Genomic DNA, 72,089 nt, shown 5'->3' on the forward strand with positions numbered 1-72,089 from the left:
AATAAACGAAAATCACGGAAACCAGCTCCCCCTTTATTTTTTGGCTGCTGCAGTTTGATCCAAGATTTCCAATGAACTTTCCTTTTCCCTTTCGCCGCTCCCCAATAAAAATTACGAACCAAATCTGTGAGATCATCACAAACTGAGAAAGGTAATTTGAAAACACCCATTATATATGTTGGCAGTGCTTGTGCAACTGATTTTATTAGAACTTCCGGGCCTGGTTGAGCTAGCAAGCCATCTCCCCACTGAATTAATCTCTTGAGTAGTTGAGCTTGCAAGTTCTGAAACCTTCCCTTAGACATACGTCCATCCATCCGGAGTAGGCAGTCCAAGGTACTTTTCTTCAAACACCGAATTTATGACATTTAGGGTACCTCTCACCTCATTTTGTGAACAATCTGTTTGACGGACATGGAGATTTTTGTTATCCATTTTTGCATCCTACATTGGTTGTACCAATGGTATAAATGGTATATCCATACATAACGTCGAAGTAACCAAGCTTCAAATGGACTAATCTATCTTATAATGGAAACAACCAAGCTCATATCTATAAAATGAGAAAAATTATGAACCAAGCAAACGAGGCCCACTTCCGCCGGGGCAATCAATGCAGCGAACATTGCTAGCGCCTCTCGTCTTGCCCTTCGCTGGTGTTGCACCCATCTTCCCCGTGACCAGTTCCATCGCAACCCCACTATTCCCCTACCATGGTGTGTCGTCATAGGTCAACCATGGTCTGGATAAACAAAGCCAGGAAGCTAGTGAGTCGCAGTTGTCACTGCCGTGCAAGCGGGTACATCTGCCTTCCCAACGAGTTCTAGCCTTCTAGGGTTTTAGGCAGGGAGAGACGTGACAGAACCAAGGACAAACCTGCTTTTTTTTTAAAAAAAATGTAACTTATTTTGGAGAACTTATGGCAGTTTACCTCCGGTGCAAAAGGAACATATACATTATATTTTTTATTGGACAAATAGCAACTAGTCATACTTTTTCTTATATACATGTACATTAACCCGTAACTAACATACATGGTTCCTCCCAAAATTTGTTAATGCATGTACTTAAAAAATCTAACAATATCTTGCAAAACATTGAACTTAGCTTGAAATCATTTCTCATGGAAATTTTTTGTCAGGAAATCAAAAACACAATTGGTACTATGGAATGACTAAAATTTTAAAGTTTGGTCAACTCCGGTGAATAGGAAGACCATATTATTTCTTATCAAGAGTTGACGGACTATATAGTTTTATTTGTAATCAACAAATCTAGTTTCATAGGTAAATTCATGAATGTATATGCTGGATTTACTAAATCACATCTAGATGAGAAATAACCAAGTTTCATCTAACTCCTACAAATCATTTGAGTAATCAACAAAAAATAATAAATAATAAACCTGCATGAATCTTCACAAAAATCAAGCTGTGTAGGAGTTACTCCCTCCGTTTCAAAGTAGATGACCCAACTTTGTATTAGCTTTGTACTAAAATTGTATAAAATGGAGTCATCTATTTTGGAACGAAGGAAGTAGATCTGAGACTTGGTTAAATCTCGTCTAAATGAGCGCTAGACACACCATATATATATAGCTCTCTCTCTCGGGTATAAGTTGTACGACTCCTCCTGCGCCAAAACTGCAGCTCAATATTCGGAAATACAGTATTAGCTAGAGCCTGAGGATGCATGGGTAGCTGATGATCTGATGAGAACAAGAGGCTGTGGCTACAGTCACATCCCTGAACCTGAAACACTGCTGGAAGAACACTGAATGTATCCTAGAGTAGCATATACAATTTATTTGGCAACAATATAAAATTTGTATTTCGCGAACCAGATTTAATTTGAAACCACACCTACCTAGCTGGAGAACTAGATCCAGAATGCTTGAGCGTCAAAGTACTTGTTGTATCTGGACATTGTGTAGCAGCAAGCCGGGTGGCGAGCGGTGACCAGGGCTCACCATGGTGGCCACGCGCCACACGGAAAACGGTAAGCCGCAACAGCCACTTGTCGCCGTCCCCCAAGCATCCTTGGTCGTCTCCCTCCTGTCGCAGGCGCTCCATGAGGCAATACTCGTTGCCCCCTACACCCGGCTCCGTGGGCACGAGCTTGGCGTCGACGTGCCTCCAGCCTGCTGCGCTGTCCTCTTCGCCGCAGAAGAGCTTATCCTCGCCGACCTCCAACTCCGTTGGGTCTGACGCGATGTGGCCGGCGCAGAGGTGTCCGTCTAGGAAGCGAGGACCATCGTAGCTTGCACGGGCATGGAGGCCACGCATCCAGCTGGCTGTCATAGTGGGCGTGGCCGATGACTGGCAGCGGCCACTCGCCGCTCGCTGTGCTGAAAGAGAACGTAGCGCCCGTGTCCCCGAACGGGTCGTGCTGAGCGGACACGTAGATGTCATGATGCATCGCAGTCGCGGCCGACCCTACCGGCACGTGCACCGCGCACGCCGTGATGTCACTGCCACAGAACGGGATCCCGAGAAGACGGTCGTCCTCGCTCCAGGACCACGAGGTACAAGGGTCAATGGCCGCCATTGCCACAACTCGTTCCATCTGCTACGTTGGGATCAGCGGCGAGGGAATGCAAGCCCCCGCAGTGTGTGTGTCCACTCGCGCTGTCCCGGGTCACGATTGTGGGAAGACAACCACGAGCGGGACTCGAAGATGTACAGCCTTTGCCCGACGCCCATGGCTATCTGGTAGCCATACATGAGGCCCCTTGAGAGCTGGTGCGAGACGACCATCTCTGCCGTCTTGGTGTCGTAGATGAGGACGCGGACTTCGTCTGGCCACAAATCTTCTGGGTTTGGCTTACAACCTATGGCGACGATGCTGCTGCCCGCCGCGGCGAACTGAGTGAATCCGCAGAACGTTGTGAGTGCCACGCTGACGACCAGAAGAACTGGAAGGCGTCGCGGAGAGATTGCATGGCCGCCGTCCAGATCGTCCTTGTCGTCGTCCATGTCCAGTTTGTGGATGTCGTAGCTGTCCTTGTGGTCATCCAGCACGACGTATAGGTGCCGTTGGCTCGTCTCCAGCGCCGCCGGATGCTGCCGGTTAACCTATGCGTGGGAATCGCCATTGGCGCTGGAGGCGTACCCTCGTGAGCCGATCAGGTTGCTACGGCCAAGAATGGGACTAAATTGCCTGGTACGGCGGTGGACAGGCCGGAGACGGGAGAGGAGGTGGTGGTGTGATCGACCAAGGAGCGGTCGCCACGCCGACATCATTATATACGCCGGCGGCCGGACGGGGTCTAGGGTTTGGGAAGATGGCTCGATCAATCATAAACCTTTTGACCCCCGGATATATATTCTCCAAGGATCTTCATGGATGTTGGCCGCAATCAACTCTGCAACCCATATCAATTCGTGTGGATTCATTCCCATCAATCAACGTCCATTAATTTCACAGATGGAATGGAACATGCATGCACAGATCTTCATTTGTGATGGTACAGTAGTAAACTCCCAAAATCACATAATATGATCTTCGAGTATTGTTTAGAGAAAATGAAACTCGAGCTGTTTTGGAAGTTTTAACTTTTTTTATCCAATTAAATCACCCGAGATTTGGTTTCTGTCCAAGGCTCCAAGCCGACACATAACTCAGATGAATGTGTTCCATCGACCCCGAAAAAAAAAGAATGTGTTCGTCTTCGTCTTGATATCCGCACAGGACGTCGGGGATCGAAATTACTAACACTGTTTCTAGAAAGGGAGTTTTCTTTTTCAGTTTAATAGGCTTACAGTCTGCTAATACACCATGACTAACAAAAACGAAGCACGATGCAACCAACACATGGTGCTGTGCTCCGTCAATGAGAACCATATTATGTGATTTTGCTATCTTCATTATAGTAAACTCCCATTCTATACTTGTGAGGAAGTAGTATACACTGTCAGATCTTCCTCGAATTCGCAAAAAAGGGGTTGCAAACTCCTTTTGCAACATCATCTATGTTGTAAAAAGATGAAGAAAAAAACTGCAATACAACCTCTGTTGCAGATGATTTTGTAACATGAGCTACTTCGCCGTCCCCGCGTGTCGACTTTCTGTGGTATGCGCTACGCCGTCTTCCTTAGTGCGGGAACGTCACCGTCTGTACCGGTCTTCATCGTGTTGTCGAGTTTTTCGCCTCCTTCGAGCATCGCCGCCGCACTCCTAACCTAGACGCCTCTGCCGCCGCCATGCCGTCACCGTCGCTCTTCTTTGGCCGCCGCCGCCGCTACCCTTGTAGCCGCCGCCGCAGTTCGTCCACCCCCTTCGTCTTCGTCCAGCACCAGCGCGTCACCAACGTCGTCGTCATCTACCCCGACCACTTCGTCTAGTCCGACCACCGCGGGAGACACCGGCCCTGCGCCGATTGGCACCGTAACCGTCGTCGAGTTCTTCTCTGCTGGCCCATCTGACTTCTCCGACATGGCGTACAGCTCGTGCAGGTCCCTCGTCTACGCATGCCCGGTACTGGCAACACCGGTGCGTGCCTTTGTCCATGACGTGTCCCTGGGCCTGGCAAGCCTGGAGCAACACTTCGTCAACTTCGTCTTCGTCCGTCTACGCATGCCCGGTGCTAGCAACACCAATGCGTGCCTTCGTCCATGACGTGTCCCGGGGCTTGGCAAACATGGTGCGGCGCTTCGTCAACACCATCTACCTCCCGGCGCATCCCTACTTCGATACCACTGCGCCCATGCTAAGTCGGCGCCTCCTTGCGCCCGCGGCTTCACGGCGTTTTCCTCGACACCGCCTACCCCGACTCGACATCGACCACGGCATTCTTCGCATGGGTACGTCTACCACGGCTACACTACCCTACGCTCTCGGCTCCCTCGACATCGGCACAAATGGCTATCATCCGCTTGAGCAACTTGTCGGCATCCTCTACAGTTAACGCGTCCGCGACGCTCTCGCCACGACTGCGGGGGGATGTCAGCCCGTCGGCTGCTATTCTCTCCAGTCTGACCATCTGCGACGCTCCTATTGTCTGCGACGTACCGCTACGACTGCGCGGGGGGGGGCACTGGTAGAAAGAGGGCTTGTTGTCCCGGTTCGTAAGGGCCTTTAGTCCAGGTTCCTGGACCGGGACTAAAGGGTCGGTACTAATGCCACGGCGCTTTAGTCCCGGTTCAGTCCGGAACCGGGACTGATGGGCCTCCACGTGGCCTGTGCGCGGAGCCTAGGCAGGAGACCCTTTGGTCCCGGTTGGTGGCACCAACCGGGACCAATAGGCATCCACACGTCAGCATTTCTGTGGCTGGGGTTTTTGTTTTTTTTGAAGGGGGGGGGATTTGGGGGTTTTGGGGGGTTAATTTAGGTGTTTCATATATTGTGGTAGCTATAATTAATAGAGAGAAGTGTCCTCTCTTATGTCCGTGCTTGGTCGACGCTACGTACTATACATACGTATAGAGAGGACTAGACACGCTAGCTAGCTACTAAGCAAACGAAGGAAACAGAAGATCGTCATGAACATATATGTATACAGAGAGAAGTGATATCGACCACCTCTCCTTCTCCGAGAGATTGGTCGAACAACAAGTTCTCGTATATCTATCCGACACTACCGGCTACATATATACAATAATTATCTCTTACAAATATAATCATACGAACTCATGGTCCACATAGTATTCTCCGTCTTCAGCGATCACGTGGTTAAGAAAGAATGCCGCCAATTCCTCTTGAATTGCTCGCATGCGAGCTGGTGCTAGGAGTTCATCCCGCTTCCGAAACATCTAATTTGAAGAAGGGGGTCAATACATATATATATGAATGAATGAAACTCAACACAAATGATGGTAATAAAATAAAATTGTGAATGTTGTTATTTATGTACTTCATATTGTTCGTCAGAGTACCCGCCCCGCTCACAGGTCGTGTGGCGGATGGACTCGCAGACGTAGTATCCACAGAAATCATTCCCTTATTCCTGCCACAACCACTTTACAAGAAATAGAGGTCAATCAAACTGATAAGCAAGAATGCTAAATGGTATTGATGAAACTAGCGCTTGAATCACTAGGAGATGCGCGGAACATGCTACTATAGTACTTACTTTTTTGGTGAATTTTTTCCAAACCCTGTCGGACAAAGAAAACGATTACTTGATATCAGGAAATGAACAAAGTTGCTGATATGGTGGATAATGATCGATTTAACTTACTTCTTGAGGATTTCAGTCATGTCCGCATACTCCTGGGGATCTTTTCGTTTAGAGTCCAAGACAGTTACTACCCCCTGCTCAAGCCTAATCTCTAGGAGAATATAGTGGTACCTGCGCACGCATGCATAACTCATCAATTACATTACTATAACCTGGACTAATATATAAGGGAAACCGAATATGCAAAAGACAGTAACACTCACTTGAAGTTGTAAGGAAAGAGTATTATATCTTTGTTTTCAGTTTTTTTGAATGATCGTAGCAAGTTGGCCTCGGTATCTTCGGGACGATGTTCAACCTCCGTTGCATCTATGAGATATGTGTTAACGAACCCAATATCACCGATTTGTCTTTTCTTCAATTCGGCGATCTTCAATCTGCATAATATAGTGAGGATAATTATAAATACATGCAATGAAAGAGATGAGCTATATAGAGAGACTTAATGACAGAAGTAGTAGTACTTACAGACAGTAGCAGGTGACCGTTGTTTTATCGAGGGCCAATTGATTGAAAAACTGATAGAACTCCTCAAATGGAATAGGCAACAGTTCAATTCCAACGAGGTCATGCTCCGGTTTAACTCTCGCATACAAAGTACTCCCCCCCCCCCCCAAACTCTCTGCAGATTTTCAAGTACCAATCATGTAATCTTCGCATCATCGTTGTTAAAGATTTTTCATCTTTGACGAGAGGCTTCCCGTACTCGTATCTGTGTATCTGCACCTCCATGGGATCATAATGTACATTGTCGGGCAGGTAATTGTCAACATTGCAATAACCGGGCACCATCCTCGGATCGACGATGTCGCTAGGCACCTTGAGCGGGGGGCACGATTGCTTCGCTTGTTCGTCGAGCTGAGCAATTTGTTTCCCAGCTGCTCGTCGTTCTTTCAGCCTTTGATCACTGACTGTACTTTCCGACCGCTCCGCTTCGGCCCATGTCTTTGCAATAATGCGCTCATAGTTGCCTTTCAGCGGAGACTTGGGTGGTTTTGCCAGGGCAGCCAGAGTGCGCTTCACTTTCACCGGATCTACCTTCTCCTCCGGAGGTGGATGTCTCTTTGCTTTCAACCCTTGAAACCAGTCATCCACTTCGGTTCGCGCGATCTTCGCGTTCTCCTCCGGGGTCCTCTCGTATGGTAACTTCTGTGGACTCTTCAGAGAAGGACCGAATCTGTATGTCCTCCCGCCTCTGGTTGTACTGCTAGACGCCGGCCGAGCAGACGGAGCGGTTGTCTTCTTTACTTGCTTACGAGGCGGAGGAGAAGGACTATGACACGCCGGAGCAGCTGCCGGAGCGGCCGCGGGTCTCTTCCGCCCTTGCTGACGAGGCGAAGAAGGAGGAGGCTGGCTGCTCGGGCGCGCCGGCGTAGGCGGAGAAGGAGGCGGAGTGCCGCCACATGCCGGAGAAGGAGCCAGCCGAGGGCCCTGATCGTCACTCGCCGGAGGAGGAGGCGGTGGAGGAGGCGGAGTGCCCTGACTCGCCAGAGGAGGAGGAGGAGGCGGAGGCGTCTAGTTCGGAAGGTTGTTGAGCTCCTTCCGTCATAGGCATGGAGTCTTCAGAGCAGACCCCAGCCGAGTCTCCCCTTCACCGGTAGGGTGGTCAAGCTGGAGGTCCTCAAATCCCTCCGTTATTTCATCCACCATCACCCTAGCATATCCTTCTGGAATCGGTCGGCAGTGAAAAGTTGCGCCGGGTTCAGTAGGATAAACAGAGCCAACAGCCGCCTTGACCTTCAAATTCATCCATTCCGTCATAAGGTGGCAATTTTGAGACTCCGTGATAGCATCCACGGGATAGCTGGCAGGAGCCGTCAAGGCATGCTCCGGCTGAAGCATCTCGGTGGAAGCCACGCTGCTTCTGCGCTGAGATGGCGGGGTAGCTTCGGGGGAAGTTTCGGCAGTACGTTTGCTGCGATTTGCTTCTCGTTCCTCTATCGCGTCTACCCTTGCTTGCAGCGCCTGCATTTGGGTCTGCTGCACTTTTTTCCTCCTCTCATGGGATTCGTAACCGCCTGCGTCCGGAAACCCAACCTTTCACGGAATGGAGCCTGGCGTGCCTCGTGTCCGTCCAGGGTGCTCAGGATTCCCGAGGGCCATTGTGAGCTCGTCGTTCTCTCTGTCTGGAAAGAACGTCCCTTGCTGTGCTGCTTCGATATACTGCTTAAGCTTCCTGACTGGTATGTCCATTTGATCGTTCGTCCAAATGCACTTCCCTGTTACAGGGTCCAAGGTTCCGCCAGCCCCGAAGAACCAAGTCCGGCAACGGTCTGGCCAGTTAATTGTCTCTGGTTCGACCCCTTTATCAACCAGATCATTCTCAGTCTTGGTCCACTTAGGCCGGGCTACGAGGTAGCCACCTGACCCCGTGCGATGGTGATGCTTCTTCTTCGCAGCATTTTGCTTGTTTGTCGCCGACATCTTCTTACTCTTTTCCGATGTCTTGTGGGCCACAAATGCGGGCCAGTGATCTCTGATCTTCTCATATCTGCCCTTGAATTCTGGTGTCTCATTATTTTTGACAAACTTATTCAGCTCTTTCTTCCACCTCCTGAATAGTTCTGCCATCCTCTTAAGAGCAAAAGACATGATTAATTGCTCTTTAACTGAGTTCTCTAGATTATCCTCTGGCGGTAGGGTGAAATTTGACTTCAGCTCAGTCCAAAGATCATTTTTATGCATATCATTGACATAAGACACCTCAGGGTCTTCTGTAGCCGGCTTAAACCATTGCTGGATGCTTATCGGGATCTTGTCCCTAACCAGAACCCCGCACTGAGCAACAAATACGTTCTTTGTTCGGATGGGTTCAATCGGTTGGCCGTCGGGAGCGATTGCAATGATCTCAAACTTTTCATCCGAGCTCAACTTTTTCTTCGGGCCTCGTCTCTTTACCGAAGTTGTGCTCGATCCGGAGGGCTAGAAAAAAGAACAAAGACTTAATTAATATGTGTACATACCAAAACAATGAATGCATCAATCAACTAGTCAGCACAGGCTTAACTAATATATATACCTGGCCAGACTCGGTTCGGTCACCGGAGCCGTCATCACGGTCTTCTTCTTGCACCGGCATTGGGTCACCGGAGCCGTCCTCATGTTCTTCTTCTTGCACCGGCATTAGGTCACCGTAGCCAGCTTCTTCACCCTCTCCTTCCAGACCATCGGTGTCATTGAGAAACAACGAGACGGCATCACTTCCTTCTGCGATTATGTCCCTCAACAACGCTTCTTTTGCTTCGTCTCGGGTGGTGTCCATAGTTTCTACAAATATTTACAACATGGCAATTATTATTCAAACATGACAGATGGATATATTAGTGGCAAACGTAGAACTAGCTACCTAATCATAGTAAGGAATCATATATATTAATTAGTGGCCTCGACGCTGCTTCTCTAGGGTTTGGGGTGGCCTCGACAATGCTTCAAGGGTTGGGGGTGGCCTCGAGAACGCTTCAAGGAGGGGGTAATATCGACCCCCCCACGTGTTGAAGCTATCGGGAGGGGGTATATATCGACAATGACGACACTACATCTATGTCCCTCGACGACCCTCGTTCCCGATAAAAAAAGAGGAAGAAGAAGAAAAAAAAGAGGAGAAGAAAGAATAGAGGAGAAGAACTCCTCTTTTTTTCTTCTTCCTCTTCTTTTTTTATCCTCTTCTTCCTCTCATGTTCGAGAGGATCGCCGAGGGGTCGGGAGGTTGCCTAGTGTCAAAGGATTCAACAAAACCATGTCTTCATCATTAGGCGAAAGTAACAGGTGCATGATGGTACGAAGCTCTCCAAAGTTATTCTGGAACGGAGTCCTAGATAGGATAATTCGCTTTTTGGTACAAAGTTCAGCAAGAACCTTCCAAATATCGTTATTTGGAAGGCCTTTGCTGAAATTCATACAAAAAGGCAAATTATCCTATCCGGGACACCATTCCAAAATAACTTTGGAGGACTTTGTCATGCCCTGGTTACTTCCGGCTAATGATGAAGCCATGGATTTCTTCAATACTTTGACACTAGGAAACCTCTCTCGACCCCTCGGCGATGCTTGACCCCTCGAACCCTCGACGACCCTGGAACCCTCGACCCCTAGACGACCCAGGAACCCTCGACCCTCGATCCCTCGACCCTATAGAACCCTCGAACCCTCGACCCTGAAACCCTTGACCCTTGACCCCTGACCCCTTAACGACCCTCGACCCTCTACCCTAGTTCCCGACCCTCGACCCCTCGGCGATCCTCGACACCCTCGTTCCCGATAAAAATTAAGAAGAAGAAGAAGAAGAAGAAGAAGAAGAAGAAGAAAGGAGGTCCCGGTTCGTACCCCTCTTGACCACTCGTCCCTCTCTCGACCCCTTGACGACCCTCGTCCCTGATAACATTTTTCTCCCCTCGACCCCTGTCGACCTCTCGTCCCCCTCTCGACCCCTCATCATCATCTATCACCCCCTCGTTTTCTTTAGCATATATCCATGAACAAAAAAATAATTCATATATATAAAAAAATGCTATATGAACATACATACATATGAGCATATACAGAGAGCATATACATACCCAAATCCATATACAGAGAGCATATACATACATACATACATACATACATACATATGAGCATATACATACATACATAGCCAAATCCAAATACATATGAGCATATACATACACATATGAAAAAATTTATCACACACAGAGAGCAGCGGCGGCGGCGGCGATGGTCAGAGCGACAGGGATCGATGGGAAGGGGGGAGCTCACTGGGGGCGCGACGGGGAGGAGGCCAGGGACGGGGAGGAGGCCGGCGACGGCGCGGGGAAGGCCGGCGACGCGGCGCGGGGCGATGGGGAGGGGGCCGGAGATGGCGCACGCAGCGACGAGGAGGAGGCCGGCGACGGCGCACGCAGTGACGGGGAGAAGGCCTGCGGCGGCGCGGGGCGACGGCGACGGGGAGCGGGCGACGACGGGCTCGGGGCGGCGACGACGACGACGAACGGCCTGGCGGCGTCGGGGAGGGGGGGATGGGAGCGGTTGGCGAAATTTTCACAAGTGCTACCTTATATACCCAGAGCAATGGTCCCGGTTCGTGGCACGAACCGGTACCAATGCCCCCCTATGGTCCCGGTTCGTGCCACCAACCAGGACCATAGGTCTCTTTTCAGCAGCCGAAAGGGCGGGAAGCAGAGGCCTATGGTCCCGGTTGGTGGCACGAACCGGAACCATAGGGGGGCATTGGTCCCGGTTGGAGCCACAAACCATGACCAATGCACCCCTTTAGTCCCGGTTGGTGGCACCAACCGGGATCAATGGCCTTGTGCTGCCCCGTGCCTAAAAGTTTAGTCCCACCTCGCTAGTTGAGAGGGCTCGGGAGTGGTTTATAAGCGCTGCTGCGCCCACCCTCCCGAGCTCCTCTCAACTGCAGGCTTTCGGGCCTAATCTGTCACTGCAATGCCTGTGGGCCTACTAGGCCTACTGCGGGCCTGAATCCTGGCCCATGGTAGGGTTTCTAGTCGTATTCAGGCCATGGTGGCCCAGTAGGTGGCATTTTTTGTTTTTTTGTTGCTTTATTAATTTTCTTTTGTTTTTTGCTTTATTTTTTAATTCTTTATGCTTTTTGTTTTAGAAAAATTATAAACTTTTTGTTAATGCCATTAGTTTTCAAATTTGAAAACACTTTTTTAGTTTTTTTGTTTTCTTTGTTGCTTTATTTATTTTATTTTGTGATTATCTTTACTATAAAAATAGTTTTTTCCTGTTTTTTTGATTTGTTTTTTGCATTATTTATTTTCTTTTGTTTTTTGCTTTCATTTTTAATTCTGTTTGCTTTTAGGTTAGCAAAATTATAAACTTTCTGTTAGTGCCATTAGTTTTAGAAAAATTATAAACTTTCTGTTAGTGCCATTAGTTTTCAAATTTGAAAACACTTTTTTAGTTTTTTTGTTTTCTTTGTTGCTTTATTTATTTTATTTTGTGATTAACTTTACTATAAAAATAGTTTTTTTTCCTGTTTTTCTGATTTGTTTTTTGCATTATTTATTTTCTTTTGTTTTTTGCTTTAATTTTTAATTATGTTTGCTTTTAGGTTAGCAAAATTATAAACTTTCTGTTAGTGCCATTAGTTTTAGAAAAATTATAAACTTTCTGTTAGTGCCATTAGTTTTCAAATTTGAAAACACTTTTTTAGTTTTTTTGTTTTCTTTGTTGCTTTATTTATTTTATTTTGTGATTAACTTTACTATAAAAATAGTTTTTTTTTCTGTTTTTCTGATTTGTTTTTTGCATTATTTATTTTCTTTTGTTTTTTGCTTTAATTTTTAATTATGTTTGCTTTTAGGTTAGCAAAATTATAAACTTTCTGTTAGTGCCATTAGTTTTAGAAAAATTATAAACTTTCTGTTAGTGCCATTAGTTTTCAAATTTGAATAGTTAAAATTTGAATTCCTTGAAAATTGTTTGAATCACAAGTTTGTGATTAACTTACTAAAAAAATGAGAATAGATGCGCTTTTAGAGAAAATTCAACCTAAATTCCTAGTAAATTTCTATGAATTTCAGAGAAATTCACTATAAATTTAGGTTAAACTTTTCTCTATTAGGGCATCTATTTTCACTTCGAGAGGAGCTCAACAAGGCAGAGAGGAAAGGGCTTATAAACCGGTGTGAGCCCCCTTCGGTTGGCGAGGTGGGACTAAACTCTGCCCGCAACGAGGACCAACCCTTTAGTCCCGGTTTGTGGCACAAACCGGGACTAGTGGCCATGGGCCAGGGGCGAACCATAAGACATGAAAGCATTTCAAATGAACTCTGAAAAAGTTGAAAGTTGGGATGGTATCATAGTTTCACCCACATAGAATGTGCATGTACAAAACGGACAATGGTAGCATGTTCGTGTGTTACAAAGTTGGCATAGTATCATCATAATAGTTGCGGGAGAAAGTCTTCACTTTTTCTTCGCTTGTGTCATTTGCTTATTGCGCCGTAACCATTGATAATCTTCATTGTTTATCAGGATGCTTGGGTCAGCCTTGACATTGAAAGGAGGAATTTCATGAAACTTTTCATAATTTTCAGACATGTCTGTCTTGCCGTCCACTCCCAGGATGTCCCTTTTTCCTGAAAGAACTATGTGGCGCTTTGGCTCGTCGTATGATGTATTCGCTTCCTTATCTTTTCTTTTTCTCGGTTTGGTAGACATGTCCTTCACATAGATAACCTGTGCCACATCATTGGCTAGGACGAACGGTTCGTCAGTGTACCCAAGATTTTTCAGATCCACTGTTGTCATTCCGTACTGTGGGTCTACCTGTACCCCGCCGCCTAACAGATTGACCCATTTGCACTTAAACAAAGGGATCTTAAAATCAGGTCCGTAGTCAAGTTCCCATATGTCCACTATGTAACCATAATATGTGTCCTTTCCGCTCTCGGTTGCTGCATCAAAGCGGACACCGCTGTTTTGGTTGGTGCTCTTTTGATCTTGGGCGATCATGTAAAATGTATTCCCATTTATCTCGTATCCTTTGTAAGTCAATACAATCAAAGATGGTCCCCTGGATAACAAGTACAACTCATCACAAACAGTGTTGTCACCTCTGAAACGTGTTTCCAACCAACTGCTGAAAGTCCTGATGTGTTCACATGTAATCCAGTCGTCGCATTGCTCCGGGTGTTTGGAGCGCAGACTGTTCTTGTGTTCATCGACATACGGGGTCACCAAGGTAGAGTTCTGTAGAACTGTGTAGTGTGCTTGAGACCAAGAATATCCGTCCCTGCATATTATTGAGTCTCTTCCAAGAGTGCCTTTTCCAGTCAGTCTCCCCTCATACCGCGATTTAGGGAGACCTATCTTCTTAAGACCAGGAATGAAGTCAACACAAAACCCGATAACATCCTTTGTTTGATGGCCCATGGAGATGCTTCCTTCTGGCCTAGCGCGCGGTTACGGACATATTTCTTTAGGACTCCCATGAACCTCTCAAAGGGGAACATATTGTGTAGAAATACGGGCCCCAGGATGACAATCTCGTCGACTAGATGAACTAGGACGTGCGTCATGATATTGAAGAAGGATGGTGGGAACACTAGCTCGAAACTGACAAGACATTGCGCCAAATCACTCCTTAGCCTTGGTACGATTTCTGAATCGATCACCTTCTGAGAGATTGCATTGAGGAATGCACATAGCTTCACAATGGCTAATCGGACGTTTTCCGGTAGAAGCCCCCTCAATGCAACCGGAAGCAGTTGCGTCATAATCACGTGGCAGTCATGAGACTTTAGGTTCTGAAACTTTTTCTCTGGCATACTTATTATTCCCTTTATATTCGACGAGAAGCCAGTCGTGACCTTCATACTGAGCAGGCATTCAAAGAAGATTTCTTTCTCTTCTTTCGTAAGAGCGTAGCTGGCAGGACCTTTATACTGCTTCGGAGGCATGCCATCTTTTTCGTGCAAACATTGCAGGTCCTCCCATGCCTCAGGTGTATCTTTTGTCTTCCCATACACGCCCAAGAAGCCTAGCAGGTTCACGCAAAGGTTCTTCGTCACGTGCATCACGTCAATTGAGGAGCGGACCTCTAGGTCTTTCCAGTAGGGTAGGTCCCAAAATATAGATTTCTTCTTCCACATGGGTGCGTGTCCCTCAGCGTCATTCGGAACAGCTAGTCCACCGGGACCCTTTCCAAAGATTACGTACTGTAAATCATTGACCATAGCAAGCACGTGATCACCGGTGCGCATGGCGGGCTTCTTCCGGTGATCTGCCTCGCCTTTGAAATGCTTGCCTTTCTTTCGACATTGATGGTTGGTCGGAAGAAATCGACGATGGCCTAGGTACACATTCTTCCTGCATTTGTCCAGGTATATACTTTCAGTGTCATCTAAACAGTGCGTGCATGTGTGGTATCCTTTGTTTGTCTGTCCTGAAAGGTTGCTGAGAGCGGGCCAATCGTTGATGGTCACGAACAGCAACGCCTTAAGGTTAAATTCCTCTTGTCTGTGCTCATCCCACGTACGTACACCGTTTCCATTCCACAGCTGTAAAAGTTCTTCAACTAATGGCCTTAGGTACACATCAATTTCGTTGCCGGGTTGCTTAGGGCCTTGGATGAGAACTGGCATCATAATGAACTTCCGCTTCATGCACATCCAAGGAGGAAGGTTATACATACATAGAGTCACGGGCCAGGTGCTGTGATTGCTGCTCTGCTCCCCGAAAGGATTAATGCCATCTGCGCTTAAAGCAAACCATACATTTCTTGGGTCCTTTGCAAACTCATCCCAGTACTTTCTCTCGATTTTTCTCCACTGCGACCCGTCAGCGGGTGCTCTCAACTTCCCATCTTTATTTCGGTTCTCACTGTGCCATCGCATCAACTTGGCATGCTCTTCGTTTCTGAACAGACGTTTCAACCGTGGTATTATAGGTGCATACCACATCACCTTCGCAGGAACCCTCTTCCTGGGGGGCTCGCCGTCAACATCACCAGGGTCATCTCGTCTGATCTTATACCTTAATGCACCGCATACCGGGCATGCGTTCAGATCCTTGTATGCACCGCGGTAGAGGATGCAGTCATTAGGGCATGCATGTGTCTTCTCCACCTCCAATCCTAGAGGGCATACGACCTTCTTTGCTGCGTATGTACTGTCGGGCAATTCGTTATCCTTTGGAAGCTTCTTCTTCAATATTTTCAGTAGCTTCTCAAATCCTTTGTCAGCCACAGCATTCTCTGCCTTCCACTGTAGCAATTCCAGTACGGTATCGAGCTTTGTGTTGCCATCTTCGCAATTGGGGTATAACCCTTTTTTGTGATCCTCTAACATGCGATCGAACTTCAGCTTCTCCTTTTGACTTTCGCATTGCGTCCTTGCATCGACAATGACCCGGCGGAGATCATCATCATCGGGCACATCGTCTGGTTCCTCTTGATCTTCAGCAGCTTCACCCGTTGCAGCATCATTGGGCACATCGTCTGGTTCCACTTGATCTTCACCAGCTCCCCCTGTTGCAGCATCACCGTATTCAGGGGGCACATAGTTGTCATCGTACTCTTCTTCTTCGTCGTCTTCCATCATAACCCCTATTTCTCCGTGCCTCGTCCAAACATTATAGTGTGGCATGAAACCCTTGTAAAGCAGGTGGGAGTGAAGGATTTTCCGGTTAGAGTAAGACCTCGTATTCCCACATTTAGTGCATGGACAACACATAAAACCATTCTGCTTGTTTGCCTCAGCCGCATCGAGAAACTCATGCACGCCCTTAATGTACTCGCGGGTGTGTCTGTCATCGTACATCCATTGTCGGTTCATCTGCGTGCATTATATATAATTAAGTGTCCAAATTAATAGAAGTTCATCATCACATTAAAACCAAAATGCATACATAGTTCTCATCTAACAACATATAGCTCTCCAGAGCATCTAATTAATTAAACCATACATTGAAACTATGTAAAACATTTCAATGCGAAAACAAATGCGATCATAATCGCAACCAAGGTAACAATTGATCCAACGGCATAATGATACCAAGCCTCGGTATGAATGGCATATTTTCTAATCTTTCTAATCTTCAAGCGCATTGCATCCATCTTGATCTTGTGATCATCGACGACATCCGCAACATGCAACTCCAATATCATCTTCTCCTCCTCATTTTTTTTATTTTTTCCTTCAACAAATTGTTTCTTCTTCAATTAATTTAACCTCTCGACAATAGGGTCGGTTGGCATTTCCGATTCACATACATCCTACATAAATAAAATCTATGTCACGTTGGTCGGCATAATTTTCATAAACAATAAATGAACCAATAGTTATAAAGATAATATATATATACCACATCCGAATCATAGACAGGACGAGGGCCGACGGGGGCGGATACCAAAACCATCACACTATATAAGATGCAATAATAAAAGTAAGAAAATAATACAAGTATCTATGTAAACATACAAGTAAGAATATTTTTCCTTTCAGAAAGAAGATAAGAACAAGAGGCTCACCACGGTGGTGCCGGCGATGAGATCCGCGCGGGTGATCGACGGCGGTGAAGACGGGGACGGGGCGTGACGGACCGCTAAACCTAGACAAATATTATGGAAAATGGAGCTTGGAGGTCCAGCTTGGAGAGGAGAAAGCTTAAGTAGTGTGGCTCGGGCATTCCATCGAACACCTTGTGTGCATAGGAGGTGAGCTAGAGCACCACCATGCCCTCTCCCCCTCGGCCAGAGAAAAACAGAGCACTGGGGTGCTCTGCTCGCGAGCGAGGGGTATATATAGGCACCTCATTGGTCCCGGTTGGTGGCATGAGCCGGGACTAAAGGGGAGCCTTTGGTCCCGGTTCAAGCCACCAACCGGGACCAATGGTGGTGGGCCAGGAGTGAGGCCCATTGGTCCCGGTTCATCCCACCAACCGGGACCAAAAGGTCCAGATGAACCGGGACCAATGGCCCACGTGGCCCGGCCGGCCCCCTGGGCTCACGAACCGGGACCAATACCCACATTGGTCCCGGTTCTGGACTGAACCGGGACTAATGGGCTGACCCGGCCTGGACCAAAGCCCTGTTTTCTACTAGGGGGGGTGTTAGAAATATATTTGGGTTACATGTATTTGGTAGTCTAGGATTTGTAATCCGTCTCCTACACTCTCGGCTATATCGACAAACGGCACAAAGAGCTCCCGCCTTGCTTGAGCGACCTCGTCGGATTCTTCTCCAGTCTCATCGTCTGCGTCGCTACCGTTGTGACTGCGGGGGATGTTGAGTAACGTAATTGTATTAGCAAACATAAATAAACTAGGAAGTATTCTGACTTGCCTTGTACTCCAATCTGATCACGTACTCCAGTATATATACCCATGAGACTCAAGCAATAGAACGAACCATTCCACTAATCCTCACTCCCTTCTAAAAGACCTGGTCACAGACGACGCCCTCGTGCGTATCCTGCTACGCGTCCCACCGACCTCCCAGCGCCGGCTCCGCCTCGTCTGCCGGCACGGGTGCAATCTCGTCGACGCGCGCGGGGTGGTGAATCAGTGGAGCCAAGCCAAGACTCTGGTGGTCACCGCGGAGACCGTGTACGTACCTGTCGATGGGGCTCCGCAGGAAGCTCTAGACCAGCAGTCCAGCACGGATGGCAGCCTCTACAAAGGCATGAGCCTCTGGTGGTCGGCACGTGCAACGGCCTCATCTGCCTCTGCGACGACCGGATCAAGCCTGCCGGCGCCATCATCCTAGCCCACCCCGTCACCGGCGAGACACTGGCCCTCCCGCTGGTGGTAAGCAGGTGAGCTTGTACTGGCCGTACAGCTTCATGTACCACCCTGCGAGAGGCCAGTACAAGGTCGTGCACGTATCATACAAGGTCGTGCACGCATCGTACGACACCTAAGAAGTGGCACAATAGTAGACCCCCCCTCCCCCGCCCCCGTGTCGCCCGCTTTGGGCGACTCGGGCGGCGACTAGGGTTTCCCCATCGCGTCGCCGCTCCCTCACCCTCCCTCCCTCGCCGCCACCTGAGAAAGATGCCGGATCCGCTCGCGTGGCCGCCCGTGATGGTGGCGGCGAGGCCTCGGTCGCTCCTTTCCTCGAGGAGGACCTCGGATCTGGGGCGGCGGCGCCTTCTCGCCCGGCGTCGTCCGCGGGTGTGCTCTGGCCGGCGGCCTCGACCATGCGGGTGGTGAGACGTCGGCGGGTGGCGGTGGCGGCGCGGAGGTCTTACCCTCCTCGTCAGATCTGAGGTTGGCTCCGTCCCCCTGTCTCCCTCGTCCCAGCCGTTTCTCGCCAGCCTCCCTCCGAGCGCCAGTATGATGTTGGTGGGTGACCGGTGGTCTGGTTTTGGGCCGCGGGAAACCGTTGGCCGGCTTGGCCGGCCTGGCAGCAGCGACGTCCCTGACGCCGTCTCCTCCTTGGAGGTGCTGTAGAGGCCCCTCCCCTTTCCACCCCTGTTTCCCCCTCCCGGGTGAAAGCCCAAAATCTGGCTTGGATTGGGCGGTGACGGTGCGCTGTGCGTCGTGTCTTCCTTGGGGGCGCCGTCTGGGGAGGGTTGTGTTCAGGTGAGGGGTTCAAAGATTGGAGCTTGGGTTGCTTGGGTGGTCCGGTGACGGCGGTGTCACGAGGTTCGGCATGGCTGTAGGCGTCCTCGTCGGTTGCCTGGCAATGCTCCTCGGTGGTCTGTCGGTTTACTTGCTGCCTTTCTTCAGTAGCTGCACCTGATGGTTTTCCTGCAGCTTTCAGGCGTTCTAGGTTGGGGCGATGCGGCAGTCGCGGAGTGCTCCATTGTTCAAGTGGTGATGTGATGCGGCTGCTCCAGGTACCGAAGCTGGCACGTCCCCTGCTCTAGGGTGAGCGTCTCTCAAGTCCGCCGGTACGCCGCCTTGCGAGCCATGGCGAGAGGGAAGGGTCCCTCTGCGGCGAGAGAGACGGCGGATGTGTGTTCTCTTTCTACTTGGGCGTTGGTCGGGCACACTTACCACACTTTGTTGCAAGCAGGTCCTCGTCGTGCTCGTGTGTGCCCCATCCCTAGATGGCCGTTTGGCTGTAGTCTTCGGCTAGGACAAGCTTCGTGCTTTGTTTTCCTTATTCTTTTTGAGCTTGTGCGACCCTTGAGTTGTAAGCCTCCTAGAGTGTCCTCTTGTATTGTTTGATCGTGGGGATTTGTGTGTATTTGTATTTTCTGGCCGGTTGATAGCCTTGTTAATTCAAAGCCAGACTCTTCGCAAGCCTTGGTTCTAAAAAAATCATACGACCGTGACCGGATCTGGGTGTTCATGCTCGGAGAGGCGTCGTGGCGGCGTGTCCGTGGCCCCGACAACGAGACTATCGCAGCCAGCACAATCAATCAATCATAGTAAATGGCACAATGTACTGGACCGTCAGGTGCGACGAGACAAGGGTCATGTCTTTGGATCTCCACCGCGAGCGCATCTCGCCCGTCGAGTCACTGCCGTCCGTGCTGCCCAGGCCCATACCCTCCATCATATCTGGCGTCGCCTAATGGAGGTCCAAGGGAGGCTCTGCATCGCCATTAGCCACGTCTCGCAGGCGATGAACAAGGAGGATATGTGGGTCATGGAGGGGCATCAAGGGAGGTCGAGCCGCTGGTACAGCGTGCATAAGCACAAGCAGCTCACATGGCCGCACTTCGCTCACGGCGGCGAGCAAGTCCTCACGCCAGTCACCGCCGACCTCTGCAAACACACCATCATACCAAAAAAAAAATGACCTTCTGTCCATAGTAGGCATATTTTGGATGGTCGCCTTTTTTCTTTTTGCGAGAATAACTTTTGCTCTATTCATCAACTTTCAAGGTAGTACAAAGAACACTAGAAGTAAAAAATACATCTAGGCTCATAGACCATCTAGCGACGACTACTAGCACTGAAGCGAGCCGAAGGCGCACCGCCGTCTTCGCCCCTTCATCTTCGGAGCCGAGCAAACCTTATTATAGTAGACAGTCGATAAGTCGTCGTGCTAAGACCCCATAAAACCAATGCATTAGAACAGTCGACTTCACCCAACATTTAGAAGATCATTAGCATAAACATATAAAGAGGGTGTCAAATCCTATCAACTTCGAATTATAAACATGCTAAGACTCCTCCATATCGCAAGAATTGGAAAAATTACTCGCACAATGAGATCATAAGCATCGCGCACTGAACCATGGTAAACATGGATGAAGTACCAAAGTAATACAAAAATGGATCTAGTCGGACTAATTTATTACAAAGAGGTGAAGATGGGATAGTGTCGATGTAGACAGATGATGCTGATGCCTTCTTGATGCGGTGAGCGGGCGACGGAGTCCCTCTATCAATTCCCCCTCCGGAATCCATGCGGATGCTAGGGTTCTTTGTTCTCAAAGAGTTTCCGGTGGCTGACGTATGATCTCGATACGATTGAATGGGGGTGATAACGTACCAAAAAGGCAGTATATTTACTCAAAAAAGACGGTGCACAGGTCGTGTGTTGATCGTAAATCACGAATCAAACAAAAATGTGATTAGTCTTCTAATTGCTCGTAGACAGACCACTTAGCTTGAGAACAAGTTTGCATCCAAGGTCCCTCTCGTGCCTGGGGATGTTCCATATCAGCGCTCCCTGGAGGCCATGGCGGTGGCGTTGGACGTCCCTCTCGTCCCTCTTGTCTTGGGAAGCAGGATGAGCGCAAGGACTGTACAGATGAAGGCGAAGGCGCAACCAATGCCGAATGCCGGTGTGTTGCCCTTTCCAAAGGCTTTGTCGATTGGGCCAGCGGTGAGCACGATGATCAGCTAAGCCAAGAGCAACAAGGTAAACAACCAAGTCAAGACCAACGCAGGGGAAAGTAAACTAACACCCTGAGGTGCTGATTAGCAACTAGAACAGCCGGCCGATTTTGTATTTTTATCACCTGTGGCACGACGATGGCAATGTTGAGGACACCAATGGCGAGGCCTTGGCCACTGTCGTCGGCAAGCTTAGAAGCAACAGCCCACGGTACACTGAACAACACGGCCTGTGGGATTCCGATGAGCGCGAAGAGGGAGAGCGCGATGACCCTGAGCTTGGGGTCAGGGCCGGTGAGGCCAGCCGTAAAAGACGCGTTGTACCCCTTGGTAGAGACCAAGCCAAGGATCACCATGGCCGTCATGATGCCAAATAGGATGAAGTTGCTTAAGGACCACACGACCCTTGACGTGAGCCTACCGCAAAGGTGGGGGGTGTTGAAGGCGGCAGCCAAGAGGCATATAGAAGAGAGCAGCAGGCCAACGGCGCCCTCGCGGACGCCGGCGTAGTAGACGGCCACCTTGGGCCCCTGCGGCTCGCCGTGGTAGATCTCCCTGCCCATCCAGTCAGTGCCATACTGGATGAAGGGGAACCACGCCAGCTGAGAAAACATGTCAGAATAGTCAGTCAATCCTCGATGGGTGAGGTGCATGCATTGTTTTAAGAGGTTGTGGATGCACAAAACATTACCCAGGTTACAGCCGTGACGGCGAGCACTTTGAACATAGATGGGGGAAGGTTCTTCAAGCTCTTGAAGAAGTCGCCAAAGCCGCATATGCATCCACGGCGGCCAGAGGGGGCCTCCACGTCGGCATTGTCGAGCTGCTTCTCTTCAGCAATATACATGGTGATGGACGTACTGATGATAATGACGATCTGAATGACATGAGCTGAATAAGCAGCCGTTCATGAGATAAGTGGTTCTGAATTTCAGTTTAGAAAATATTTCGACAATACTGGTTTCGAATTTCGGTGATTTGGGTTTCCATTCGGCCAATTAATGGACCGAAATCTGTGACTTAAATTCGAATTTTAAAAAAATCATTTGAATTTGTGTATACTACCATAATAACAGAAATATTTCTATGGAAAAGCAATTATTTCAGTAGCTATGGGAATGAGTAAAATCTTTGAAATCTCGATGACATTTTATATTGAAAGTGAAAACTATAAATGTTGCTCTGACGGTTTACCACAGCTGTGAGGAAGGCGCCCTTGAGATTTGCGCAGGCTTCGCAGCACGCCGTAGTTTTGAGCCAAGGGAGCCACACGTGCCATTCACCGTCGGCACCAGCCATATAGCCCAGGATGTTGCCGATGGCCATCCACCCGCAGAAGATGGCCTGCCCGACGCTGGGCATATAGTTTCTCGCTAGTCAAAAAGCTAGTCAGTCGTTTTAATTCCCAAGTTTGATGGATGATGTATGCATATTCTCACCAGAGAGATCAGCCATCAGCGCACGAGCCGGACCTTGGGCGGCATTGTTGGCGAAATTGAGGAACCAGAACCCGACGATATACACAGCTGTGGCGGCCCAGCGAGGGCCCGTGCTGGTGGTGCAATGCTCCTTGGTGTCCCCGAGTAGCCGCCCAATGTCCGCCGAGAAGCCGATGGGCATCACGGAGAGGCAGATGACGAGACATCCCGCGACGATGAAGGGTCTTCTCCGGCCCATCATCGCTGTGCACCTGTCGCTGTAGTAACCCACGATGGGTGGCACCTAGCCGATGAATCATTTCACACTCATGTTAATACTTCATCTGTTAGTACTCCATTTTTCCCGGTTTATAGTTCCCACGCGTATCTCTAGGTTGTCCATTTTAGCCAATGTAATATGAATTTTGTACAGAACAATTGAAATTTTCTCATGGTATAATTTTTGCAATATATAACTCGTATTATTTTGGTTAAATCATCAATCTAGGAAAACAAGTGTGCCTGATAAACCGGAAAAGAGGTAATGCCACTTAATTATTTTGTCTTCCTTCCAGTGGAGATAATTCACAGGCTTGAAGAAAAAAGGGTGAGCGAGGAGCCGAGGATAAATGCATGCAGATATGAGAAAGAGGATCTTCTCATGTTAACTACTTACATGGATTGGGGGGAAATCATGTAAATATCTGTTTTTGGAAGAGAGTATTTTGGAAAGGGAAGGGAATGAATTAATGGGATGAGAAGAGATGGCACTCACAACAAACCCAGCGATAGGTCCGCAGATCCAAGCGAGGGAAACGTCGTGGTGTGGGATCCCAAGACTCTGCATATGCAACCCACCGAACGACCCAAGGATGAGGTAATAGATCATCAAGAATTAAGCAGCCACGGAGAGGCACCTGAGAGTAGGGAGAGAGGAGGGAGAGCTGCAGCGCCCAGGCGTACTGGACGCCGCCGGCGACCATGCAGATGCAGGCAAAGAACAGCCTCACCAGGCCGTATGACTTGGCTCTTCCGGTCAACGCTGGGGCGCGGCCGTTAATTAATTTTGTGGATGCATGGATCGTTGATGGATGACTTTTGGTGTTTTTTTTTTGTGAGCAAGCGCTCATATACACGCGCATACACTCACCCCTATGAACGCACACACGCACACCCTACCCCTATGAGCACCTTCGAAAGACTGAGCCGGCATATCATCTTGAGATTTACGAAGTCACCGTAGGCGCCTCGTCGTCGACGGGAACGTCTCCTCCCACTGAAAGCGCTTTGCCGGAAATCCTGAAATAAATCCAGGAATAATGCGAGCACCAGGATTTGAACCCTGGTGGGTTGGGGATACCACTGTCCACCTAACCAACTCAACCACAAGTTGTTTTGTTTCCTTGTGTGGTGTTTGAAAACGGGAACTCGATCAATCAATATATAGTCGCGCGCGTCCAACTTAAAAAGACTGACTGACTTAAGAAGGCGCTGCATGACGTCGGCGTGATCTCATAACCGCACGCACGTCCTGTTCTGTTTTCCCTTTTTTTTTAAACGGGAAAACGTCCAGGTCGTGGACGATTCGTTTTCCCTTTATTTTTCACGCGACTTCCAAGCCTTTTTTCCCGGGGGTCCGCGACTTCCTCTTCTTCTCTAAGACTTAATTACTGTACGTTTCCGATGACAAACAAAAAAATGTTCCATCCTTTTTTTTAGAGAGAGAACACCAATTTTTTTTGCGGGAAAATTGGAGAGCTTTATTTCATGAAAGCACACTCGGTGCAGTCAGCCAGAAGGCTGGTCACCAAGAAGCTAGGGGTTTCATCGAGCCAGCTATCGGTCACATTCACTGTGCAAGCTCGCTTCCCACACAGATGCGCCGGAACGTTTGCCGCTCGATTTACATGAAGAATATCAAAAGAAGCAAAAAGAGGTACATAGCTCTCCTATTTCTAAAAGTAAAGGAGCCACAATTGAACAAGAACTGTGGCGAGATTGCCAGAACTTCACCAGCTCCAAACAGTCGACTTCTATGATCACATGCTGAAATCCACGAAGACAAGCAAAGCGGACTCCATCGCGCAGTGACAAACACTCCATCATCAGGGGATCCGAGACTCCCGTGTATGGTTTACACCATGAGCCTAGGAGAGCCGAGGATGATCTGGCTACTCCTCCAGCACCGCCCCGACCTTCAACCAGCTCCAAAGCGCCGTCCGTCGTGATCTTGACCGAACCCTCCTCAGGGGGCCGCCAACCATAACCCGCCAAGATTCAATACCGCCAACGAGAAATACCACCGTGCCGGAACAACCACAACAACAAGAAGAAGACCTCAAGAAAATAAAATTTTTTTAGGGAACCTTGAGAAATTCTTTTACTCACCACCGCCGTCATGACTTACATATCCACTAGAGATCCGAACGAGGATCCCGGTGGTCCTCACCCACCGACGACCACAAGGGCATCAAGGATGGGGAGCCGCACCGACCGATGCCGGAACAGGCGGCGTACAGGGCGACACCGTTGGCTTTCTAAACAAAATATTCTTGTGTGTGCGATATCAACCCCGGGGCTATTTGCCCACCGACTAGGTCCCAAACAATAATCTATGCATGCATCTCAAAGCAAAAAGTTACTGGCCGCCCGTAAGTGAAATTTGCAGGAACGGGTTTTCCAGGATCTGCTAGAGATGCCCTAGGCGGGTCAGTGAAAAAGGGAGATGAAAGAGATTACACATCAGTTTGTAGGAGGACGAAAGGACTCGCTAAACAAATATGTGTTAGCGTATCGGTTGAAGCCGGCTAATTAATTAGAGACGGCATCAGGCAGAGTCAGGGGGATCCGGCTTGCCTGCTCCCTTCCCATGCTCCCATCCGTGCTCCCACTTCATCCTACGGCTGTCTTTTTCCCTTTTTTCTTTCTAATCTAATCATCTCCCCCCCTGATTTTAAGGGGGTGGGGCCGGGCGTTATTTTGTTCCAATCAAATCAAGCCACGTATGCGGGAGCACGGATGGGCACACGGAAAGGGAGCAGGCAAGTCTCGTCCGAGTCAGGGATTGAGAAAGCGATGAAAGAAATTGGAGTGAAGATTTCCTTTCGTCAGATGTAGATGGACGGCTATGATCAATTGGAGAGGGGCATCGATCAACGAGAGAGGAACAAGATAAGTTAGAGAAGGACGTCGATCCACGAGAGGTCGTGACTCACCAATGAGAGACAAAGAGATTCCGTCATCCTAACATCAGTCGGTAGGAAGACGAAACATCCACTAAACAAATATGTGTTACCGTATTGGATGAAGCCGCCTAATTAATTAGCGAGGGTCCTCGGGCAAAGTCTAGGATCGAGAAAGCATGCAATGAAAGAAAATGGAGTGAAGATTTTCTTTCGTCGGATGTGGATGAACAGCTGCGATCAATTGGAGAAGGGCATCGATCCACGAGACGCGGCGATTGACCAATGAGCAAGTAGTAACAAAACTTTCATTGGATCACAGAAGAACCCGCCCTATCGAAACAAGACTCCCACCATTTCATTTTAATTTTAAAAAAAGAAACAAGAATCCCACCCATCCATCAATGAGTAACCAGCTCGCTCTCTTCTATTGGATGGATATAGATGGACGGCTGTGATAAGTTAGAGAAGAACGTCGATCCGCGAGAGGCGGTGACTCACCAATGAGATGAGAAGGGGGCAGCGAAGAAAGACGAAACGAGAGACTCCTCCAGTTTTCGCCCCACCCGATTCATTCATTCCTCCCTCAAACCGCGCCGCCGCCCCCTCGTCTGCCTCCCACATGGCCGCCTCCGCCGCCGGCGGCGGCAATCTCGACGCCTGTCTCCCCAACCGCCACCGGCCCCCACCCTCTCCTCCTCCCCTCACCTCCTTCTCTCACTAAATCTAGGGGGTCCCAGAACAAGCAGGCCGTGGGGCTTCCGAATCAGTCGCACGCACGCCGGGAGAGGAGACCTACGGGCCGGGTGGTTCTGCGCCAAGGGCGGCCGTCCTCCTCCTCCTCCTCCTCTGCTCCAGGCCTCCAGCGCGTTCATGGCGCTCACCCCGGACGGTACATTACATCCCGGCGCCTCTCCCGCTCCAATCCCACTCCGATCCTAAATCGATCCATCACCACGGCTGATGTATGTGTTTACCTCCTGTTCTGGTTGGTCGCAGGTGAGGCGTTGCTGCAGAACAAGCTGGCCTTCAGTGCCATGCCCGGGCGGATGCAGCCGGTCTCGTCCACATCGACGACGCGGGCGACCTCGCTTTCTCTTCGTCTGCTGCGGACGAGTGGTTCCTTCTTCCCCGACATCGCCACCGAGCCACGCGAGTTGCTCATCCGCACGTTGCTCCCTCTTCCTCTCTGTTGATTGATTGCTGAATTTCCTTTCTTTTCTTGTTTCTTCCCTGTGTGAACACATACATGGAGAATTCTGTTTCTTTGGCATACAAATACAATCTTGCTCTGAAGCTGTCTGGTCACGACTGTTTATGCGGTTCAGTTGGTACGTAGTAGGAGTAGTACATGAGTAGTAGTAGCTGATAGAGATGTTTCAGTTAGAGAGGGCCTTGTAACAGACGAAGAAATCAGCCCGTGCTTGTAAGTTGAAGGATCTATTGCGCGTTCCGTAAAGGAATTGGTAGAAATTGACAAGCTTGTACCATTTGTACATCCGACGATTGTTTGAAGTACTGGATGCGGCCCTATTCTGCTTCATGTGCAGTTTTGTAGAAATTGATTCACGTTTTCCATCCAAAAGTTATATTTTTTCAGGCTGTATAAACTGCACCCCTGTAGTTAGTTATTGGTTCGTGCCTTCTCCTTTATACAGTCACACTTTTGAAATATATACATTGTCAATTTTAGGCAATGATGCATCGAGCAGTAGCTCAGTCAGTAGTGCAAAATGAAAGGTGTGCAGATGGTTTAATGCAAATAGAACAGGCTGATTGGATTGGCGTAAGAAGAAAGTGGGGAAACTACATTGATGTCTTTTATCCTCGACATGAAATTTTGGGTTCCTTTTTAATGCTGACACCTTTTTCTTTTGGGATAGGATACGTAAAAGTGTACTTCTCTTATGAAAGGCCTTGCTGATGTGTTTATCTCCTGCTCTGGTTGGTCGCAGGTGAGGCGTTGCTGCAGCCCAAGCTAGCCTTCAGTGCCATGGCCGGGCGGATGCAGCCCAAGCTAGCCTTCAGTGTTATGGTCGGGCGGATGCAGCCGGTCTCGTCCACACAGACGACCTCGCTTTCTCCTCGGCTCCTGCGGAAGTGCGGTTCTTCCCCGACCTCGCTGCCCAGCCACGCGAGTTTCTCATCCGCAGGTTGTTCTTCCCCTGCCCGCTCCCTCCCTTTTCCTCTCTGTTGATCGATTGCTGAATTTTCTTTCTTCTGTTGTTTCTTCCCTGTGTGAACACATACATAGAGAATTTTGTTTCTTTGGCATACAATCTTGCTCTGAAGCTGTATGGTGACGACTGTTTATGGGTTTCAGTTGCTGCGATGATAGTTTGAACTACTGGACGGTGCTCTATTTTTGCTTTATGTGCAGTTTGGTAGAAAATGATTCGCGTTTTCCATCCAAAAGTTATATTTTTTTTCAGCCTGTAAAGTACACCCCTGTAGTCAGTTATCGATTCATGCCTTCTCCTTTATACAGTCACACTTCTGAAATGTATATTGTCAATTTTAGGCAATGATGCATCGAGCAGTAGTTCAGTCTATATTCAGTAACATATTTTTATTGAATAGAAACGTGGATATGTGCAAAAGAAAAGTGTGCAGATGGTTCAGTGCAAATAGAACAGGTTGATAATAGAGGTGTAAGAAGAAAATGGGGAAACTAGATTTCTGTCTTTTATCTCTTGCTGATGTGTTTACCTCTTGCTTTAGTTGGTCGCAGGTGAGGCGTTGCTGCAGCCCAAGCTGACCTTCAGTGCCATGGCCGGGCGGAAGTTGGCCGATGCAGCCAGTCCCGTCCACATCAACGGCGTTGGCGACCTCTAGCATCTTTGCTTTCTCCTCGTCTGCTGCGGGTGTGCAGTTCTTCTTCCCCTCTGGCTCCTCCTCGACCTCCCCGTCGAGCCACGTGAGCTGCTCATCCAGGAGGTTGTTCTTCAACTTCTCGCTCCCTCTTGCTTTCTGTTGATTGGTTGCTGATTTTTTTTGTTTCTTCCCTCTGTAAACACATCATATAGATGTTTCTTTGCTGTGCAAAATGTGCAGGACGAAGCATCACATCTTCTGCCCCTGTCTGCTGCGGACATGCACTTCTTCTGCCCATCAAGTTCTTCCTCGACCTCATCGCCGACCCACGCGAGTTGCTCATCCCGCAGGTTTCCTTCCACTGCCCGCTCTGCTCCCTCTAATTCCCTGTCGATTGGGTGCTGATTTTTTTGGCAGTTTCTTCTTCCCTGTGTGAGCACATACATAGAGAATTCTGTTTCTTTGGCATACAATCTTTGCTCTGAAGGTGGCTAGTGATGACTGTTATGGGTTTAGTTAGTACGTACTGCAGGAGTAGCTGAGACAGAGATTTTGAGTTAAAGAGGGCCTTGGATGAGAAGAAATCAATCTGTGCTAAGTTTAAGGATCCCTCCCTGCATTCTACTGTTCTTATCATAGAGGAACAGGCAGCATCTAAAGAGGGCCATTGCCCTTTTGCAGTGCCTACTTGTCAAGTGACAAGCTTGTAGAATTTGTATACCAGAAGGTTGTTTGAGCTACTGGGTGCTGCTCTATTTTGCTTCATGTGCAGTTTGGTAAAAAACTATTCATGTTTTCCATCCAAAAGTTATATTTTTTTCAGGCTGTAAACTGCATCCCCTGTAGTTAGTTTTTGATTCATGCCCTCTCTTTTATACTGTTATACAGTCACACTTCTCAAATGATGCATCGACTAGTAGTTCAGCTAGTATCCAAAATCATGATTTTATTTAATAGATAAATGTGGAGATGTGCAAAAGAAAAAAATGTGCAGATGGTTCAATGCAACTAGAGCAGGTTGATGGGAGAGGTGAAAGAAGAAAATGGGGAAACTAGATTGCTGTCTTTTATCCTCAACATGAAATTTTGGTTCCTTTTGTATGCTTGAGCCTTTTTCATTTGAAAGATAGGATACTTAAACGTGTACTTCTCTTATGAAAGGCCTTGTTGGGTAGACCTTGCTGATGTGTTTACCTCCTGCTCTGGTTGGTCTTAGGTGAGGCTTTGCTGCAGCCCAAGCTTACCTTCAGTGCCATGGCTGTGCGGAGGTTGGTCAATGCATCTAGTCTGGTACACATCAATGACGCGGGCGACCTCTAGCCTCTTCGGATTCTCCTCGTCTGCTGCGGCCGAGCCATGCGAGCTGCTCATCCCGCAGGTTATTCTTCCACTGCCAGCTCCCTCTTCCTTTCTGTTGATTAGTTGCTGATTTTTTTTGTTTCTTCCCTGTGTAAACACATAGGTAGAGATGTTTATTTGACATATATTCTTGCTCTGAAGCTGGTTGGTGACTATTGTTTATGTTCAGTTGGTACGAAGCACATGAGTATCTAACAGAGAGGTTTTTAGTTGAGAGGGCCTTGGAAGAGAAGAAATCAGCCCATGCCAAGTTGTAGGATCCCTTCCTGCATTCTATTGTTCTTATCGTAACGTTACAGATAGCATCTAAAGAGGCTCAATGCCATTGAGCAGTGCGTACTTGTCCACTGACAAGTTTGTCGCAATTGTACATCCAGCGATTGTTTGAACTACTGGATGCCGCTCTATTTTGCTTCATGTGCAGTTTGGTAGAAAATGATTCACATCAAAAGTTACACTTTATTTTCAGGTTGTAAACTGCACCCCTGTAGTTAATTATTGATTCATGCCTTCTCTTTTATACACACTCACACTTCTAAAGTATATAATGTCAATTTTAGGCAGTGATGCATCGAGCAGGACTTCAGTCAGTGTTCAATAACATATTTTATTTAGTAGATAAACAAAGAGATGTGCAGGAGAAAATGTGTGCTGATGGTTCAGTGCCAATAGAATACTTTGATGGGAGAGGTGTTAGAAGAAAAGGGGAGGAATAGATTGCTGTTTTCTATCCTCGACATGGTACGAGAATCATACTAGGCATACGAATCACCACAGGGAAAGTTGACCACGAGTCGTGGGAACTTCTTTTTGCTAAACTTGTCAGATTTTTTCAATGAGCATACTACTCTAACTGTCAAGCATCATAATGAAAAAGATACCATAAAAACAAGTATATAAGTAAGAAATCATCGATGACGTTGGAATTCCTGATCCTAAATTTCAAGTCAAACCTCGATACTGCTTGAGCAATGAGAAGTCACTAAGATCGACATTAGATGTAACAAATTATTTATATTATATGTAGCTTTCTTGCTTATCAATTATATACGAAAATGTAGTTTTCCATGCCATTCATTTCATTTCTTTACCCGTGCTTTGGCCTGTCGTTGCTTGGTTCCTAGGTTGATTTGTTTTGTTTTATTCTTGCAGATGTGGAGTATGATCTCCCTGATGTTTTGTAAACTGGTTTCAAGCATGTTGTGGAGGATTTAGCTATACATTTTGGTGTAAGGTGAGACCACTAACTTGTGTTCTTCGCTGAGCATTGAAAACCTGGGAATTTCTGACTGTGCTAACTTAAACAATGGTATTCGTGGAGAACATGCCTGGTAATCTCGGTATCGTTACCTGCACAGTAGAACATCAACTATTTGACCATAAAAATTGGTTCAATTCAGTTATTCCAGCCAGCTAGCTAATGTGGTTCTTGCAAATAGCAGTGACAGCACCATACCACATTTCTTTCATAGTGGGGTTACATCTGAGGCAACAGATATTTATTCTCTCTCTAGATGTTGTATCAGGAAGCAACTTACCAACAAGGACAAAAGAAAACATCAGTCATGCCTAATTGTGAAGAAGAGTACGCCAATAGAGTTATTTGGGTTGTATAAGAAGAATACCGGCCAGTGCAGGTTGAGGCTAGACAATTGTTGCTTAACTGGGTTCAAGTTAGCTCAGTTGTTCCGACAAGATTTAGTTTTTTCCTCTGGTGTTTATTCTTGAGACATTTTATATAAATATAAATAGCAAACAAGCAATCCCATTGATCACAGCGAGACAGTTCACTTAGTAAGCAATGTAATGTTGGGACATATATTTGAGGTTCTAGATAATTTTTGTGGGTCATAGATTGTATGTTGCCAGTGAGATGTGACGAGATGGGAAATATATGCTTTGCATGGAAATGACATTACTTTGCACATGCCACTTATTTTAATGCGTGAGCAGTCGTTTTGTGTAAATAACTAAATATACAATACGCCAGTGTTCAAAATTGTAATTAAGATTTCATTCACCTCACATGGAATCTTTTTTGTATAAAAGATATAAATTTCGTCAGGCCAATTTATCGCAATGTGGGGTCAGAACTAAAATTATGTCATATCAGTTATGTTAATCGCTGGGGCAGATTTATCGGTCTGTCAAGTGATTTGTCAGGCATCTATTATAAATTGGTCTGGTCCCTCCAAGCAAAAACCTCAAAATATATGGCAAAATTCCTCCACCTCGGTCGCTAAGTATCCTGATACAACACTTGGGCGAGCATCATAGTCATGACCCTCGCCAACTTTAGCAAACAAGCACCTCCTGGAATTCGACTTTCCTGATCAGTGGCAGCAAGCACGGAGGAGCCCTATGGGAAGCGAGTCGAAAAAGTTGATGTAGAGCTCGCAAGGCAAATACATCAACAGGTCGGCCGGTGCACGGCGCGGCTGCTCACATGATGCCAAGCCGGAGGTTGTTTCAAATCCGTCCAGGCTTTGCGCTCATCCACGCCAGCACCGTCTAGATTAATATGGATGTGGTGTCTTTATATTGGATTAAAGACATGTGATATTATTCTTTTCCCGTTGCAACGCACGGGCATGTTTACAACTTTTTTTTTTATGTTCGTTGTACTACCTTAATTGAAGATGAATTGAGCGGAAGTTTTCCCACAAAAATAAAAGAAAAGCGTTGATTCTGATGTTAATGTGGTTAGTGCTCTAGAAAAGCAATAATACTGCCCAAATCATTGATAACATGTTTGTTTGACAAGAAGTAATGTTTAATGTCTTGCCTCGCTTATTTGATAAACGGAATAAAAATCTCCCCGGTTCCATTTAAAATGGAACCTAGGGTAAAAACAGGCAGTTCATACAGTACATTGCACACGAATGGAGGTAAAAAAAACTTCAGATACAAAACATGAACAGACAAACAACAACACAGCTATACGATGCTCAGTACGTAGCCTGCAACTCAAGCAAGGTTAATGTCTCATGTCTTCGAGTGTATCCAGGAGCCATTTGGTGTATGCATGTCACCTACCATTATGGGTGGAAATTCGCCAAGGACGTCAAATCATCCAAGGAGTCGTCCTGGTTGTGGAGCGGCCGTACTTCTGACAACAATGTGCACTGGCCATTGTCAGTTGGTTCCCACTCCGTCTGGAAAAGCTCGCCCACAAACGGTGCCACTTGAGATGAAATGCGGTAGCCGTGTCCTGCAGCCTCCTCAGTTACACGCACCCCAGCGTCGTAGATGTTGTCGTCGCCCTCTAGTATGCTGTCCCAGAACCCGTCCAGCTCCCAGCCGACCTCTTCCAGAGCATTGCTAGATTCACTGCCGCCCACCCCCACCTGGAGTCCCTGCTTCTGCTTCTGGTGATGTTGGGCCTCAACTTCAGGTGTACAGTTCTCATCGATTTCATTGGGAATCTGCAGGTAGGACTCTACTCCATTTTGCATCTGCAGGTAGTCGGCAACATCAAGCGACGGAACGGTGAACTCGACTATCGGATCGTTGTCTGGACGATCAAGATCCGCATGGTCCTCCTCAGCTTCAACTTGAACGGGTGCCAGCAGGAAGTCGTTGAGTTCATTGAGCAGCAGGAGCTCAACATCAAGTTGCCCTCCTGGTGAAACTTCTGGGTGGTCGTGATTCAGTGACATAAAACGGAATTAGTAATTTTTGATAGATATAAAAGAAATAAAATATGTTAACAAAAAGAGTAGACCCTTTTGTTCCGAAAACATGTAGTATATCACTCCTCCAATTACCAGAGTATTGCATTCAAGGAGATTCGAACACAAGAACACAAGCATAAACCACTGGGCAAGGGAAGCTATAGTACGTCGAGTAAAGGGTTCCATTGCTTCTTTTTCGCACTCCAGATGAATTCTACTTCAAAATTCATTTGACAATTCTGTTCGGGAAATGGATGATATTTTGGTTGATGTCGGGCCAGGAATGGAAGGACGACCTTCCATTCATACTATTGTGGTTGGCACCTTGTGATGTGAAGGTTGGTGGTGACTCAGGCCATAGATACCAGGTGTCGGTGTCAAAACCGGCAGATCTCGGATAGGGGAGTCCAAGCTGCTAGTCTAAGGATCAATGGTAGCAAGGGACGATGGGGACACGGTGTTTTACCCAGGTTCGGGCCCTCTTAATGGAGGTAAAACCCTACGTCCTGCTTGATTATATTCGATGAGTATGGGGGTTACAAGAGTTGATCTACCTCGACATCGTAATGGCTAAACCCTAACTGTCTAGCCTATGATTATTCTGATGACCTCTACGGACTAAAACCCTCCAGTTTATATACACATCAGAGGGGCCTAGGGTTGTACAGAGTCAGTTTACATACGAAGGAAATAGTACATCCGGATACACAACTTGTCGTCCACGCATATGGGGAGTCCTACCCGGACACGGGGGATAGTCTTTTGCTTTATCTTCACGGCCCATTAGTCCGGCCCATACCGAATAGACCGGACACCTGAGGACCCTCGAATCCAGGACTCCCTCAGTAGCCCCCGAACTTGCCTTCAATGACGACGTAGTATCCGGCTTATGTCTTCGGATTTGCAAGGCGGGTTCTTCATCATACTCCGGATTGACAACAGTCCGATTTTGACCTCCATCTTCTACCTTTATGACTCCTTCCTGTTGTCGCCTCGATTTCCACGCGCTGGGCGAATGCGAACGGTCCATAATTTTTTGCAAATAAGCCCCTTACAACGCACGGACGACATCTATATAAAGAGAATAGATCCTCAAGTACCATCCCACATCGCACAAAGAGCATCAGAACAAACCACAAGAAACTTCATAACATGGCAAGCGCTCCTGGCTCCTCCTCGCGCCCTCATGGCCCTCAAGTGGGTGAATGGCGAAGCTGCTCAGTATCCCTCCTAGAGCTGAATCAACTTCAGACGCAGGGATATGTCCCTCCCGCAGATCTAGTCCCCGTGCGGGCGGGATTGGCCTCGATTGTCAATGACGTGCTAGCGGAGAATTTCCCCAATCCCAACAAAGAGGAGAGGGTGTGCTTCGTCTCGTTTCTCCTGAGGGGCTTAGGATTCCCGATCCACCCCTTTCTCAGGGGTCTATTGGAGTTCTACGGGATCCAGCTGCACAATCTCACCCAGGTTCTATCCTGCACATCTCGGGTTTTGTCGCTCTTTGTGAACTGTTTCTAGGATGCGAGGCTCATTTTGAACTATGGAGAAAGTTCTTTTGCCTCATTCCTCGTCATCGAGGGGGTTCCATATTTGAAGTGGGCGGCACCGAACTATGTCGCATAGCCGGATTAGGCTACCTCATCGGAACTCCCAGAAAAGGAGCCGAGGAATGGACTTCAGAATGGTTTTATATTGAGGATGTTCCCCTTTCGGACCCAGTTCGACGTGGCCTTCCCGAATTCTCCAGCGCTCTTCTGAAGAAACGCCTCAACTGGCGTCCCCGGAGCCCCCAGCAAGAAGACAGTGCCGAGGTAATGAGGTTGGCCAGCAAGGTCAGGTTACTTGCTCATTCCGAACTCTCGATAATTGAAGTTATGGCCATTGCAATAAAGTGATGCATCCAGCTCCTCCAGTCCAGAGTGACTCCTTTATGGTGTTATAACGGAGAGGACGACGCATCTCGTTATAGGCGCAAGGGCCCGGATACCCCAACCGAGCTGGCCGTGATCCTGGCTGATCTTTATAAGGGGGAGAAAGAAGACTTCATCCGTTTAAATTGCCGGGAAGGTTTTTCCATGTATAACCCCATTGAATGGGTAAGCTTTTGATTATCAGCAATATCCTACCTTGTTATCAAGGTATGCTAATCAATTTGTTCTGGTAGTTTTAAAGCGGACTTGGAGGAGGGTGTCGAAAACATTCATTGCCCCTCCGCGCAACCAGAGGACTATGGCCGCAATGAGGACCCCGGCTCCCGCAAGGATCCGGATACATTTATAAAATTTGATGATGGAGTCTTTTATCAAGCGAGCCTTGATGGCTCGGAAGTGGTTATTATGGCCGACTACCTCGACCTCCTCTCTTTCTCCAATGTAAGTATTCGGAGATCATCTTCAAAAAGGAACCCCCCACTTGCGTCTCACCCATCACACTAAATCATGCTTCATAGGGTCGGCGCTCAGCGAGCCGCGCCCCTAGGGCGGCCCCCAAGAAGGTAGCATCTACGCAGGGTGAGTCTTCAAAACGGAAGGAAACCGAGAGTGCGGTCGAGCCCCTCCTTAAACAAAGAGGTATATCTTTTAATATGTGCCTAGGCATAAGACCAGATTGTCATATATCTCCTCCCGTTTTATTCTAGGAGGAGCACACGACGAACCGTGTCCAAAGTCCCAGTTAGCCGATTATCAACTAATCCGACGCCGGACTCATCAACCAGGACAAGAGCCAATACGGAGGAGGCGCCAGCTCATCCACCTCATGAGGATTCGGATGAAGTATCCATCACAAATTCCGAAGTGGAGAGCGTGATGAATCATCGACGACTGAAAGAGACTAAGCGCGCTCTAGTTTTTACTGAGAAGGAATTTGCTGCCCTCAACACCATGGATGCGTATATCCGAGCCGCCCGGGACGGACTTGCTGGGGTTGCTCACCTGTTTTCAAAAGATATGCAGGTAATGGTTTGTGTAAGTTTAATAGATATATGCCAGTAGCCCCCGAGACTTGAAGCGTTCTAGACCAACCAATTTAAGGATCGTTTATCACCGCAAGTTCTCAAAGAGAAGAACAACACACTGTCCCAGGAGCTTGAAACCAGTCGGACAAAGCTACATGCCGCCACCACAGAGCTGGAGGAAATGAAGAAAGCCAAGATGACCGCTGAGCAAAAGAACAAACTAGAGGAGGAAAAGGATAATCAAGCCGAAGAGATAAAGAACTTAAAGGCTCAGTTATCGGATGCAGAAAAAGTGAATAAAAAGCTGAAAAGCGGCATATTCGGTATGACTGTTGGACCATCCGAGGGATTCATATTATCCCATAATTCAGAGTGTTATAATGTTTGTTCTTGCAGTTCTGTTAACCGGGCATCCTGAAGAGGAGGTATCCGGATTCCAAGGCGACGTGCTAAAAGAGCTGTCCGTAGTGCACGAGCTGGCCCGGAAAACCATGAAGAGTATGGTCAAAGCCTTATGGCCATTCAAAGGTGCCCGGCGCCGTTTTGAGTTATGGAAGGCCTCACCATGCCAGGAAGGTGCCCGGGAGGCATGGGCGATGGTGAAAACATGCTACACCGGGCTTGATCCGAATCATATGGCCCGAGTTGGTCCTCAGGGACCGGACAGAAAAGAAATTACCGTGAACTTGGCATATGACCAAGTCATGATAGCTCCGAAGTATTCGCAGGAAGACTGTAGTTTAGATAGTCTTATAGATGGCATAGATAAAGAGTAGACGTTCGATTCGATGTATCAATGTACTTTATCATCGACCTTATCTCCAGCCAAACTTGGTAAAATTTGTCATCGCAGGCCTTCGGCTTCAACCTCCGAACTGAGGAGTTGGAGTGTTTCCGGATACCATGTTTAGAATAAACATTCGTTATGTCCGGAAACCAGGCAATCCGGTCATAGTGCTCAAACAGACAAAATTTGTTCCGGGAGTTATGTTATATTACTATTTAACATAAGAAATATCTTCCAAGAAGAATAGTTCCGTTAAGGGTCCCTTTCCTTGGGTTGGCATGCTTAATTATGCATACCTAGGCTTTGATCTAAAAGATAGAATTATGGGTAGCCTATCCCTTATTTTAGAAGAATTACGCAAACGTAAATAATCTGTCGTTGCTTCCCGACCAATTATTCCCTTAAGAATGCTAGCTTTCGGCTTCACCCGTCTGAGGTACAGATCCGGATTACCCGGTTGTATCAATCGCAGAGGTACTCCCTTTACACCCTAGCCGAACAATCGGGAACGTAGGGTATCAACACAGGAGCAAGGCAACCCAGCTTGGCAAAGACTTAAGTCATAGAGGTGCATATAATGGCAAAAGGTGTATAGAACAAATGACGGAAACAATAGAGGCAATAAGCCTTTAATAATAAGCTTCGTCAAAGAAGCCCCCATATATAGCAGGGTGCATACATTTAAAGATGTGTACCCCTAACAGTTCGGTAGATCCGAACATACCCTGGGATATAAGAAGGAAAAAATAAGGAGAGGAGAAAGAGGAACCTAGTCAAAGTAGAAAATAGAGTGCGACCGAACTATCCGTAGAATCGTCGGAGCCGAGCAGCGTACCATGGATTCGGCTCAAAGTGATTATCCGATGCATCACGAAGGCGATATGATCCTCCTGTGAGAACTTCATCTATGATGAAGGGGCCCTCCCATTTTGGTTTGAGCTTGTCCTTCTTCTCCGGGAGACGCAAGACAAGGTCGTCGATGTTATATGTCTTGGCCTGCACTTCTCTGCTTTGGTATCGCCTGGCCTATTGTTGATAAAATGCGGAACGGGCTTGTGCAATATCACGCTCCTCTTCAAGGCCGTCTAGGTCATCGTGCCGATCGAGCTCGGCTTCTCTCTCTTCGTACATGCGTACTCGAGGTGAGTCATGAATAATGTCGCAGGGCAGGACAACTTCTGCGCCGTACACCATGAAGAAAGGTGTGTACCCGGTCGTTCGATTAGGAGTAGTCCGCAACCCCCAAAGCACGGAATCGAGTTCCTCGACCCAGTGCTTATCTGACTCCCATAGGGAGCGCACTAGCCTGGGTTTAATGCCGCTCATTATCAGGCCATTGGCCCGTTCAACCTGAATGTTTGTTTGAGGATGGTAGACGGATGCATAGTCGAGCTTAATGCCCAAGTTAGCACACCAGTTTTTCACCTCATCAGTTGTAAAATTGGAGCCATTATCAGTAATGATGTTGTGTGGGACACCATAATGGTGTACCACACCGGATATAAAGTCGATCACTGGCCCTGCTTCATCCGTTTTTACTGGTTTGGCCTCTATTCACTTATTGAATTTATCTACCATAACCAGTAAATATTTCTTGTTGTGGCTTCGTCCTTTGAGGGGTCCGACCAAATCGAGCCCCCAGACCGCAAAGGACCAAGTGATGGGGATTGTTCTTAAGGCAGTGGGAGGCATATGATTTTGATTGGTGAAAAGCTGACATCCCACACAGCGTTGGACAAGGGCTTGTGCGTCCGCTCGGGCTGTTGGCCAGAAAAACCTGTCCGGAAGGCCTTCCTTACGAGGGCCCGAGCTGCGGCGTGATGGCCGCCCAGACCAGCATGTATTTCGGCCAAGAGTTGCCGCCCCTCCTCTTCGGAGATGCATCTTTGGAGAACTCCGGTAGTGCTTTTCTTGTACAATTCACCTTCGTGCACTTTATAGGCTTTAGAGCGTCGAACTATGCGACGGGCCTCATTTTGATCCTCAGGAAGTTCCTGCCTATTAAGGTAGGCCAGGAAGGGTTTGGTCCATGGAGCAATAATGGCTATGATTTCATGAGCAGAGGGTGTTATTTCGGTATCCGAACCCCGGATGATATCTACATTGTGTTCGGCTGCTGGGGGCGTGATCAGGTCCGTACTGGCGTCTCCGCTCTCGTCCTGCCATACTACGGATGACTTGAAGAGCCTTTCCACAAAGGTATTAGGTGGGACGGCGAGCGACGTGGTGAAATTCTAGCCCCTCAAACCGAGCCAATATTTTTAATATGGCGTTTCGATATGCCGCCATTTTTGGATCCTTTGCATCGAATTCTTCGTTTACCTGTGATATTGCGAGGTTCGAGTCTCCTCGCACCTCTAGGCGTTGTATGCCCATGGAGACCGCCATGCGGAGACCATGTAGTAATGCCTCGTATTCGGCAGCGTTGTTGGAGTCCGTATACATGATTTGCAATACGTAGCGGACTGTGTCCCCTGTGGGGGATGTCAAAATGACGCCAGCCCCCAATCCGGCTAGCATCTTAGAGCCGTCGAAGTACATAGTCTAGTTGGAGTATGACCATACTCTTTAGGGAGCTCGGCTTCCATCCACTCTGCTACGAAGTCGGCCAACACCTGAGATTCAATAGCTCGGCGTGGCTTGTATGTTATTTCGAACGGTAAGAGCTCAATGACCCATTTGGCTATGCGGCCGGTGGCGTCCTTGTTATTTATAATATCATTGAGTGGTACTTCGGATGCCACTGTGATCAAACACTCTTGAAAATAGTGTCAGGGTTTTTGGGATGCCATAAAGACCGCGTAAGCTATCTTTTGATAATGAGGGTATCGGGATTTGCATGGTGTAAGGACCTCCGACACGTAGTAGACTGGTTTTTGGACGGGGAATTTATGACCCTCTTCCTCTCGTTCGACGACGAGTACATCGCTCACTACATGGTGAGTTGCTGAGATGTAAAGCAACATAGGCTCGTCAACACTTACGGCGGCTAGGATTGGGTTGCTTGCTAACAAGGTTTTTATTTCTTCCAATCCGGTTGTGGCCTCTTGCGTCCATTCGAAGTTGCCAGTGCGTCTAAGCAGCCTATAAAATGGCAATGCTTTTCCCCCTAATCTGGAGATGAAGCGGCTCAACGCCGCCACGCACCCAGCGAGCTTTTGGACCTGTTTTAGGTCTGTTGCTATAGTCAATTATGACAAGGCTCGGATTTTAGCTGGGTTTGCTTCAATTCCTCTATGGGAAACAATGATCCCCAGCAGCTTTCCGGCTGGAACCCCGAAGACGAATTTTTCCAGATTGAGCCGTATGTCGTATGTTCGGAGGTTATCAAATGTGAGGCGGAGATCATCCACCAATGATTCGACATGTTTAGTCTTGATGACCACGTCGTCCACATATACCTCAACTGTCTTGCCGATTTGTTTCTCCAAGCATGTTTGAATCATGCGTTGATAAGTGGCACCGGCATTTTTAAGCCCAAACGACATAGTGTTGAAGCAGAAAGGCCCATACGGGGTGATGAACGCCGTTGCGGCCTGGTCAGACTCCTACATTTTAATCTGATGGTATCCGGAGTAAGCGTCGAGGAAACACAGTGAGTCCTGTCTCGCGGTCGCATCAATGATCTGGTCAATGCGGGGCAACGGAAAGGGGTCCTTAGGGCAAGCCTTATTGAGGTCTTTGAAATCGACACAAAGGCGCCAGGATTTATCCTTCTTCGGTACCCTGACCAAATTGGCTAGCCAATCCGGGTGTTTGATTTCTCTGATGAACCCGACTTCAAGTAGTTTGGCTAGCTCCTCCCCCATGGCTTGTCATTTGGGTTTGAAAAATCGCCGCAACGATTGCTTGACCGGTTTGAACCCTTTGATTATGTTGAGGCTGTGTTCGGCCAGTCTGCGTGGGATCCCGGGCATGTCTGAAGGGTGCCAGGTGAAATATCCCAATTTTCACGTAAGAACGCGCATAAGGCGGTGTCTATCGTTGGATCCAGCTGTGCTCTGATGGACGCCGTTTTATTAGGGTCCGTTGGGTGTACTTGAAATTTAACTATTTCATCTGCTGGCTTGAAAGAGGTGGATTTGGGTCTTCTGTTGATAATTACATCATCCTTATCCACCGTTGATCATAGGGTGGTTAGTTCTTCGACCGCTAAGGCTTCGGACAGTTCTTGAAGAGCCAAGGATGCGGTTTTGTTTTCGGCGCAGAGTGCTTTATCCGGATCACTTGTAACTGTCATTATTCCATTGGGCCCTGGAAGCTTAACCTTCATGTACCAGTAATGGGGTACGGCTTGGAAGCGTGAGAAAGCATCCCGCCCTAGAAGGGCGTGATATCCACTATTGAAGGGCACAGTGTGGAAGAGCAACTCTTCAGACCTGTAATTTTCAGGCGTGTCGAATACTACATCAAGTTAATTTTTCCCCGAGCAATGTGCTTCTCGACTGGGGATGATACCTCGAAAGGTGGTCTTGCTTTGCTCGATGCGCGCTCTATCAATGTGCATTTGGAGGTTAAGCCCACTGCCGCCGTCCATGAGCACTTTGGTAAGTCGGAAGCCGTCCACAATTGGGTTTAAAACCAAGGCGGCGGGTGCTCGGGCTGATCGGGCCCTTGGTTCGTCGTTAGCGGTGAAGGTTACTGCCGTGTCGTTCCATGGGCTCATTGTGGTTACTTGGTGAATTTCGCCGAGGTCGCGGAGTGCCCTTTTACGCCGATTATTTGAAGAGAAAGTCTCGAAGACCGTAAAGATGTTAAGATCATCATCCTCCAGAGAATGCTTCTTTGGAGTAGCAGTGGTGAGGATGGCCTCACCACTTTTAGCCACTTGCCTGAGTACCCAACATGCCTGAAGGCTGTGAGTTTGTTCGGTGCTCGGCGTCGCATGTACTGGACAGGGCTTGCCGAGGAGTTTGTCACGAACGGACCTGTATTCCGCAAAGGGTTTGTTTGCCCTGCCGACGGGCTTGTGATCGGATGCCTCGTAAGGGTATGTCTGTTTTGCCCGGGAAGTGCACTGCTTAAGGGCAACGGGTTCCAACCGGGTTTTCTGGGCCTTCCATGTGCTTTCCATCGCGCAGTACTTCCGTACTAAGTACGATAGTTCCTTAAAATTCTGTATGCGACGGCGGTCGAGGGCGTTCAGAATTCCCTCGTCCGTACGATTACGGTGAAAACCCGAAACTGCGTCATCATCGCAGCAATCCTTAATCTTGTTTTTAACAAGTAGGAACCTGGCCCAAAAGTGATGGACCGTTTCCTGAGGTTGCTGTCGTACATACATCAGGTCATATATGTCTGGAGGGCCTGAATTACTTGTAGAGTATTGAATGTGGTGGGTGGGTGGGTTAAAACACGAATCCCGACCTAAGATTGTATCCGTAGTTTACAAAACTCCATGGTCACCAGTTCAGGTCCGGGATGGTCTAAGTGCTCCCGGGACCCTATGTCCGACCCTGAGTTCGGGGGACGCGGAGTCTCATCCCGCGGAAGGGTATCTGACTCAAGAGGTTAGGGGATCTGAACATAGATGGTTTTCAATTTAGGGGAAGAAGTGTTCTCAACTCGTTCCTCGACGACCGCAACCTGGTGGGTGATTGGCGGGAGATTGATTTCCCTCTAGTCAGGTTTGAGCCTGATCCGGTAGTAGTCCGTTGCAAGCCCCAGGGCGGCGATGCGATCTAGCAGCTCGTTTAAGGACGAGATGTCCGCCGGATCCATCTTTTCGGAGTATTCGAGACTGATGCGGGGATGGTGTTTGGCGATCGTGGGGGATGATGTCGGCTTGATGACCATGCGGGCACCCACGATGAAACCGCCGAGCTGGAGGCCCTGTCCCGAAGCTAGGCTCCTTCCAGAGGTGATATCGTTGTTGATGACAAGGCGAGCCATGGATCGCTTTTCGTGACTACGTACACAGCGGAGCTCTCAATAAAAGCATCAATGTCGGTGTCAAAACCGGCAGATCTCGGGTAGGGGGGCCCAAGTTGTTAGTCTAAGGATCAATGGTAACAAGGGACGATGGGGACACGGTGTTTTACCTAGGTTCGGGCCCTCTTAATGGAGGTAAAACCCTACGTCCTGCTTGATTATATTCGATGAGTATGGGGGTTACAAGAGTTGATCTACCTCGAGATCGTAATGGCTAAACCCTAGCTGTCTAGCCTATGATTATTCTGATGGCCTCCACGCATATGGGGAGTCCTACTCGGACACGAGGCATAGTCTTCTGCTTTATTTTCATGGCCCATCAGTCCGGCCCATACCGAATAGACCGGACACCTGAGGACCCCCGAATCCAGGACTCCCTCACCAGGGCGCCGACTTTTGATGGTTGTCTGCATGGCGGCTCTATGGCGGGCACCATAGCGGCGGTGATGGCTACCCCTCTTGGTCGTTTGGGTGGCAAAGGGTGTAGCAGAGGGCGGCCCGGGCTCGCTTTCTTACGGTGGTAGTGGTGGCGGCTTGTACTAGTCATGGTTTCCCTGGGTACCTCGTGGTGGCATGGTTGCATTGCCGAGCAAAAGCTTCGCGCTTTGGCACCCATGACGGCGACATCCATTAGTGATGCTTTGCTCTTGAGGACGTCATCGTTGTTTCCCTCCCCATGCTAGGTTTCGGGTGAAAACCCTTGTCCATCTCAAACCGGGCAATGGCGACGATTCTCACCGTGCACCCTCCTTACGGTATTGTCGTGGAGCTTAGGTATCTTAGGGCTTGTCATGGTGTAGTTGTTCAGGCCTGCCTATGTTATCCTGCGGCAGCGTAGTCGCGTGAGTTTATGTTGCCCGATTATCCCAAGATCTGCTTGTATGAGGGCCTCCTCATTACCTTGTATCGTTTGGTTGTATACTATGTTTGTGCTTTATATATAAAGCAAGGAGAAAGCATGCTTGGAGAGCGATCTTTTGATGCAGAGGTCAAGGGTTTCAACCTCCTTTTTCCAAAAGAAAATGGTCACCGCTATATGAACACAATTCGTTTATGTACTGTGAGAGCAGTCTAGCAATTAAAAATTCCACCTGATTTTTGCATAAATCTAAATACAACGAAGTTGCTAACTTGTACTCAAGTTGTTAGTGTAAACACACAAAAGCAAGGTGCGCAGCTGTTGTCATTGGACAAATGCTTAAAATAAGCTTGTGAAAATGAGCAATGTAGGGACAGTATGCAATGCAACTATACAAGTAAGGGCATCTCCAACACATTCGGACCAAGCGGTCCGGACCTGCAAGCCATGCAATAGTGTCCGCATCGATCTGCGGACCAGTCCGGGTGTCCATTTTTCCACAAACTAGAAGCAAACCCGCAGGCTTTGTGGGAGTATGAACATGAGCCACGTAGGACTCCGACACTCCGACCCACCCAGAAGGAGGCGGAGCCCGTGCATTTGGAGCTGGCCGCACTGTTTCTGTGGCAAAACCCCACTTTCTCAATCCAATTCTCTACCATCCCACTGGTCTCCACCAAGTTCCCGCCCATTTTTGCCGCCATCACTGAATGAACACGTTTGAAAAGCCGTCGGAGACGACTGTTGTGGAGGATCCGGTGAAGGAGAACACCCAGAAGATCAACTCGGTGACATGACAAGACCACCGCCTCAAACAGAAGGCGAATAAGGCACCACATCTCAAAAGAAGAGGGCGGTGGGGCTGTGTTCTTTGTGGCAGACATGGAGGGTTTGAGCGTGGTGCAGTGCGGGGCCAGGGATGCAGGGCGTTGCTGCCGTCGCCATCCGTCCAGACGCTGGCCTTGCCAGATCAATACAAGCCTCCCTACTTCTACACCGCCCAACAGCTCAGTAGGTAGTCCATGCATCCACCACAGGGCACGTGCCTTACCATGTTGACGTCAACATGGTGCCGATCCTTTTCTCCGAGTCTGCATCATCACAGATTTTCCGGACGTGGATGCCGTGGGAACATGCGCGTGGAGCAAGTCGGTTCACGCTCTCAATTCGCCAGTATGTCTCAACCGGGCGAGCTAGCGTCCAACGACGCGGCTAGGCAGATGTTTGAGATGATGCATGACGGAGGTGGAGGCTGCTAAGAGTACGTGCAGGTGGATGACTCGGAGTCCATGTAGTGTGGCACACACACGCAATCTGGCACATACACCTAGTCGGGCACGCAGCCAGTCATGTACACATAGTTCGACACGTACACCCAGCCGGGCATGTACACCCAGCAGCCGGATTCGTACACCGGCCAGCATGAACAAGAGGAGGATGGCAATGACGACCTTGATCCAAATGAATTTGCCACTGATCCAAATAAGAAGGGTAGAGGATAAAGGTTCAACATGATAAATGACGAGTAGTTGTGCGACTCGTCGTTGGCCAGTAGCATCGATCTGATCCATGGCTCAGAGCAAAAGGGTGCAACAGTTTGGGACAACCACCGTACTTGGTTCCATGAACACAAGCATTTCAAGCCCTATGCCAACGAACTAATGCACAACCATGGGGGAAAGTTGCCCGACCATCGCCATGTCCATGTATTGCAGCCATTTGAAACAAGTAATCGGTTGGTGGCCAAGTGGTGCGCAAATCACTGAGCGAGTAAGTCGTTATATGTGTTGGTCATTTGACCGGATATGCAACTTGATGATATTATTTTTCTTTGTGGCCTTCTCATGTGTGCAACTTGTTCTTGAAGGTGGAGAAGAAGAACTTTGTCATCATGCATTGTTGGTTGAGGATGAGTGGGCAGCCCAGGTGAAGCTTATTCATTGCCAACACCATCAAGACTACTGGCATCGATACCGAGGAAGAAGCGGGTTATCCAACTGACCCAACAAAAGAGCCACCCAAGAAGGTTAAAAGAGGGTTTCAAGGAAAAAAGTGGGAGGATGATAAGGAGAAGAGAGAAGGGGCGGCGGCGAAGATGACAGAGAGGTTCAAGGATGACAGAGAGGTTCAAGGATATATTGGCGAAGAAGGAGGAGGCACGTGTCAAGCGCTCTGATGTCAAGAAGGAAAAAAGGCCGAGAGGTTTAACATTTTGATGGCACCAACCAATAACAAGCTCAAGCTCGTAGAGGGGAAGACAATGCTCGCAGAGAAGAAGGTTGAGACGACGGCAGCTTTAGAGGACACAAAGATGTTGAGCTATAACGTGGAGGAGTTGGATACCGATGTAAGGATGATCGTGCAAGCCGTCCATGTTAGGATGTTGAAGCACATGGTGGCCAAGAAGCACATGGTGAGGACGAGCCGGTGACAAAGTAAGTATGGAGGCTCGGTTAGCCGGTCCGGCAAGGCAAAAAAACATTTTTTTTTGCACAGACCGTCGGACAGAGATTCATTTGTGGCTGGGATGTGAAAAATATGTATACTTGTCTCTTTTTGGCTGTGAACGGGCGCTATGCATTTGAAATTCAAATTGCCTGGACCAGGGCGGATGTTTAGGGGATGCGGTTGGATGGCCGACTCCCGCATCAGTGTCCGTAGTATTGGAGATTCCCTAAGAGCATTGGAGATTCAAATTTTATTTTTCATTAAAAGGAACAAGAGAAAGGCTAACTATAGTTCTTTGCAGGATATTTTACTTGTGTATGAACCCATTTTGACTGTGATCCTAGAAAAGCAACAATTGAGCAGGAGTTCATGGTGTTTGGTGCTAGGATGCTGGTATTGGTTACCACGGGATTAATGTCCTAGTTTGGATGTGGTGTCATATGGGCTGGTGACAATCTAAAAGCTTCTTTATTAACGGTTTTGCTATATATATGGGCAGTGTGTGTCTTACTGTTGCAGAGGCCAGGGAGATGCCTCGCAAATTTAATTCCCGATGTGCTATGTTTGCCGGATTATTATCGATGAGTGTACCCTAGTAGGGAAGCCTTTTTTTTCTTTTCTAAAGCAACCGTAAATACTAGTATAACGCATACCTGAAACAATCAGCTTATCCAATCCACGCTCATGGAGATTGTCCAAACCCACCGCCTCGTCCATGGCCTGCAGAGCCACGCGTGCACATTTATCATCAAATAGCAATATCGATGGGTCGAGCAAATTAATCGAAACACCTCACACAGCAGACGAGTTAAAAAAAGATACCTGCCCTGGAGATGGCATGTCGCTGCCGGGCGATCCCAGCGACTCGTGTATAGTTACTCCGTCCTCCTCCGCCGCATCACATCCCTGCGCAATCAATGTAAACTCTGCGACGAGAGAGGTGCTGGCTGTCGTTGATATTTCTGGATAGCTGTGATTAGACCGATAGAGAATGCACAACACCATCTCGTCGACGTTGTCGTGCTGATTCTCTAGCGAGAATTCCGCCATGCACCACCCGGTACGCGCAGGTACTCCACCACTGTCAGTGAGCATGTAGGACAGCTTTCTCTTGAGCAACAAAATGGACTTGTCCGCGTCAAGTATTGACGTGCGATTCTCCGGCCGCCAGATGCCGCCACCGTCAACATGGCGGCATCGTCTCCCCCTCGTGCCTGGTGCCGGATGGCTATGGAAATAGTAGAATTCCTGTTTCCCACCCGGAGCATGCATTTTGCCTTTAACGAGTTCATAAGGGGGCGCAGAATGGACGTTCACCTTGTAAACTTTGGGAAGTAAAGGCCTTGATCCGGCGTTCAAATCCTTGAGAAGGTTGAAATGCTCAAGATCGGCCATGGACATCTTCGCATCCCACGCTTTCCCCCCTACCGCCGTAGCGACATCCGCCACCTTAGTCTCAGCGGCCTTGATCCCCTTAGTAGGCACCTTCTGGGCGGGGCAGAAAGACACTGGCCTACTCCGCTTGCGCGAACACTTGACCAGCTCCTCCACCACCGTCGCCAACTTCCCCCTCTCCGCCTCAGCCGCAGACGCCTTGCCCTTATTGGCGAGCCGAGAAACCATCGACTTACTGTGCCTGCTCGAACTCTCCACCACCAGCGCCGCCTTCCCCTTCTCCACCACCCAAGGCCGCCTGCGCGGACTCTCCAGCTCCTCCTCCACGGGTTCGGTCAGGGGCTTGTCCCCCTCCCCTGCCTCATCCGCAGCCGGCGCCGCCTGCCATACCATCCTGCTCTTCCTCGGAGAAGCCCGCTCAAGGTGACCGCTGGCCACGGAGGGCAAAGCTGGCTTTCTGCGCGCGAGGGGCGGCGCTCTGAGGGGTTTCGGATGACCAACTTCTTTTTGCACGGGAGAGTTAGACGCGTTGCGGCTGTACCAGGGGTTTAGTTTCAGGGGTTTAGTTTAGGGCATCAAGTGAGAAACCGAGAGAAGTTGTCCGATGGGCCGCGCACATACTATTAATGGGCCGGACGATTGTGTTCCTCGTTCGTATCGACAGCAGCAACCTCGCCTTTACCTAAATATAAAATAATAATAATAATAATAATAATAATAATAATAATAATAATAATAAAGGATCTCTCCGCCTCCGAGCGACGAATTCCGATCGGCTATCAAAAATGGACGGCCGCCGTATGGCACTTCCGTTTCGGACATTCCATGGCATGGTGCTCGCTGCTTGGTAGTCACTCACTTAGGTAACCCTATTTCTGGCTACGAATTGTCAACTTATCGCACAAGGTAGACGTGACGTGCACTTTCCTAGTCCACTTGCAGCCGACCTTCCCCCCCTTTCCTCCTTTTCCGGATTCTAGTTGTTTTTTTCCTCTATTTCTTATTTTCCGTTCTGTTTTTTTTGTCTTTTAATTTTTCATTTTCTTTTGTCCTTTTTTTGTTTCCATTTTTATTTTGTTTTCTTTTGAAAGGTCGATGCTATGCGCCGGTCGACTGGTGCGAGCGATCGACCGGTCATGTCAGTGACCCAAAGGACAGCAATACTGAAGATGCAATACAGAGCACCATACCTGTTGAAGAGATTGTCGACAACAACAAGACTGGAATAGTACCGGCTCCTCGGCCCAAGTTGGCGCGGCCCAAGAATCTTCCCCAGTGGCTTGCAAGCCCGAACTAAGCCTGTTAGCGGGTATAACGTTTAAATAAGCACAATCCTTCTCTTTCTCGTTTCGGCAACGATTGGGACGGCTTAGAACGGTCGTCCTGTATCTGGATAGAGGTGAGGGAGGTTGGGTAGTATTCCTCTACCAATTTCAAATTCATAGCTTGAGATGGATGAATTCATGGCATGACTGACGAATTCGGTGAGAAGCTCACAGTTGGTATCAGAGCCTCCGTCCTGGCGCCACCAATTCATCCCCACCGCATGAGGTACGGCGACCGGCGACGACGACAAGTCATGGAGAAGCTCAGCACCAAAGGCCGCGCCGTCTACGAGCCGCCGCGCCATTAATTCGTTAGCGACTTGGACATAAGCTGCAAGCACAAGGTGAGACGCTTCTCCAATCCATGGGCAAAATCATCGAGGGAAACAACGCGACCCTCGACAATCTCATGTCCGCGAGGGTGGACAACATTTGCGACATGATTGCTCTCGATTTGGATAAGGTAAAGGTGGGTTTGTATAAGCACGAGGACACGGATCCAGATCCGAAGGTTGATGGGAGTTCCACCTCGCGCGGAGCTTTGCGAGGTCACGGTGGCCCGACCACCCCCCTCGGCTTCGACAATAACAACCGGAGATAGGCACATAACATCTCTGTTCCTGCACCAGACAGAGGTGTGCGAGAGTCCAATCTTTCCCCCAGAAAATTGGGTTCGTTCATAGTAAAGGAAGATAACGATCAACACGAGGGTCATGTGTAATGACGAAGTTGTAACACCCCCATGTATTAAGCTATAGTAATCCCTCACGATTGTGATAAGTCACTTTGCTTTGCAATGCTTGATTACTATGGGCTCAAATCTCATTTCAAACTCCACCTCTGAAATCAATTCAAATTGCAAGTGAAATTGAAAGTTTCACAGACATGATGGTAAAATAGTTCATCATTTAGCAAATATTCCATAACAATATTTGTTAAGGAAAACAACATCACTTATTTGCTTAAATGGGCTAAGGCATTCATTTACCCCCCAAACTTTTTGTGGCAGTGCCAAATATTGCAATGTAATTAAGTGGCCAAATTCCATATTTTATAAAACTCATTTGTTACTAAAAAGAAATGCATTACAAATGGAATAAAAAGAAACAGAAAGAATAACAGAAAATAGAAAAATGCCTATCAAACTACTGTGCAACTGGGCCTTTGGTGGCCGAAGTGCATCTGCACAACCCAACTGGGTCTTCCTTCACCTCCTGCTACAGGAGAGACATAGGGCGCGCGTGTCACGAAACCATGGTGCCTTGGCCATGGATGGACTCAACGTAGCCCCACTAGACCTGCAAATATGTCCCTCGGAAATCCTACCTCATCCTCATCCGATCCCCTATCGCTCGCCATCGCACCCCGGCACCCCCCTCCTCCTCGGCTCCAAAACGAGCTCGGAGCTCATGCGGTGACCGCGCTCGTCGTCGTCATTGCCGCGGCTATCGTCGTCCCCGCACCAAGTTAGCATGTCCCTCGGCTTCCCTGTCATCTTCCACGTCGTCTACAAGGTCCAGATCCAGCCAGGGAACTGCCGAACAACGGGATCGAGCTCGTCTTCTTCCTTCGGCCGTTGTCGATTTCCGCCTGGATCTGCAATCTCGCTGCGCTACAAAGCCATCACCGGGCCTTCTTGTGCCTCCCGGTGAGTCCTCCTCCGGTTCCCCTCTCCCCCCTCCGTTCTGCCACTGTTCTGCGATGGCCAAAGCCCACTCCACCAGCGCGTGCCCTGCCGCCCGTGCACGCCCACGCTCGTCCCTGCTGCCCCGCTGCAGCCGCGCTCGTCGCGCCCTGCCGCACTCCGGTCGCGCTGCTGCTTGCTAGCTGTTGTTTCTCCGCTGCCGCTTCAGCCTCCTGCCACTACAGCCGGCCCTGCTACCGCTGCTGACTTCGGCCACCGGCGCCCCTGGGTGCGCCCGTGCGTGGCACAGCCCTGCTGGCCGGCTAGCTCCCTGCCAAAGGGGCCCGACCCCAGTTTAATTAGGGCTAACCCCCATTAGTACTAATCCCCCTCACTAACAGTCACAAACAGGTGCCCCCCGTAGTTAAATAACCTTTTAATTTAAGTCTAGTCAATGACGTGTGGAACCCACAACAATGTTCGTGTTTCACCTCAGTCAACACTTTGACTGTTGACTACTGAGTCGGTACCCCTCTGGCCCGCACTGTCGTACACTCAGGCTAGGATAGCACTAGGTGGCAAAAGTATATTCTATTTTTAATTCAAATTCATAATAATAATTTTGGAAATCCATTTAGAACTTTGAAAATTCATATAAAAGTAACCGTAACTTCGATGAAAATGATTTATATATGAAAAACGATCAGAAAAAAATTAGACGAATCTGTTTATACCCTCCACATACCTGTCACATGCCTCTAGCACTGCAAACATGGAACCTTCCCCTCCGACTCGTCTGTCCGATAACTGCCTAAAGCCGGGAAAGTATTCCTAGATATTTTCCTGCTCTGTCTGTAACGCGTAGCACTGCATTAGGTCACCGTGTCACAACATATTGCCATGTCATGCATTGTGATGCATTTGGTTGCTTTATATCTATTGTTTCTTCCCTCTCTTCTCTCTAGTTGACCCGGAGACCGACGCTGACGCCTTGAGTACGACTATGCTCCTCACGACCAGCCCCTTTCAGCAGAGCTTCCAGGCAAGCAAAACTCCCTTGATCATTCCTATATCGCCCATTCTATCTCTCTCATGCTTGCATCGGATTTTGCTACTGTTGTTTGATAGCTCATATTCTGATGCATAGCCTGCTTTTGTAACCTGATGTTGTTACTTTACCTGTTATCTTATATGCTTAGTATAGTTTGGTAAGTGATCCAACAGTGGCCCCGCACCCTTGTCTGTGTTGCCATGCTTTGCTTCTGGATGACTAGATCAATGTGATCGACGTGCAGAGACTGTCACATCACCGGCAACCCCCTTTAGATGTACGACTCTGCAGAGCTACTATCGAGTGCCGAGGATGATACCTCGTATCTCACTCCTGATGATATCTCTGTAGCGTAGCTAATCGATCATGGATTATAGAGGATGATCCCTCGTTCACCACTCCAAATGATGACTCTGTCGTGCAACACCTCAAGCGTGAACCCATTGAGGGTGATTCCTCCTAGTTCACCTTGACATTTTACCCCAGGCGTGGACCTACCAAGGGTGATTCCTCCAAGGTCACCTTAACGTTTACATCGAGTAGGAATCCATCGAGGGTGATTCCGCAGATTCCCCCTTGATGTTCTGAACCCACGGATATCTTGACCTTTACCTCGGTCCTTTGTTGAAGTCGGGTCATCCCAAGGGGTACCCGCGATAGGTATTGAAGTCAGGTTGACCATGAGGGTATACCCGTGAGATAATGACGCGGCATGACCGAGCAGGCAGAGACCACCCTAGAGAGGGATGGCCCTGGCCCTTGTCCTAAGCCCGCGAGACGGGGCGACAGGAGCACTGATAGTCACCGAGATCCCAACACACTAATGGGTTTGGATATCAGATCTGAGAGGCCTCTCGCCTTTTCGCACTAACCACCACATGGGATAAGTTAAGTGCACTCGGTGTCGTATGATTCTCCCGAAAGCTTTGTCAGACGTCCAGTTCAGCATTGCGGCACGGCTGGATCGGCGCCATCCAGGACAGAGGTGGTGCCTGGGTCTGCCCTAGGCGCAACGACCCGGAGCGGTTAGGACGATTGGCCCATGACCCCTTTACGCTTAGGATGTAGACTGGCAGGGACCTCTTTATGGAGCCTAGGTAGGTCTACGACGTGTTGATTATCCGAGGCCAGGCATGACCTGGAAAAGTATGTCTGGCCAGACGTAATCGAGCGTGACGGGTAAGATGGTGCACCCCCTACAGGGAAGTATATCTATTCGAATAGCCGTGTCCATAGTAACGGACGCTCGGAGTTCTATCTCGATCTACTACAACTACAACTGGATACTTGTGATACTAAATTTTTATGATAGCTCCGGGATCACTTTCTCACAGGGTAGTCATGGAAGGATCTCTGGGCGTTACTAATATATATACTTGTTACTATATATTATATGTTACTCTACTCTCATCAGTTGTTGCAAGACGCTGCAAGATGCTAGTCTTCGATAGGCTAGGCCTTCCCCTTTATTCTAGAAATTTTGTAGTATAGTCCACAGATAAGGCCCCTCCCCTTTGATCCTGATGCATACTTAGCATAGATCTGATGTAAGTTTCGCGAGTACTTTGGATGAGTACTCACGGTAGCTTTGCTAGCTTTTCCCCGTCTACCCGGCTGCTCCGATCAGATGAGGGAGCCCCGGAGCCAGCTGATGGCACCGTTGACTACTACTACTATCCCGACGAAGCCTACTACTACATGGAGATCGATGACCAGGAGTAGATAGAAGGCTCGCAGGCAGGAGGCCTGCGCTTTTTCGATCTAGACGTTGTTATTTTGCTCAGCCATCTTAAGTAAAACTTGTCTAATTATGTGTGTACTCGGATATTGTTGCTTTCACCGACTTATGTAATCGAGCCGTCATGGCCCTGGCTTGTAATATAAAGCTTTGTGTTTGAATTTTTGTATTAGACATGTGTTGTGATATCTTCTCGCGAGTCTCTGATCCTGATCGTGCGTATTTGCACGTATGATTAGTGCACGGTCGAGTCGGGGGGCCTCACAAGTTTTAGATTGGGCTCGCGGTTTCTAGTAAAGTCTCGTGTTTCATACACCTCGCAAGATAAACCAACAACATGAACTGCCATGCTTATGGTGTGTAGGAATTGTAAAAATTTGCCAATCTAACCATAGAAACCACAGTAATTAGCAAAGTGATCAGAGGCGTCGAACTCGTTTTGGAGCCTTGGTGGCTGCCCCCTCCTCTTTCCTAAACCTATATATACTAGAGGATTTCCACCCTATGATGACACCAGTTTTGGAGCCTCCTCTAGTTGATCTAGTTTTAGTTCTAGTAGGTCCTAGTTGACTAAGTAGAGCTAGCCCTGGCGACCTCTAATTCTCATAATTAGAAGCCCCATGTGGTTGTAATCTCCTCCCTCTAATTCTCCGGCGACGATTAGCTCTGGATGGCGAAGCGCTGCCGGATCATGAAGATTGTACGCTTGCAACCAAGTAGAGAGGTCGTGCTTTCGGTCTTCCGTTCGAGGGTTTGTTCGAGGGGGGTTCATGGTATCGTCATCGACGTTCGAGGGACTCCAAGTACGTTTTACACTGACTCGTCTACTTTCGCTGCACTATGTAGTCGGTAATGACCGTTGATTCAAACCTGATATGCGTCTTCATATTGTTCCTGGGTGTTCGTAGGGCAAAAAAAAATTTCTTTTCTACTATGTTTCCAAACACTTTGTAGACTGGTTTCGCAATTTGAGAATAGTTCTCAAGAGTGCTAAGAAAGAATATGTTCTTGAAGCAACTTGTTGGGAAGCCCCTGGCGAGAGCGCCACTGAGGATGATAACAATGTTTATCAGTCGAAAAATGACGACAACATCACGGTACAATGCATCATGCCTGCAACCTTATAGCCAGAACTTCAAAAGTGATTTAAACTATGACGCTTATGAGATAACAAGGCTATGCTTGATTGCAAGACGAAAGAGGGAAGTCCAATGAGCTAACACATACTCAAGTTAGCTGGGTATCGACATATATTGCAGGCCCTTGGTTTTGCGATCCCTACGGAGTTGGGGACTTATCTTTTGCTATTGTCACTCCCGCTAAGCTTCAATGGCTTTATCATGAAGTATAACATGAATGGGATGGACAAGGGTGTGAATGAATTGTTGAACATGCTCAAGAGTGCGAAAGTTGCAATGTATAAGGACACCAATCATGTGATGATGGTGAACAAAACAACACATTTTAAGAAAAAGGGCAAATCCAAGAAGAAGGGTAAATCTAACAGGACAAGTGAGACTAGTGCTTCTTGAAAACCCTAGGGAGGTGCCAGTTCTGAAACAGAGTGTTTCTTCTGTAAGCAAAAGGGGTATCGGAAGAGAAATTGAAATAGTTTCTGGCAGAAAATAAGAAGAATGGACAATCCAGCTCAAGTATGAGTGTCATACATGTTATTGATGCGTTCCTTGCTGGTCCACTATAATTCATGTGTATTATATACAGGATCAGTTGCTCATATTTGTAACTCGACGTAGGGACTATAGAGGCCTAGAAGTCTAGAAAATGACAAGGTGATGATATGCGTTGGGAACAGAGTAAAAGTTACTGTCAAAGCCGTCAGCGTTTTGCCACTACATCTACCTTTGAGATTTATATTAGAACTAGGTAAATTTTTACTATGTTCCGGCCTCATACAAGAACATCAAATCAATATCATGTTATTGCAAGGTGGTTATTCATTTAAGTCAGAGAATAATGGTTGTTCGATCTATATGAATAATATATTTTAGGGCAATTTACCAATTTAGAATAGATTGTTTATTATGAATCTTGAAAGTGAGAACCTAATCTTTAACACTCACGCTAAACGTCTTAAACAGACTCATAAGAAAAATACCACATTTTTGTGGTAGTGCCATCTTGGTCACATCAGAAAGAAATGCATGAAGAAGCTCCATAGTGATGTAATATTGGATTCATTTGATTTTGAATCATTTGATAATTGTGAGTCTTGTCTGATGGGAAAATTGAGTAGGACGCCGTTCACAGGCCATATGAAACGGGTGAGTGACTTGTTAGAAATAATAAATTCAGATGTATGTAGTTTGATGAGTCTACCGACGCGCAGTGGATTTCTCTACTTTCATACCTTCATGGATGATTTGAGTAGATATGGTTATATCTACTTAATGAAACAGAAGTCTGAAACATTTGAAAAGTTCAAAGAATTTCATAATCAAGTAGAAAATCATCATAACAAGAAAAATCAAGTTTCTACAATCGGATCGTGGAGGAGAATATTTGACTAACAAGTTTAGCGAGTATCTGAAGAGTTGCGGAATTGTTTCTCAACATATGCCACCAGGAACACAACAGAGGAATCGAGTGTCCGAGCCACGTGATCGAATCTTGTTGGACATGTTAGATCGATGATGTCATTATCTGAACTGCCACTATTTTTTCCGAGTTATGCTTTAGAAACTACAGCTTTGACACTAAATATAGCACCATCTAAGTCTATTGAAATGACACCATATGAGATATGGAATGGTAAGAAGCCCAATTTGTCTTTAATTAATATTTGGGGATGCGATGTTTATGTAAAGCGTTTACAACCAACCAAGCTTGATCCCAAATCAGACAAATGCTGCTTTGTTAGTTATCCCAAGGATACCGTTGGGTATTACTTCTAAACCCGAACCGAAGGCAAAGTGTTTGTAGCTAAGAACATAGTATTTCTCAAGAAAGAATTTCTTGCAAAAGTGGTGAGTGGGAGGACAGTACAACTTGACAAGATTGGATAATCCTTGCTGACGAAACAAAGGATTGAGCTGGAAGTTCTTCAAGAACTTACTCCTGCACTTGAACTGGAAGCACCTTCATGTGATGAAGAACCTTCGGTCAAGTGTGTAACTGAACCACGTAGGACTGGAAGAATACCTGCTCTATCATAGAGGTATGAGGATGGAGTATTCTTGCTAGATCAAGATGAACCTAGGCATTACAAAGAGGCAATGGCATGCCCTGACCCGGGGAAAGGGCTCGAGGCTATGAAATCCAAGATAGCATCCACGTATGAAAATCAAGTTTGGAACTTGGTAGAATGCAAATGGATTTATAAGAAGAAAACATACGTGGATGGAAATGTTTACATCTACAAAGCATGACTCGTCGCAAAGGGTTTTCGACAAGTTCAAGGGGTTGACTATGATGAGACCTTCTCGCCCGTAGCGATGCCTAGGTCACTACTAGGGAAAACCTTATACATGGAGGCTTATCAGTAGCGCTGGTTATAAAGAGGCGCTACTGATAATTAGCAATAGCGCGTGGTTACCTAGGGCGCTACTGCTACATACATAGCAGTAGCGCGGCTCCCCGAGAATGCGCTACTACTATTTTGGCCATACCATTGCCGTCAAGCTAGGTATAGTAGTAGCGCCGTTCTAGTACACGCGCTACTGCTAAGGAAGTAGCAGTAGCACGTTTTCCAGTACCGTGCTACTGGTAAGTCTAACTTACCTTCACCCGCGTGCGGTCCTCACTCTCCCCTCCCCACTCTCCATCTCCATCCCTCTCGTCGCTGCCGCTGCCATCTCGTCGCCGCTGCCATCACCCCCGGTATGTCTCTCCCCGTCCCTCTGACCGTCCTCCCTCCTCCATCCCTTCCTCCCTCCCTAGCTCCCTCCTCCCTCCCTCCCTCCCTCCCTCCGACCCTGTCCCTCCTCCCTCCCCTCCCTCCCTCCCTCCCTCTGACCCTGTCCCTCTTCCCTCCCTCCCCCCTCCCACCATCTCCCAATCATCGACATGCAGGGGCTCCTAGTAGTATTTAGCAAATGCAATATGTTCAGATTTTTTACTAATTATTTTCATAGATATGAGCCCATTTCATCATTAGAGCACTAAATAGGTTTTTTGAGTACAATAGAATGTAGATATATGTAACCCTAGGTGTTCATATATATGGGTGGATGAAATTAGGTTTTTTTATAATGCTTGGATAGATAGATGGATTAACAGATGGATTAAACTAGGTTTTTTTTAGTAAAGCTTTGGATATATAGATGGATGGATGGATAGCTGTTAGGGTTAGAACTTGGTTTTACAGTTTTTTAGTAAATGTAGATCTTTTGAATCAGCATAGTAATGTTTAGTTCATAGATTATAGGGTTTCACTAAGTCCTAAAGTGAGGATAATAATGTTTTTCTATATTTTGTTTTTGCAGAAAACAAGGAGACCCTGCATCATCCTCGTCGTCGTCTCGTCACCAACCCCCTCCGACCTCGAGGTGAGACCAGCCAAATCCCCATGTCGATGATGATGTACATGTTTTGATAGATGTAGTAGAGTAGTAGATGAGTAGCTGTGACAATGCGATGAAGCTAGTTTTTAATGATTTTTCAATACAATAGGAGATAGATTATTTCAATTTAGGTCTTTCAAATATGATGGAGATTTAGGCATGGGATATGTAGTGTTGTGTTGTACTAGTGCTTGCCCAAGTGGCCCATGTTTCCAGGGAACACCTCCGAACCTACTGGCCTATGTTTTGTCAGAGTGCCGATTAATTTCCATTCCGACAAATTTCAGGCGCTCGATATGTCCTTTTTAGCAAAGGTCATGCTGGATTTTTCCGTGAGTTTTAGTATGACTTGTGCTAGAATGTAGGAAATATCGAGTGCCTTGGATTTGCCGGAAATAGAATTAAACGACATTTTGGTTGACTTTAAGTCTGTCGGGGCTCCATACATGAGAGTAAAAAAAACAATGAGGGAGAGTGTCCACCATATATGAGAGAAGAAGAATCCCGTCTGTTGTCGTGAGGGGAGCTTCTTATTCATTCGAAGGTGCAAGACATTTAGGTGTAATGCACTTTCGAATGAAAGTAGGAGCTTCCATCACCAACGGTCGCAAATGTTAGAGAGGAAGAAGAACCCCGATAGGTGTTGTGGGGGTCGCTTCTCCTTCGTTTCGGTGTACTGGACATTTTGGTGTAATGCACTCGGGAACGAAGGGAGGAGCAACCATCAACGACGGTTGAATATATACACAAAGTGAGCTGAGAGTTTTCAAGAAAAGACCCGACATACCGATAGCCAACCCATTATGAATAGTAATGATCTAATTTAGTTTTCGTAGTACATATATTGAATTTCAGAACTTTAATCTTTGAATTATGAACATAGGAAATTTCTGACGACGACAATAGGATCCCTGAGTGCGAGTACTGCGGCGACGACCGGTGTCTGTGCGATAGGCCTCACCTGGAAGGCGGTCAGCGCTTCAGTATTAGCTCGACGAGACCTTCGGTGTTTATACGGTATGCAACGACGACAAGCCTTTTACCGTAATTAAGCATGACTTATGTTTCTTCAACGTGTAATTTCCGCTTTCTATAATTCGACTAGTGCATCTCCTGCCATGCAAGATGTTATGTCTTGGAGAAGCTGGATTTCGAAGATCATGAGAATATGCAGATAAAGAGAGTTTACCTCAGGACCCATCATGGTTATGCTTTTAACGTAAAGCTATACAATGCGGTGACGTACTCCCATTTTGGTTGCTCGAATTAGGTAACACTATGAAAGGCGTATGGTTTTCAGGAGGGTATGTATGTCACCTTCGATCTGGGTGATGATCCTCAAGATGACATAGATGAAGATAATGTCGACGGAGATAATATCGATGAAGCTAATATCGACATTTGGGTCGATGTTCATACGCTTCCACTTCTACCTCTATGTGAGTTTCTCAAACATATTCAATAATTAATTTATATTGTTTTTGTAAAAATAGTTTATAATGTACGGAAAGTAGTAGACAAAACCTACTATAGTTATGGGTCTGAGCTAAATTGTGAGACAAATCATTTTGTTTCATGGACTAAAGATGTTGAGAATTTTAAGGTGAATTATCATATCCCTCCAAGTTATTCTCAATGCGTGCCACTAGTGCAAGTGTTGAACTACAGTAACATCCATCGAGATGTCATGGTAAGATTTTCCTATTATGCCATCAACACATTTTTTGCATAGATTCTTTTAAGCTAAACTACATTTTGCTAAGTATGTTATTATGATGTTCTTCAACAGAAACTCCCAGCGGATTATATACCTAATCTTATGGAAATGAAAGGTGACATGAACATTGTTAGCTTACGGCCAAGTTGGCCTACGATTCACCGCAGTGCATACACGATTCATCGAAGCGATGACATCCTCACAATCAAAGATTGGAGAAAAGTTCTGAAAAATTGCAGAGAACTACTTGGGGGAAACACCAAGCGCAGCCCACAAATGGGAGACGGGTTCATCTATATTCTCCATAATGGAGAATCAGGGGTTTACCTATTTTATGCTACTTTACCTTCGAGAGATTAGGAGGTCTTAGGTAGTTATGTGCTACATTGTGCTAGAATGATGAGCTAGTTCTTATATGACTATGATGATGAGTTGTTATCTTGATGATGATGATGGGTTATGTGCTACCTTTGTGCTAGAATGATGAGATAATTCCTATATATATGACTATGATGATGAGTTGTTATTATAATGATGATGATGATATATGAGTTCTTATATGAATATGATGATGAGTTATTATGATCATGTTGAGTTATTATGTCATTTGGTGGAAGAAACACGGATTAGATTCATGTCAAAAAAGTTGGATTAGTCATCCTACTAATCCAACTTTTGGTCACATGAATCTAATCTGTGTTTCTTCCACCTAATAATATAATAACTCAACATGATCATAATGATATAACATTCCTTCATGTGACCAAATTTTGTATAACGATGTATAAATACAAAGGAAAATATGCAGCAGAAAAAATTCAGAAACTAATAACAGTAGCAAGGGGCATGACTTTAGTAGCAGCGTGCTCTTAGCAGTAGCGCGTTTCTGTAACAAACGTTACTGCTAGCCCTACATAGCAGTAGCGCAGGTCAAAACATACTAAAACTAAAAGTTAGCTGTAGCGCCGTAGAAGTAGCGCCGCCCCCCGCACTACTGATGTCCCTTTGACCCGCGCTACTGCTAAGATTTTCCCTAGTAGTGGTTCTGTTTGGATTTTACTATAAATTGTTGCATAATTCGATTATGAGATATGGTAGATGGATGTCAAAATGGCTTACCTCAACGGAAATTTAACCGAAGACATGTATATTATACATCCTGAGGGTTCTGTCAATCCTAAGGATGCTGGAAAGGTGTGGAAGCTCCAGAGACCATCTACGGACTGAAGCAAGCATCAACAAGTTAGACTTTTTGTTTCAATTAAGTGGGCTTGCATTTACAAGTAATTAAGTGGGAGCACAATTGCATTTTTAATACTCTATGTAGATGACATATTGTTTATTGGGAATGACAAGGAATTTCTTAAACCAGTTAAAGATTCGTTCAAGAAGAGTTTTTCAATACAAGACTTAGGTGAAGCAGCTTACATATTAGGCATCAAGATCTATAGATATAGATCCCAGTGGCTAATAGGGCTAATCCAAATCATGTACATTGATAACATACTATAGTTGTTTAGTATGGATAATGCAAAGAAGGGGTTCCTGCCTATGTCACATGGCTGCATTATGCAAGAGTTGGTGCATGACGTCCACTGATGAGCGGAACAAAATGACTAAGGTTCCATATGCTTTGACAATTGGATCTAGCATGTATGGCATGATTTGTACAAGAACATATGTGTCCTACTCTCTAAGTGTTGCGAGAAGATACCAGAGTGATGCAGGTTTGGATCATTGGACATCAGTTAAAAATATTCTAAAGTACCTCAAAAGGACCGAGGAAATGTTCCTGGTGTTTGGAGGAGATGAAGAGCTCATTGTAAGGTGTTACACTGATGCAAGCTTCATGACTAATCCAGACAACTTTATATCTCAATTAGGGTTTGTATTAACACTAAATGGTGGCGCAGTCAGCTGGAAGAGTTCTAAGCAAAGTAATGTGGCGGATTATGCAACGAAGCCAGAATATATGCCTTCTTTGGAAGCAACAAGCAAGGGCTATTCGATCAACAATTTTGTCACTGAGCTTGGTGTGGTTCCTAGTGCGCTGGACCCAATGGAGATCTATTGCGACAATAGTGGTGCCGTGGCATGGTCTAGGAAACCAAGGTCTCACCAGAGGTCCAAACATATTGAACGCCAATTCCACATAATACGAGATTTTGTGGCGCATGGAGACGTGAAGATATGCAAGATTCATACGGATCTGAAGGTGTCTGATCTGCTGATGAAGCCTCTTCCATGACCAAAACGTGAGCAACACCGAAATGCCATTGGTGTTAGAGAACTTATGTAACTAGATTATTGACTCTAGTGCAAGTGAGAGACTGTTGGAAATATGCCCTAGAGGCAATAACACTGTATTATTATATTTCCATTTTCATTATTAATAGATTTATATGCAATAATTGTATTGGTTCTTGAATATGAGATTCAAAGGAAAACCCAAATACATGTGTGGAAATGTAAACAACAAGTAATCTCTAGTTTTGCCTCTAGGACTAGCTCATGATTGATGATGATATTATTTTCTGATCAACAACATTGTTAGGAGTAACAAGAATGCTATTAATAATGAGAACATATTGTTGGCGCAACAATGGTGTAGGATAGACCCAAGTTATGAATTACCGAGAGATTTATCTTTTTTGTGTTGTGAGTATTTTAATAGAACAATTTAATGATTACTTAGTTCCTTAGACCATGAGAATATCATATGCTAGCATACCAGATGGTTACTTTGGGGTTTAGTCCACTCCGTAATTGGATGTACATAAAGGTGACTTACGGGTATTCTTGAAATGTTTGTCTCGGTACCGATAGTTCAAGATTGGGATTTGCTCCTCTCACAGAGGGATACTCTCTGGGCCCACTCGACGTTACAATATTATTATCATCTGGCCAGACACTTGTGATGGAGATCACGGATACCAGAACACAGACACGAGTAAAGAGAACGAAACTGGTAACAAGGACAAGTATAGTGATCAAGGAGTTGAATCACAAGCATACCAAATTATCTAACCTCGGGTTTTGTAAACGTATCGCGAAGCAAAGGGAATGGTATTCATAATCAAAGCTTCTCTCGAGAACTTCGTGAATATGAGGGAGTTCATAAGGGTGTCCAGATCCCGCTGTTAACTATTGACCGGAAGGGGTTCTGGGTCATATCCACTTATTTCTGAGCCTGTAGAGTCACATGCTTAACAGGTTCTAGTCCTGATTACCGGAGAAATGATAAATGGCTTAAAAGAGCACCGAAAGTGTTTCGAACTTGTTTTGGATGGTTCCAGAAGGGTTCTAGGAATTCTGAAAGGCATAACATGATTTTGGAGAGTTACGATCTATATGTGGAAAGTTTTCGGGGTCATCGGAATGGGTTCCAGAGACATCCAGAAAACCTGGCTTTTTACTTGTTGAAGAAACTTGTGAAGGACCGTCATGAGATGATGACCCCTAGTGGGCCCCATTGGGCCTACATGGGGCGCCATAGGGCATGGCAGGCCCCTAGACCGAATTGGAATACGAGCGAGACCATCCCTCCTACCAAGTGGAAGGGGAGATGGATTTCCCTCCTTGGTGCCCCCTCCTCCTTCCTCCACCTATATATATGTGGGAGGCCTCCCTCTTGAAGCACATCATATACAAGGGACTCTCTCCCTCATAGCTCCACGCTCTTCCAGTATAATTGGACTAAGTGTTTAGGCTCCTAATTAGACGGCCTCTAATCTTGGTCTAATTGGTCTGCTAGAATTAGACTCCTAACTATACGAGAAGCGCCGCTAGGCTTTCTCTCTCTCTCAAGTTCTCTCGCAATTCTTCTTCCTGGTTGTCGAAGGTCTGTCGCACTACTACCACGGAATGCATGGATACCTTGGAGGGGTTGTCTACTTCGACTCTTGTCTCAGAGAACTTTCTCGCGGTTGGGAGGTGTAACATAGCTGTGGTAAATCGCCGTGCTACACTGACTCTTCACTACTTTCGGTACTCTACTCGCCGGAGAATTTGATCATTAGCACCATCTTCATAGTGTTCCTGGGGGTGATCATGTAGCATAAAATTTTGTTGCGTAGCATGTTCCCCTACACTTTCAAACCTCAGCTGGCAATTTTCAAGCTGCAACTGTCATGGAAGGTCAACTTCAAGCCACAATAGGAGAAACAGGAACTAATCTCATCACTACCTTGCAAACCCTACTGCGCAACACCATGGAGCTCCAGGAGAACATCATCAAGTCATGACTCTGCCTTGGAAATACAAACAATGTACTTTTAGCGGCTGGTCAGCCGCAACAGCATAATCACCCCAGTTCCCAGCTCAGAGTAGTCGTAACATATGCGAACAAGCCGAAAAATCTCAACCAATATCCGACTCACCCTAGCCATGACCGGGGTCCTCCCACTCCTGGCACTTAGACCTCCCACAGATCACGAGAACCTCGTCCATGGGCCTGATCTCCGCGATCAAATTCAGGCTCGTCAGAAGGAAGGATACAACTACAATTATGAGCCAACAACAACCTCAACACCTCACACCATGAGCATATAGCCTCGCCATGTTTCTCCTACGAAGTAATCACACACTCTTTCCCAAGATGTTCATCATACGTGGTGTCGATAAGTACACCGGAGACACAAAGCGGGACCGCTGGCTAAACGATTACCTCATGGCTGTCAACATAGTGGGAGGCGATGTGGGCAAAGCCCTATGATATGTACCTCTCTACTTAACTAGATCAGCCTAGACATGGCTCAATGGGCTTCCCCCGAGTACAATCTGCTAATGGAAAGATCTTGATGACGTCTAGATCAACAATATTGAAGGCACATATCAGCTCCCAGACAGTGCATATGACCTCCATTATTACATCTAGGGAGACAAAGAACTAATGCGATATTTCACCACTCGCTCGCTAAAAAAAGGGAACTCATTGACCAGTGCTCACATGAACAAGCCATCCCGTGATTTATGAATGGAGTATAGGAAACAATCCTATGCCACAAGCTTGGCCACAAGTAGGCAGATGGGTAGATTACCACCATGAAACAACATATGATGGTAGCCAACTACTTTCACGATGAACGTGCATGAAAACAACAAGCTTATTTTCAGGGAATCAACCTTGTCGACTGACCATGCTGGAAAGAAGAAATACTAAGTGCTTCATGAGAAGAAGATGAAAACCACCAAGTGGGCGTGTTCGTCCACGATAGCAATGCTTGGCATAGGTAACGATTTCAACTTGTTATGTGCTAGTATTGGTTTGCAACACTTTGTGTTTCAGGGCTTTGTCACATATCATTAGCTGACTCTTGAGTTTCTTAGTATTCTTCGCATAATGTTAGGATGAGCTCCACTGAGGGCTTCTTTGGATCACAGGATTATAAAACACAGGAATTTAAAAACACACATGAATTTGACGGGATTGTAGGTGCAAAACAGAGGATTACAAAACAGAGCAAAACTACATGAATGGTCATTTGGGTGGAACACAGGAAAAGTGCCTCGATCCTACACGAATCAGTGTAAAAACGAGGTTAGAGTGGATTTGAAATTCCTATAGGATTGAGGTGTAGGAATGCAATCCATAGGAATTTTGGAGGTGCCGTTCCTTTGATCCAAAGGGCTTTTTTAGGAAAAAATCCAATGGATTGGAATCCTCTAATATTCCTATGAAAATCCTTCAATCCAAAGAGGCTGTGAAAACGAAAGAGTGGATCACTTTACGTCTCTTGGACCAAAATTTTGACATCATTCTCACGGAGTGGTGCGACTACTTGGCTTCCCCAACGACCAAGAGCACTACCACTATGCTTACGACATGCTCAAACCTCATCCACTCGACTTGTTTGGTTAAATGAGTTACCAATTCTATAAGCATAGGGCAAGTTGCATTGAGTATCTTGTTGTACGTTATTTGTACTATGTTATCACTAACTCGTTGCGGGCAAGAGGAGAAGTTTCAAATGTTAACGAAGAGACCATGCTCATTCTTAGGAAGACCTCAATTCCAGGCATCAACTACTCGCCCAACATGGGTGCGATAGTTTTGCTTCACCTTCCACAGCAAGCAAATTGTGCACAAGAAGATATCGCTTGCAGAGGAGTGATCATTATGCTCGCTAAATCTCCTGGCTTGAACTTCACCAACCTACGCCCAGTTGTCGGTAATACCCTTGTTAATATTCGTGTTCTTACCAGTGCGGGGATGGTAATTGCTGCCAAGGTCGTCATTTTATTCGAATTCCTGGAGTTTGGCACTTGTTTGCTACTCTCATGCTTAATCGTTTCTCGATAGAGGACGGAATTTTGCATTAGGTCCCACAGGAAGGAGATGAAGCGTTCAACCAAGAGGAGTCCACAGCGGAAGAGGTGAGCAAAGACAAACTTGCCATGGATGAAGAGGAGGAGGAGCCCCAAGATGATGTACCAGAGGAAGTGTCCTACACCACGTACGGTTACATCTACAACCTTGAAGGCTCCATCGGCAACATGATCAACCTCGCCGAGTCCCTTCGAGACACTTCAGCGTACTTGGTGAACAACTTCTTCGAGTGGAGCCATGGATGGGCTCCAAACTCTACCAGCCGCCACAATTTTCTTGCCGGTTTGGGCTTGCAAAATCTTAAGCCGGGGGTGGTTACTTTCACGTCTACATCAAGATATGGCGGTATTTATTTGAATTAGACAACCCATTGCGCCAATTGGCGTGGAGATCAACTGGATGCTAGAAGTTAAGCTAATTATTTGAAGCATTTCCCCCTCAACTTTCTGCAAATGATCATACATATAATACGTTCTTATTTGCCTTGATGATGCTTTTCTTCATGATCTACTTATGATGACATGAGACTCCTTTCATGATGGAGTTTTTTCGGAAACTACGGAAAGACCAGCTACTACCAAAAGTTAGGCAAGCGACCCCATCTGCCTACCCATGCCCGCCCCTGGCCCGAAAGGGTAACCTCACGGTTAGGTCAATAGCAAGCCCGATCATAATCACCTACGGTAGATGTCATTCCCATTCAAGTCTGCACCGTCATTCCCATTCGAGCGGCCACCGCCCCGCCATTGGCTCAGAGACCAGCTACAGCCTGGACATTAAGTGAACTACTCCGTATTTGAAACATAAGATGGGTGGTAAATGAACTATCTGGGAAGCCTAATAGATGGGTTAATAGAAAGGCCGACTACACCACCCTACAGTACATGACCTGAACAGTTGAAACTTGCAGCTCATGGCAGAAGAGACGACTCCAGAGCATCCGGACAGACCATGGAATTAAAATGCCAGTCAGACAACCAAATCATGATACTCGGCCAAGAGCGCCATGGCAAAAAGCCGTGCCACAACCCAGCAACCACCTGACGTGAACGAAATAGCGCATCAGGTTTCCTCGTCAGTGTTTGCAGACTGATCCTCCAACCCGCAGACTGATCCCTTGACCCGCGGACAGATGTGGTGTCCAGTTTGAGGATCAGCGTTGGATATGCCCTAAGGGCATCTACAATGGCAGCTGCTTATAGAGGTGCTTAGAAAAAAAAGATTATAAAATAGGAAAAACACCTAGGCGCCCAGGCTTACAACGGGAGGCGCCAAGTTCGTGCAGTAAATTAAGCAATCAGGAGAGCAGGCAGAAAAATAGGCAAGCGCTCAACGCCTCATGTTGCATCGACACTTCATAGAACATCAGGATTCAATGAATTAACTGCTAATTGGCTGGGAATCTAATCCTATCGCTCGTTCTAAGAGCCCGCGTTGGACATGCCCTAAGGTCGCTAGTTTTGAACCTTGCTTGCCCACTTTTAGTTTTGTCGCATTTCCTCAGCGTTAGTATACTATATATAACACAGAAGAAACAAGAGTTGGATTCGAAGGTTGGCACACGGTATACAAAATTTTCACCCAATACCCAAAAGCCTGGTGTTAACTAATGTTAACCATCATGGTGACCACGACATCTGCTAATTGCAGTAGGTATTGTAGATATAGATATTTTCTTTATAAATTGATCAATGTTCGGAAATTGCAAAATGAGCTGGTGCTCCATGGAGCCCTTTATTTGATAAGTTCAAAACTTAAATTTTTAGGTTAGAATTTTTTTGCAAAAAATATGCACATACATATGGATGTATACTACTTATCTGCAAAGTTTATGGTGAAATACGTTTTTATGCGAGCTACGCAAAAATGACAAAATCATGTATTTCTAGCACATGTATTATTCATTATAAAAATGCATGATTTTTGTATTTTTATAACTCATAACAAAGTGTATTTCGTGATGAAATTTCAGGTGCATCTACTATACATATAAAAGTACTTGCGTACTTATTTTTGGATTTTTTTTAACTTAAAAAGTTTATTTTTTTTGGAAAATGTCAGGCTCAATTGAGCCGGAGATCAAAAATTCCACTCTCAGTCAAAGTTTTTGAAACTTACTGTTTGATAAAAAAAAGATGTGCACTATGTCATGGGTCGAAGGGAGTAGTAGAAGATTATTGTATCATGTGTACCAACTTAAGATATAATTGCGATGGTTAGGTGGTGGAACAAGCACACCAGAGTTCAAGTCCTAAACTAGACATTGATGTTTGCATTTTCTTGAAATTATTTCAGATTTGCTATTGTTGTTCGTTTAGTGGGAGGAGACGTCCCAGTCGACTATGAGATGTGGTAACTTCAGCAATCTAAGATGTGCCGGCTCAATATCTCAAGGGTGCTCATAAAATAGGATGTGCGTGCATGCATTTATGGAGGTGAGTGTATGCAAACATCTACGATTGTACTCTAATACTCCCTCTCTCTCAGTTTACAGGGCGTGCGCATACCTCTAGGTCGTCAATTTGACGAACCTAATACAAGTCATATATTACAAAAAATATATCAATATAAACTTTATATGTTCTATTTTCAGATGGTCTAATTTTTGTGTTATATAGTTTATATTAGAGCGATAAAATTGGTAACCTAGCTATACACGTAGGACTTGTAAATTGAAACGGAAGAAGTATTAAAAAAGTTTAGCACACATTAATCTCTTTTTTTTGCGGGTGAACCACACATTAATCTGGTAGTTACATTATCACCGTGATTGTAACTAGCCTAAAGATAGCGCCGCAACAAGATCACGTGAGGGTAGTATAATCGCTCTGCAGATCTGTCCCCACTTAATAATTGTACAAACCTCAATTTATTTGGGCGTTGAGCGGCTGCCGGTTGGTAGTGGTACGGAGGACAGGAGAACAGCCATAGCCGAGCAGTGGATCGTGCTCGACGCCGGCGGAACAGGCGACTGGGCGAGGCCTGATGAAACTGAAACGTGTGCGTGCGAGTGATCCAGTGCGGTGTTATGTAGATGGTCGCACGCTCGCACGCAAATGACAATATGGCGAGCGGCGGCGTGGAACGGGCGCGTAGTGGAAAAAACGTTGGGGTTGAGTTAAACGCTTGCGAAGTCATATGCCCTCCGTCCAGGTTTATTAGACCTCTTTTATGTTAAACTAAAATTTGATCATGAATTTTATTAATAAAATATAAACTAAATTTCATAAACATGATGTCATAGAAACCTCTTTCACCCGCAAAAAAAAAGAAACCTCTTTCAAATACATAATCCGACAATATACTTTTTATAGTATATACTTCATATATTTTTAGTTAAATACATGTTCAAAGTTGGATTTAAAATACAATGAGGGCTAATACACCCGGACGGAGGTAGTAATTAAAAGGCAAGAAGGTGAACTTACTAGTGCGGACAGTTTTGGCCAGGGAAGTCCATGCCGATGCGGGAGCGCAGTGTGGGCGCCGGCAGCCTTGGACGTGCTTGAGGAGGACAACGGCGCCGTCCTCCTCTAGGCGGTGCTCACCAGACCGACAAACCGGCATCGGGGCCGAGCGAGGCAGCCGACGGGGCCGTTGTTCGGGCGCTAGTTTTGTGTACAGGGCATGCACGGAGTCTGACTGGGTGCTCATGGTGGTGGATTCTTCAGAGGCGGATTTAGGCTTCAAAAAATGCGTACGCCCTAGGCAGGGTGTTGCAGATCTCCGTGTGAAATATTAATGGACTAGGGACTGAGGGTTGAGGGAGGCCAGGAGACGACGCCTCTCTCGAGTCAGTCTGCCAACTGGCCTTCTCCCTGGAGTACGAACTTGCTTCGGGCCCACAGGCACACACCGATTTTGACGTTCTGGACAGTCCTCCCGTTGTCACCGGTACAGTCCATCATTTAACACCTCCACCGTCCGAAAACCATGCACCCGAATCTTAATTAAATTCGCCACCAAACCAGGTCATCAGTCTTGTCGGCCCGCCATTGTCCACGCCGATGGGACCCACCTCGAACTCTCCCGAAGCAGTGGGGTCTCGACGGCGAAAGCGAAACTCCCTCCACTTCCTCGCCTGCTGGGGATCCACGGACTCCGCTTCATAGCATAATCTCTATTGAACACTTCGGCATCCCATCTACAATAGTACTCCTTCTGTAAACAAATATAAAAACGTTTAGATCACTAGTCGCTCTTATATTTCTTCCTAAGACCTAAAAAGTGCGCGCGCACGATTTCGTTACAGCGAGCAGCCGCGTCGTGACCGCCCGATGCAAGCGAATCGTGCGGCCACGGGCTTCAGGTGTTACCTGGTCGATCGGGCGGAAGGCAGCCCACCCGCATGCGTTCCCATCCATCGTACCCATTTCCCTCGCATCAGCCGCAAACTCAGGCGACGACCGGGCGGCCACCACACCAAGGAGTTCGACGGCGACCACCATGGATCTCGGCGGCCACCACCAGATGAACTTCGTCACTACTCCCTCCTCCTCTTCCCATCGCCGTTGGTCCATCTCTTCCCCGTCCCGGTGACTCTGTATCCTCGAAATACCCGGTCGCTCCTCCAGTCGTATCCCCCATGGATGTCTCGGCAGCGGCTGCAAAGGTGTGTTCTATCCGCGGCCGCTCTGCCTCCGGCCTAATCCCTGTCCGCCGCGCCTCGTCCCCTCTGCCGCATTAAACTCGTCGTCGTGTACCTCTCCGGTGACCTGCATGCTGTCTGCTTCCTTCCAAAGAGTGGTCGCGTTGAGGGGGTGTTGCTGCATCAAGGTTGCCGTCGTTCTCCGGCGCATCGAGTCTGTCAACTCACGGCTGATTCGAGGTGTACTAGATGTGTACTGATGCGTGTAATCATGTGTACGTGTGGCTGCGTTCAGAAATTCAGATTAGTATTTCTCACATGACTGTTCAGATCTTTTAGTCTCATGCGTGATGCGTGTGCAGATTTTTTTTGAAAACTTTCAATCTATTCATCTTCAATCATGGCAGAACAACGAACACCAGAAATAAAAATTACATCCAGATTCGTAAACCACCTAGCAACGACTACAAGCACCGAAACGAGCCGAAGGCGCGCCACCGTCATCGCCCCTCCATCGCTAGAACCAGGCACAACTTGTTGTAGTAGACAGTCGGGAAGTCGTCGTGCTAAGGCCCCATAGGACCAGCACCCCAGAACAGCAACCGCCGCCGATGAAAAATAACGTAGATCCGAAGGATCCAAACCGAAGACACACGAATGTAGACGAACAATGACGAGATCAGAGCAAATCCACCAAAGATAGGAGACACACCCCCACACGCCCACCAACTTTGCTAGACGCACCGCCGGAACGGGGACTAGGCGGGGAGACCTTTATTCCATCTTCAGGGAGCCGCCGCCGTCTCGCCTTCCTGAGTATGACACAAACCCTAGCAAGATTGAAAAAAACGACTAAAAATGGAGCCCTCCCGCCGGCCCTTGCCGGGATCTACCGCGCCTCCAGGGCCTAGAGCCACCGGAGACGAGGCG

At 47.2% G+C, this 72,089-nt stretch overlaps 2 protein-coding genes and 1 long non-coding RNA gene across 4 annotated transcripts; 1 reads left to right on the forward strand and 2 right to left on the reverse strand.

Moving 5' to 3' along the window:
* Positions 1-21,268: 21,268 nt before the first annotated feature.
* Positions 21,269-23,876, reverse strand: LOC125554393 (sucrose transport protein SUT5-like). Its single transcript, XM_048717961.1, has 7 exons — positions 23,781-23,876; positions 23,639-23,704; positions 22,885-23,167; positions 22,640-22,818; positions 22,137-22,322; positions 21,571-22,047; positions 21,269-21,451 (listed from the first exon to the last, which is right to left on the reverse strand). Exons 1-7 carry the CDS (start codon positions 23,844-23,846, stop codon positions 21,269-21,271), a joined length of 1,440 nt encoding a protein of 479 aa, XP_048573918.1. The 5' UTR covers positions 23,847-23,876.
* A 2,713-nt stretch (positions 23,877-26,589) lies between these two features.
* Positions 26,590-32,780, forward strand: LOC125553170. Of its 2 annotated transcripts, XR_007303950.1 has the most exons (7): positions 26,590-26,937; positions 27,045-27,216; positions 28,001-28,198; positions 28,767-28,982; positions 29,100-29,209; positions 30,076-30,237; positions 31,371-32,775. It is a non-coding gene; the product is annotated as an uncharacterized LOC125553170 (long non-coding RNA). The 2 variants fall into 2 exon arrangements; XR_007303949.1 differs by having other exon boundaries at positions 27,045-28,198; positions 31,371-32,780.
* Positions 32,781-32,985: 205 nt separating this feature from the next.
* On the reverse strand, positions 32,986-57,757 carry LOC125553171. The gene is made up of 3 exons (XM_048716955.1): positions 47,696-57,757; positions 47,527-47,593; positions 32,986-33,852 (listed from the first exon to the last, which is right to left on the reverse strand). Exons 1-3 carry the CDS (start codon positions 48,659-48,661, stop codon positions 33,257-33,259), a joined length of 1,629 nt encoding a protein of 542 aa, XP_048572912.1. The 5' UTR covers positions 48,662-57,757; the 3' UTR covers positions 32,986-33,256.
* Positions 57,758-72,089: the final 14,332 nt, after the last annotated feature.

Source organism: Triticum urartu, chromosome 4 (assembly GCF_003073215.2).
Source record: "Triticum urartu cultivar G1812 chromosome 4, Tu2.1, whole genome shotgun sequence".
Lineage (NCBI taxonomy): Eukaryota > Viridiplantae > Streptophyta > Magnoliopsida > Poales > Poaceae > Triticum > Triticum urartu.

Excerpts from the sequence above, each read along its gene's own strand:
- LOC125554393 (XM_048717961.1), bottom strand. The coding sequence starts at position 23,846 with ATGGTCGCCGGCGGCGTCCAGTACGCCTGGGCGCTGCAGCTCTCCCTC. Across the intron at positions 23,705-23,780 it reads TCCTCTCTCCCTACTCTCAG|AGTCTTGGGATCCCACACCA; the intron begins GTGCCTCTCCGT and ends TTGCATATGCAG. Across the intron at positions 23,168-23,638 it reads GACCTATCGCTGGGTTTGTT|GTGCCACCCATCGTGGGTTA; the intron begins GTGAGTGCCATC and ends TTCATCGGCTAG.
- LOC125553171 (XM_048716955.1), bottom strand. The coding sequence starts at position 48,661 with ATGGTATGGCAGGCGGCGCCGGCTGCGGATGAGGCAGGGGAGGGGGAC. Across the intron at positions 47,594-47,695 it reads ACATGCCATCTCCAGGGCAG|GCCATGGACGAGGCGGTGGG; the intron begins GTATCTTTTTTT and ends GTGGCTCTGCAG. Across the intron at positions 33,853-47,526 it reads GGATAAGCTGATTGTTTCAG|AAGTTTCACCAGGAGGGCAA; the intron begins GTATGCGTTATA and ends ACGACCACCCAG.